General features: G+C 37.0%; 3 protein-coding genes across 4 annotated transcripts; 1 reads left to right on the top strand and 2 right to left on the bottom strand.

The window, feature by feature from the left end:
• Positions 1–40,107: 40,107 nt before the first annotated feature.
• LOC137819248 (peptidyl-prolyl cis-trans isomerase CYP18-1) lies at positions 40,108–43,875 on the bottom strand. The gene is made up of 5 exons (XM_068623035.1): positions 43,662–43,875; positions 43,477–43,551; positions 41,642–41,803; positions 40,632–40,790; positions 40,108–40,418 (listed from the first exon to the last, which is right to left on the bottom strand). Exons 1-5 carry the CDS (start codon positions 43,662–43,664, stop codon positions 40,335–40,337), a joined length of 483 nt encoding a protein of 160 aa, XP_068479136.1. The 5' UTR covers positions 43,665–43,875; the 3' UTR covers positions 40,108–40,334.
• Positions 43,876–54,878: 11,003 nt separating this feature from the next.
• Positions 54,879–57,341, bottom strand: LOC137819491 (pentatricopeptide repeat-containing protein At4g32430, mitochondrial). Its single transcript, XM_068623359.1, has one exon. The coding sequence runs from the start codon at positions 57,245–57,247 to the stop codon at positions 54,929–54,931; it is 2,319 nt and encodes a 772-aa protein (XP_068479460.1). The 5' UTR covers positions 57,248–57,341; the 3' UTR covers positions 54,879–54,928.
• A 5,578-nt stretch (positions 57,342–62,919) lies between these two features.
• Positions 62,920–66,309, top strand: LOC137819260 (growth-regulating factor 9-like). 2 transcript variants are annotated; one of them, XM_068623055.1, is made up of 4 exons: positions 62,920–63,246; positions 63,374–63,667; positions 64,071–64,718; positions 65,765–66,309. In XM_068623055.1, exons 1-4 carry the CDS (start codon positions 63,198–63,200, stop codon positions 66,181–66,183), a joined length of 1,410 nt encoding a protein of 469 aa, XP_068479156.1. In that variant the 5' UTR covers positions 62,920–63,197; the 3' UTR covers positions 66,184–66,309. The 2 variants fall into 2 exon arrangements, with proteins under 2 accessions (XP_068479156.1, XP_068479155.1); XM_068623054.1 differs by having other exon boundaries at positions 63,021–63,246; positions 63,368–63,667.
• The last annotated feature ends 5,780 nt before the right edge of the window (positions 66,310–72,089 follow it).

Raw genomic sequence — 72,089 nt, 5'->3', positions numbered from 1 at the left:
CAAAACTTAAGGAAAAGAAATAAAAGACAAACAAGAAAATCTAACCAAATTTGAGAAAGAAATTATGACAACACTTGAAGAAGGACAATCAAGAAAAAGGCACACAAAAAGGACTCAAAGATACTTACTAAACTTTTAACAATGAAAATTTTCTTTAGAAATTGCTAAAGCAAAAGGATAAAAATTCCACAATGATTGAAATCAATTTGCCAATCAAGTTGAATCCAAATTTGGAAACTGATTTTCTTTAGGGATTGATACCACAAATTTGCGTTTTCACTAAGGACACAATAAGCACTTACCAAAAGGGTCAGTCATCTCAATATACAAGGTCAGGCCCCACCAAGCCTTGAGAAAGAATTAGCACTAGAAGAAAAAGTTATAAACCCGAATATCAGAAGTTCATCCTTTTGGTCTTCTTACAAAATAGAATATGTTTGTAAATAATTTGGGCTCACTTTAGGTGTCCAAATAGCAAAGATCGGCTAGAATAATGTGTCATTAGTATAATAGGGGGTGTAGGTAGCATTTTAGCTTGTTCCTGGCCCTTTTGGAAAGCATTTTGACCTAGTTTCTAGAAGGACAAGCCTAGGATGCAGGTTTGACTTAGTCAAACCCTAAGACTGCCCATTTTTTCCCTTTTCCCATCCTACCCCTTTAGCTTGTTCTCCAAGGCTCCTTCATTTATAAATAGGAGGCCTACCCAGTGTATTTTTTAAGTTGAAATTAATGTAAGAAGAGTTACTCTGCACAAATTGTGTGAGGTGTTAGTAAGGTTTGAATTCCTCTTAGCATTTAGGTCTTATCTTGTGAGTATTGAGAGCTCTCAAGTGGTGGCTATCTTTACTTATCTTTGAGGCCAATCACACTCCAAGTGGCGTGCTCCACTTCTCAAATCCATCACATAAGCTTTCTCCTTCCTTCATCTATTCTTCCATTATCATTCCATTTTTACTCTTTGTATCATGTTCATGTTTGGTTTTCCTTGTTTCCATTCGGCAATTCTATTTTGGTTTCTTTTCCTTGTTCTTTAATTCTGCACCTTCTAGCATCATTTTCACCTTATAATTGTCTTTTCCTTTTGCCTTTGTAAAATGAACATTCACATCTACTTAACCACTTGGTTAAGTTAATGTCCAGTGGGAATTTTCCTAAGGTCTTCACTCTTAAATTCCTAAAATCTCGATCTAAGTAAAGTATCACACCATAAAATAAACAATCCTAAAATCAACTCACATCACCTATGCTTCTAGTTAAAAAGAAAGATTGAGGGTCTCGGTTGTTTGTAGATTACAAACAGTTGAATAAGTTGACCATAAAAAATGCAAACCCCTGCCATGCAATTCGTCGTTGCAGCGAGGGAGAGGGATCTTTTTCGGGTAGCTCGGATCCCCAATCCAGTGGAAGCGTCAAGCGGCGTAAGGAGGTCAATGTTGAAGAACCAAACGCTGAACACGAGACTATATCTAGCGGAGATGTGGGTTGTAAGTCATCACCGGAGCTCCGAAGGCTAAGGTCCACGTGGGGGCACGACACGCAAACTGCCCAACCAAAGTGGAGGTCGAACGGGGGAGTAGGATCACTCCATCATGGGGTAAATTCTTCTTCAAGGCTTAGCCACTATTCCTTTGCGGAATCGATTACCGATATTCATCATTGCAATAATCGACTCAAGCTTGAAATTAATGATGCTGAATCCGTTAGAATTTGGGAGTTGGGACGTAATCTGGGAATGCAGTGTTCAGGGGATGACGGGAGTTTGGTTGGAGAACTGGATCGCCTAGAGGTTAGGGACAAGGACGATAAAAAGGTCTCTCAGGTGGGTAGTGTAAATGAGTTACCATGATTATAGTCAATCTTAACATTAGAGGGTTGGGAGGGGGGACGAAAGCAAGGTATTTGAGTCACCTCGTGACTAAGGAGGGTGTTGAATTTCTTTGTCTGCAGGAAACGAAAACTTCCTCTTTTTCAGATTCAGATGCTTTCTATTATGGGGAAGTTGTAACATTGGGTGGGTCCACCATGAAGGGATCAATGGGGGCAGGAAGTATGATAACAATGTGGAATAAAGAAGCCTTCGAATATGGAATCCGTGTAGCAGGAACTGGCTTTATTGTTATTGTGGGCTATCATCTCGAAGCAAAACGTCATTGTGTGGTGGTGAATGTCTACTCAGCGTGTAATATACAGGACAAGATCCATCTGTGGGAAGCTTTGACGACGCTCAAGCAATCTCACCAGAACTTGGCCTGGTATTTATGTGGTGATTTCAATGCCGTAAGGAGGTCCGAGGAAAGAAAAGGGATTAGAGGTCACTCAAGTCAAAAGAAGGAGATTGTTGGTTTCAATAACTTTATCGAAACCAATGGTTGGATGGACATTCCATGTGTAGGGAAAAAAGTTTACTTAGTTCAAAGCAAATGGCACAACAAAGAGCAGATTAGATAGATTTATGGTCTCTAAAGAGTGGCTTTAGATTTGGCCACATCCAAACAGTATGTGCAACAGAGAACATTCTCGGATCACTGCGCTTTAGTACTAAAATCATGCGCTAAAGATTGAGGGCCTAAACCTTTCAGAACCTTCGATGTGTGGTTAAAGGAACCGGGTTTTACAGCTATGATAAAGGAAAAATGAGAATCGTATCAGGTGGAAGGTAATAGTATATCTGTACTCAAAGAAAAGCTGAAACTTTTAAAGGCAGATCTTAAAGTGTGGAACATAAGTGTTTTTGGTTGTGTGGAATCTGATAGAAGACGTATTGAGATGGAAATTGAGGAGTTAGATGGTGAGGATGACATTGATGCTCTAGAGGAAGAGGGGAGGATGAGAAGGATGGAATTGCTTAGTCAACTGGGGATGGTTAACAAAAAGTTAGACTCCATCTACAGGCAAAAAGCAAGAGTGAATTGGCTTAAACATGGGGACTTTAACTCTAAATTTTTTCCATTTTGCGATTAGATGGAGAAGGCTAAAAAATGAGGTCAAAGGTGTTGAGGTTGACTCTCAGTGGTGCAAGGAACCGGAAGTTGTACGGAGGGAACCAAAGTTACTCTTTGAAAAGAGGTTCATGGTTACGCAGGACTTTGGTGTACACTTGGGATCGGTGGAGTTCAGGTCTTTACCCTTGGAGGTGAGTAGGAATATGGTTGTCAGTTTCTCTAAGGAAGAAGTGAAGAATGTTGTATGGGAATGTGGAGGATCAAAAAGTCCGGGCTCGGATGGGTTTAATTTCAACTTCATCAAGAGTTGTTGGGAAGTGATTAAGGTGGATGTTATGGCAGCAATGCAACTTTTTCATGCAACAGGGTCTCTCCCGAAAGGTTGCAACGCTTTGTTCATTGCTCTCATTCCTAAAGTAAGAGACCCATCTTCGCTTGATCAATTCAGACCCATATCCCTTGTTGGAGTTATCTACAAGATCATCACAAAAGTCTTGTCAAGCCACATGAAGAAAATTATGTCGTTAATCATTGACGAATGCCAGTCAACCTTCCTTTGTGACAGAGGATTATTGGACAGTGTCGTTATGGCTAATGAAGTCCTTGAGTAGATCAAGAGGATCAGGAAGAGTGGGGTATGTTTCAAGGTGGACTTCGAAAAGGCGTATGATTCAGTAAGATTGAGCTTTTTGTTTGATATGCTTCACAGGCTAGGTTTCCATGACAAGTGGATCTTGTGGGTTAAAGGGTGCTTGGTCTCATCATCAGTATCTGTGTTGGTTAATGGGAGCCCTACGGAGGAATTCAAACCTTCCAGGGGGTTGAGGCAGGGTGACCCAATGGCTCCTTTTCTTTTCTTAGTGGTTGCCGAAGGTCTAGCAGGGTTGGTTAGACAAGCGTTGAGAACGGATGTACTTAGGGGAGTTAAGGTGGGAAGAAATAGCATTGACTAATGTTTGCTACAGTTCGCAGATGACACACTCTTTATGTGTTAGGACTCCTTTGATAGCATTTTTTCAATCAAGGCTATCCTTCGCTGCTATGAAATTATATCGGGTCTGAAAGCCAACTTCCACAAGTCTGAATTGACAGGTATTAGTATGGATAGTTTTGCTATGAGTACATATGCTAAAACCCTAAATTACAATACGATGAAGCTCCATTTCCAATATTTGGGGGTTAAGGTGGGTGGAAATCCGAGAAAGAAACAATTTTGGGAACCGGTAGTTAAAAAGGTCGAAGCTAAACTTAACTCTTGAAAAGGGAGATTTTTATCAATGGCAGGACGAATTTGTCTGTTAAAATTGGTGTTCACTACCATACCATTATTCTACCTCTCAATCTTCAAAGCCCCTGCAGCTGTGTGTAATAAAATCAGTAGTATACAGAGGAAGTTCCTTTGGGCTTGGGGAAAACAAAATAAATTGATATCATGGGTTAGCTAGGATAATGTGTGTAAGTCTTTAGAGGAAGGAGGCTTGGGGGTGAAGGAAGTGAAGAATTTTAATGTGGCCCTCCTGGTGAAATGGAGATGGAGGATCATGAGTAATGAAGGAGGGAAATGGAAAGAAATTATTTTATCCAAATATGGTACAGAAGTAGAAAATATACAGCTTAGGTCGAAACACCAATCATGGTGGTGGAAGGATTTGACCAAAATATGCGGTAAAGGTGCAGAAGACAGTTAGTTCCAAAAGGCTATTGCGTGGAAAGTAGGCAACGGAGCCATAGTGAGACTGTGGGAGGATTCGTGGCTTGAGAATGCCTGCCTTAAATCGTTGTACCCCAGATTATTCTCCTTGTCACTTGACCAAGGCAAAAAGGTGGGGGAAGTAGGAGGATGGGAAGAGAATAGGTGGCGGTGGAATTTGAATTGGAGGAGGGACAGGTTTGACCGGAAGACGGATCTGGAGGTAGATATGCTTTCCAGATTGAGTATGGGAGTAATGTGTAAGGACTCCCTTGATTAAATTTTGTGGAAGGGGGATAAAAAGGGTACATTTTCGTTAAAGTCAGCATATTCTATGTTGGCTAATCACCAAACCCCTGCCACAAGGGAAGTTGTGTTTAGCTTCCTATGGCAAGCAAAAGCCATGCCCAAAGTACTCACAACTGCTTGGAGAATCCTTATTGATAGAATTTCTAATAGAGTAAATCTGTTAAGAAGAGGCGTGCCTGTGATTTCACCCCTATGTGCACTTTGTAAACTGTCAGAGGAATCTTCTCAACACCTATTCCTAGACTGTGGTTATGCACAACAAGTGTGGTCCTGGTGTTATCGATGGATTGGTATTTCAGGAGCCCAAAATAAGGATCTCACGAACCACTTTATGAATTTCCATCTAACACATCTCTCTAATAAACAAAACCATATGTGGTTAGGTTTTTGGGCGACTATCGTTAGTTGTATTTGGGAGCATAGGAACTTAGTGGTTTTCAAAGAAGGGGTGCCTGACTCTGATGAGATTTTCCAGAATGCTCAGTTGCAGTCTTGGTTATGGTTAAAACACAAGACAATTGGCTTCTCGTATGCTTTCTCTGACAGGCTCTTGAATCCGAACCAGTGCCTTCTCTTGGTTCGCTGAATGATCGGTAATCTAGGTGCCATGACTTTCTTTCCCAGGAAATGGTTGGGTTTTCCTTTGCTGGTCTATAACAGTTAGAATGTATTTTTGACCGTGAAGATGTTGTTAGGTGTTCGAGTTGGAACAGGTATGGAACAGCAGGGAAGAGAGGTTGTTTCTTAGCAGTTATAAGGTGGAGAACTACCTGTCTCTGGTGGTGAGGCAACACGGGGCAATAGTTCTGTTGGGGAGGTATGTTTCCAGAAGTGGAGCTAAGGCAGGTTGGAGCGTTGTTTATGTAACTACAGGCTGCCTAGAGTGGTTAGCTGATTTACTCTTAGGGAGGAGAAGTATAATCCAGCTTCGTTTTGTAGTTTGAAGTAGACCATGGGTGAATGACTGGGGCTTTTCTTTTCTATTCCCATGATTGTGGTTTCTTATATGAGGTTATTGCAAATCACGTGTATAGCCAGAGCCTATGGACGCGGTTTCTTCCTGGGTCAGGCTCTATGTTTTTTGGAGAAGCAAAGGGGAATCTGGTGCTGAATTGCTTCCTAGCCAGGTAGCGGTTAGACGCATAAATTGACTCACAAAATGATTCAGACCTGTACAGAACAGTGAAGAAGAACTTTTTTGAAGCTGGTCTTAGTCTTTGGTTCGGAGTTTCTTAAAAGACAACATGAGGTGTTGGTTTTTTGGCTGGTCTCTAAGTCCTCGATTATGTAGTAAGGGACGGGCAATTGGGCCAACAATTGTGGAACAGGTTTCGGTTTGCTTTTTCAAAATTAAAGAAAACTAGTTCCTTGGACAGATCACGACATGCAGGTTTGGCAAGGGCGTAGTAGGTGTGTGATGATGGAAAACATACTTGGTGGGCACGATCATCTTCAAACCAGGTCCACATTTGATCATATAGGGCGAGAGACTTCATCATGTGACCTAGAGGATGCGGTTTGTTGCGACTGATGCCTCTCATTCTGTCTTGGTTTGGAAAAACTAAGCACATCATAAACTACCTTGTTTAGGCCGTAGCAGCTACCTTTTGGGGGTTCTGGAGGAACATTTTTTATGGAGTTAGTTTCGTAGTTGTAGGGACGAGTTCTTTAACCAGGAACTGATGAGGGTAGATTCAGATGCTATGCTAAATTTTGAAGAGTGGATGTTCTTTCAGCACCGGTAAGATTGGTGTGGTCAACGGGCACTGCTGGAGGAAATTTATCCCCATTCAACTTTGAAGCAACCACTTTGTTTCTCTGCGAGTTTGCTTCAATCATACCCAACCAATAGGTTTCTCTGTACCATGTGCCAAAGATGGAAAGACCCTCATTTTCTATGTATGCAAAGCAAACTACCTCTGCTAGTGAGGTGTAAATCCTTCTTATGGAGCTGCTGGAACTCTTATTGTGCTCTACTTCGAAAGGAAAGCAGGATGTCCAAATATGCCAATGTTGGTTCGTTGGTGGTGTTGATGTCAAGGCATATATATCTTTTTTAGGGGCTATTCTGTAAGAACAGCTAGTGCTGGACCAAGTATAAAGACAATATGCAATAAAGACATCATGCACCAGCTACCAGAAGTCCTTAGCTAATGATTAATTTGTAGTTTTTGCAGGTACAAGGCTGCTCAAAGGGTTGAAGGACTGGTCCTCCACGGGTGTTCATATGCTGAACCACTGGTGCTCCAAGTGAATTGAGTGGTTGGTGCTAGTACTTTTGTTCAGGCATTGGTCTGGTTTTTTCTCCTGGTTTTTTGGTGTCCGTAGCAGGATTTGCTAACCCTGGAGATGGTTCTTTGGGTCCAACCTGTGTGCTGATGAAGTTTTGCAGTGCTTATAGCTGAATAACAGAAGCATGGAGCTGGTTGGTGCAGACTCTATTCAAAATCTTTGTTGCTTTCGAAAAGTGGATGTTGTCTCAACATAATTGCTTTCCCAGTAATTTTTCTGGATTGATGTGTTGTTGTAGCTGTCACAATATGCTCTGATGTGTGAAGTCTTGGAATTGGCTGTGAAGATCTGCCCAGTTGCCTACATCCTATTTTGAGGCCACCGGATTTGTCTTGTTGAAAAGAATGTCTGCAAGACCATATAGGGTGAAGCCAATGTTCAACATGGAGTAACCGGAAGACGCTGATGAAGATTATTAAGGAGATGGAGGTATCTATTCTTCTCGGGGAGCTTTGGAGGCTTTGATGCTACAGTTTGCTTTTCTTTTAGCAGTTCAATAGAGGCAGGGTGTTTACTGGTGCAAGGTCTTTAGTTTATGCAGTAAACAACACGTATCTTCTTCTTTATTAGGTGCTCTTTCTTTATTTGATTATCTCTTAATATGGTCTGGTTAGTGTAAAAGGGTTGGGATACCCCTTTTGTATCCCTCTTAATTTAATTTCATTCTTTGCTGATAAAAAAAAAAGACTACTCACTACCACTACCTATATAATATATTGTATGTATTTTACCCACAACCTTATAACTTTTAAACTTATAAACCCTAAATCCTAAATATTTTTATAATTTTTTATTCTTAAATGTGGATCAATATATAGAATCATAATAATCAATTTTCCAATTATACTCACCATAGTAGTCCAAATTGGGTGAAATTGATATTTCTTATTAATAGACTTAATTATTTATTTGATCCATTCTTTTTTTTATTCTTATTTAATCCTTAATTTCAATATCAAAACAATTTTGTCCTCTCATCCCAATGAAGAAAAACACTATATATATAGTCAAAACAATCATTTTTTATGAAATAAGTTTATTTTGAGACGTAAACTTTGACTATAGTGAATTTCTTACAAACAATCAAAATTATATTTTACTTCAATCCACTTACATCATTCCTCTCACTACATATTTCCTTGTTTCGAAGTTAAAAGTAATCATTTGGTGCTCCAAATACGTACTTAAATTAAACGTTTAGTTTGAAAACCAGATCCAACTTTTTTTTTCCTTGTTCTTTGCATATTATATACTATGCAAATGCCTTTAGGTGTTATAGGTTTCTCTATAAGTTGCACTAATGAAATCCAAAACATTGTCATTAATGATTAATGATTGCATGATTTGAAAACTAATATGCTACTGACAAGATTAGCACAATATTAACTTTTCTTTTTAGCTAGCTCATTAGAGACGTAATCAATATTAATTAATTGTTTGAATTTGAAATTGCTACCATTTATATTTCTCATTTTAAATTCTCGTCTTAGTAGGATAAATTTATTGATTACAATTTGAGTAACTAATTTACGTTTTTATTAATTTTGATTATAAAGTTTATATTATGCTAGTTGATAAGTAAATAAATTTTGAATTTTAAAGAAAAAATTAAAACATCTCTTACATATTTTATTTTTTTATTTTTATTTTTACTGATAAAAAAATTACATTATCTCATAATTATTTTATGTTGGAGCTCCCACCTAGTCTATAATCGAATTAAGGGTTGAGACACCCTTTAAGTGTCTCATTTTATTTTATTAATTCATTGCTGATAAAAAAAATGTGAATAAGATGAAACCAATTGAAATTATTTTTAATATTACCTAGTTCGAAGATGATTATACTTTTTGAGATACTAATTTTATTTCCGTCATTAGGTTGAAAATTGTTGAAAATTGTTGTACGTCACATATTTTAATGGATCTAATGTTTTTAAATAATTATAAAGGTAGACTAATTGAAATTATTGTTCAACAATATGATTATTGTTGAACAAATATAAAATGAATTACTCCATAACCTATTTTCTTGTATTTATCCAAAAAAAACATGAGTGCAATATAGGAAGAGAGGTAATGAAGATGAAAGGGATAGTAGTCAATGTGGTTAGGTCCCTTTCTTGTCCCTTTTCTTGAAGTAATTGAGTACCAAAGCCATACTCATTTAATTAGAAAATGAACCTCCAATTTGGCTTCATCTTCTTCTCCATCATTATGGCACCATGCCCCCCCTTCAGCCACTGCCTGTGTGTTCATATCATGATGGTATATGTATAGTGGAAGCTATATGCATTGCTCCAATTAATAGCCACACATGTTCCCTTCAACTTGTGTGCAAAATAAAAAATATATATATATATATATATATATATATATATTACCTTGGGATAATTAAGCTTAAAATATAGATCAATTTCTAAAGGAAATTGAACTTTCTAATGTGTTTACATTGGAAGTCCTATGTATCTTTGAAAGTTTATCACAAAGCATGATGGTGAAAAATCTTGAATTGATTTTTTGTCTAGACACATTCAAGTAATTTAGCTAAAGATGCAACATAGAAGTAATGTGGAGAATGTAGATACAAAAGCAAAGTGTCATGATAGAGAAAACGTGTGGGCCTTTATTTTTTTTTATATAAGCAAAGAATCAATTAAATTAAGTAGGACGTTTGAGGAATGTCTCAACTCATATACACAAAAGAAATGATAGATGCTTCCAAATCCAAAAAATAAGTTGTAAACCTACACTAAAGACGAACTTATAGACACCTAACTATCAAAAGAAGCATGAATTTGCTTATACATACACTACAATAAAATGATGAAATAGAAATCAATTTTTATACACTAAAATAATTAGTTGCAATAGTAACTAAATTAGAGACAATTTTAGAAACTAAAAAAAATTAGTTTCTAAATTAGTTTCTATTATTGTTAAATAGTTTCTAAATTGGTATCTAATTAGCAACCAAGGTTTTAACTACCAATTATTTAGTTTCTAAATTTGGTAACAAAAACCTTGGTTGCTAATTAAATACAAATTTAAAAACTATTTAACAATAATATAAAGTAGTTTAGAAACATTTTTTTTTAGTTTCTAAAATGGTCTCGTTACTATTTCAACTAATTATTTTGATCTCTAAAAATTGGTTTCTATTTCATGATTTTCTTGTATTCGGCTACTTAAAAAAGCGAAGAGAAAACAAAATATATAACTGGGTTCAAACCAATAAACAATTCTTGTGGTGACAGAGGACCATGTAGACGCTTAGTTGTTGATTCATAACATCCTCACGAAACTTCAGGAGAGAAAAAGGAGTTCTGACTTCCAAACCAGCAGAAGCATAACTTCATTTCTTGCTTACATACAACAACAGTTTATCTGATATAGGATCATGTACCTGTAGACCAGCAGAAGTCACCTTTTTCAACTGTGGGACCTTTTACTTTGAGCTAAGATTAAGAAAATAATTTTCAGTTAGTATGTATATACAGACCTAATTTTTATTTTATTTTTTTGATGTTATGCTATACTAACTATGGTCTTCAACTTCACAATAGAAGTTTAAAATATGTTTACAAACATTTTGATGTCTTTAATAAAGTGTATGGTGATAAATAAGAAAATGAAGTAGATTAAAATTGAAGCCCTCATGATGTGGTTTTGAAGATGGAAGGTTAGGGCATTCGATGAGGAGAAGGACCACTCACTATCCTTCACTCATTATTTCTTGTATTACTACACCCAGAATACTACAACCACTACCACTGGATATCAACATGTTCATAGTCAACTATGATATCAAAATCACCTCATATTTTCAACATCCTCTAATTTCTACTATATATAATATTCATCAATATCTCTTTTCTCTAACTTTTCTCTATATATACTTTGTTTAATATCTCTCTCTTCTTAGACACATGCACTCTTTATTTTCATAATCTTTTACAATTTCTACTGTCGGTGTATAACAATGCAATTGTAATTTTTTTATCAAATTTTTCTTCGCCTATTTTAAAAATATCTTATTTTTTCTCTACTTCAACTTTACATTTAGTAATGTTAATATTTGTTTACCGTTACACAATATTAAGGGAATAACTAAATTCATATATTTTTTTTATAATACTTTAATAATATTAATTATATAGCATCCTCTCTTTATATATATATATATATATATATATATATATATATATAGCCCATTAGTACATGTATTTCTAATAACTGTCCTAATACGTTGTGCTTTGAAAAAGAAATATTTAAAAATAAAATAAAAACGTGTTAGACTATCATGCTCTCATACTATAATTATAATGGAAACAAAATCTTGAATTACAATTTATACAATATATCATTCACAAGATATAATAGAATATTCGTATAAAACTCATAACATTTACAATCTAAACATTTTTTATATAAATATTTAACTAAAAATTACATTTATAAAGACAACAAAATTAATATGGACTGGAAGAGAATAAGCTTATTTATTATCCCATTTCACTACAAATGAAAAAAATATTCGGGAATCATCCAAGAGGTATTTATATCACGAAAACTCAATAGGAATGAAAGATTTTGTTAAATTCAAGGAAGTTTTTAATGCACTACTTCTTGAAAAACAATTGGACCAAATAAGAATAGGAATTATGAAAATTCACGTTAATTTCCTAAGTTATAGAAGATTCGGGAATGTACTACAAAATCGTCATGGATCACAACAACAAAAAATAGAAGAGCTACCAGAGTCTAGAGAAAAATAGAGAAAGGTCTCAATTACAGATAATATGTAAGGCGTACATATATCAAACTAAAGATACTTATCATCTAGGAAGGGGATAATACAGATAATATGTAAGACGTACATATATCAAACTAAAGTTAACTCTGTTTAAAATAATATTACATTTACCAAAATAATAAGTAACTACATGGTAACTATAGGACTGTTGTACCGCCCTGGTGGTCGGGTGTGATGACGTGGCATCCTGCTACAGTGTAGGCGTGTTGACAAGGCGCCAGGTTGGCAGATGGGAAGGAAGTCGGGAGGCACGTGTAGTCGCCAGTTGTTAAGTTGGCGTGTTCCGATTTCCAGCTTACCAGAATAGGCGATCGCCAGGTTGAAGATGAAGTCGCCAGATGTAGACTCAGGCGACCAAGCAGTCGGAGATCGCCAGAACAAGCACATCGCCGAAGATGAAGGAGAAGCAGATTATGAAGGCGGCCGGCGAGACCACAGGGAAGGTGTATGAAGGCCCTAACTCGCCAGTTCCAGTAGAGATCGCACTCCTAAGTTAGCTATGCACTGGGCAGTACCATGCATAAGTAACTTAGCCAAAATGAGAGTAGAAGCAGCGCCAAGTCAGGGAGCCTCCAGATGATGGCACGTGTACAGTTGGATACGAGCCACGTGTCCAAGTCTGTAACTGCCAGGAGAGAGAAAAACCATCAGGTATATAAGAGTTCTTAACAGACTTTCTGAGGTACGCACGTTCAGTTCATACACTTTATGCTTGCGAGTGAGAGAGGATTTGCACGGTTCTCGTTCTTAGTATTTGGTGATACCGTCACTGACTTGAGCGTCGGAGTGCGATCGGCCGCAGCGGCGCCGTATCGTTTCTTTGCAGGTTCTTGAGATAGATCCCGAAGAGGAGCGGAGGTGAGAGGCGGTGCGCACGTCGATCCTTTGACGAGGCATTCTCCAGCGCTCCGGTCAACAGGCAGGATCATCAGGCGCCCACCGTGGGGCCGTGTAAAGCTTGCTCCCATCCACAGCGTGAGTTCGTGGAAGTTTTCGAGGTTTTTCGGCGTGGTTGTGTGCTGGTGCAACCGTCGTTTGCAGTTTCTTTGAGTTTCGTTCGGTGAGTTTGCGTTTGAACCGTTCGTCTGGCTTTTCAATCGGTGGAGTGAGGTCTTTGGGTGCTTGCGCGCAATCTGTTTGGTGGAAGTTCGATTTCTTTCGTTTGTTTGGCTGTCCGCGGGGAAACGGTGGTTTTTTGGTGAAGTTGTGCTTTTCTTCGAAGGTTTGCGGTGTTCTTGAAGTTCTTGCGCAGTTTCTTGAGCTTTCTCCGATTGATCGCTGAAGTCGATCGTGGGTGAAGTGTTGTTTGCTATATTCCTGTGGTTCGCTGAAGTTAATGAGAAAAATGCGAAGCAATCGCTCCAGTCCCGTGGCGCCTGTCGCAGCTGAAGGCGACGCCGCCATGACCATGGCGCAGATGGCAGAGATGATGCGCTCGTTGCAGGCAACTGTGGAAGCCTCGCGCGTAGAGCAGGCGAGGATACATGAGGACCTGGTTGCCTCTCGCGCCAGGAACGAGGAGCTCAGCAAGGTAACTGAGGAGCTGCGTCGAGCTCTTCAGGAGCAGCAGGGACGTTCTTCTGTTGAAGAGGCGGCGCCGTCTACGCCACCTCGTGTGTTCCCAATGCCTTTTGTTCAGGCGATTACCGACACGCCAATTCCCACGAGCGTGGTTCCGGTTAAAGCTGTTTTTACCGGCGTGGAGGACCCAGAGGCTCATCTGACCACGTTCCACACGCAGATGATGCTGTCGGGAGGGTCAGACGCCGTCTACTGCAAGATGTTCGTGAGCACGCTCCAGGGAACGGCGATGGAGTGGTTTGTGAGCCTACCTAATGGCCACATAACCAATTTTCAACAGTTCTCGAAAATCTTTGTCGAGCAGTACATTGTGAATAAGGCACCGCCGAGGGTGTCCTATGATTTGTTTGATATAAGGCAGTACCATGGGGAGTCCCTCAGAGACTACCTCAATCGCTTCGGAGCGCAGATGGTCAGATCGCCGACCAAGGATGAAGAAATGCTGGTCTATGCCTTCAAGAAGGGCGTGCAGCCAGGGCCATTCTGCGAGGCCTTGATCAGGGCTCATCCAGCGACGTTTGCTGAAGTCAGGCGACTTGCGGTGGCCCACATCGCCGACGAGAGTGAAGTCGCCGAGAAGAGAGGCAGCGTGGCTCCCGCCAGGCCACACGCCCAGACCAGGATCCAGCCGCAGAGGGTGCTGGAAACGGCGGCGGCGGCCAGAAAAGATCAAAGGACTCGCTATCCTTACGATAGGAGAAATAAGGGAAGAAGCCAAGCGCGCCAACAACCAGCACGCCGGGAATACAATCGCCCGCCTAAGCACAAATTCGTCATGGGACTAGCGGACCTGATCGCTATCCCTAACATATCTGCTAGGTTGAAGGCGCCCGAGAAGGTGGGAGACAAGGTGCTGGGGTCAAAGCCGGACGCCTGGTGCGAGTTCCACCAGTGTTTTGGCCACAACCTGGACTCGTGTTTGTCTTTAGGATACCAGCTCGACGATCTGGTTAAGAGCGGGTTCCTAAATGACTATCTGCTGGACAGGAGGACGGGGGAGCATCGAGTTCCCAGCCAGCAGGTGGAGAAGCCCAGCAACACGAGATGCCAATCCACGGGGAGATCCACACCATTGCAGGGGGTTTCTCAGGTGGTGGATGCACCGCATCGCAGAGGAAAAAGTATGCGCGATCAGTGATGGCAGTGGACATGTTTGAAGATCACTCGCCGGAAGTGGACATTACGTTCACAAAGCAGGATCTCCGGGACGTTGTGCCTCATGACAACGATCCCATAGTTATTTCGTTGATAACAGCAGGGAGGAAGGTCCACCGAGTTCTGGTGGACCAAGGAAGCTCGGCAGACGTGATGTTCTGGCCGACTTTCACGCAGCTGGAGTTGCCCCTTGACCAGCTAAGGCCCTATGGAGGGTGCTTATATGGATTCGCTGGTGACCAGGTGGAGGTCAGGGAGTACATTGAGCTGAGAACCACGTTTACAGATGAGGCCGGGTCGAGGACGGAGAAAATCAAGTACCTCATCGTAAACGCCCCTTCAGCATATAACATCCTGTTGGGTAGGCCCACTCTTAACAGGATAGGCGCCATTCCATCGACTCGGCACATGAAGGTGAAGCTGCCGTCCATGGAAGGGGTGGTGATCACGATCAAGTCGGATCAGAAAGAAGCGAAAAGGTGCTATGAGAATAGCCTGAAAAACAAAAGATCAGTGAGCTATGTAACAACCACCCCACCTCCCGGTGTGAAGCCCAGACCGCCGGTATCAGAGGAGGCCGCCGGAAGGGATGTAGAAATGATAGACGCTGAGCTAGGGGGGAGAAATGCTGGCCTGGAGGAGGAAGAGGCGCGGAATCGCCCCGAGGAAGCGAGAGAACTGGGAATCGCCAAGGCGGTGATCGCCAGAGAATCCAGGCCCAAACCCGTTGAACAGTGGCTCGAGAAGGAGATCGGAGGGAAAATCTTCAAGCTCGGAAGATCTCTGGAGGTCGATCTCCAGAACCAGATCGCCAAGGTGATTGAGCGGCATCTGGACGCGTTTGCTTGGTCCGCTTCGGACATGCCCGGGATCGATCCCGACTTCTTGTGCCATCATCTGGCGATGGACAACATGGTGAGACCGGTGCGACAAAGGAGAAGAAAATTCAATGAAGAGAGGAGGCAGGCGATCAGGGACGAAACACAGAAACTCCTCGCTGCAGGCCACATCAGGGAAGTCCAGTACCCTGAATGGTTGGCAAATGTCGTACTGGTGAAGAAGAGTAACGGGAAATGGCGCATGTGCGTCGATTTCACCGATCTGAACAAAGCTTGCCCAAAGGATTCGTATCCTTTACCGAGCATTGATGCCCTGGTTGATAGTGCTGCAGGGTGCAAGCTGCTGAGTTTCCTGGATGCCTTCTCGGGCTATAATCAGATCAAGATGCATCCCATGGATGAAGAAAAAACAGCCTTCATGACGGAGAGGTCGTGCTACTGCTATAAGGTGATGTCGTTTGGGCTGAAGAACGCGGGGGCCACGTACCAGAGGTTGATGGATCGAGTACTTGCACCAATGCTGGGAAGGAACGTGCAAGCCTACGTCGATGATATGGTCGTGACCTCGCAGGAGAAAAGCAAGCACGTTGCAGACTTGGAAGAATTGTTCACGACGATCGCCAAGTTCAAGTTAAAGCTCAACCCGGAGAAATGCATTTTCGGCGTGGAGGCTGGAAAGTTCTTGGGTTTTCTCTTGACTGAAAGGGGGATAGAAGCTAACCCAGACAAGTGCGCCGCCATCTTGGCGATGAGAAGCCCGGCTACAGTGAAAGAAGTCCAGCAGCTGACAGGTCGGATGGCAGCCCTATCTCGCTTCGTGTCAGCTAGCGGAGAAAAGGGGCATCCCTATTTCCAATGTCTGCGGCGCAATAACAAGTTCGCTTGGACGAAAGAATGCGAGGAAGCTTTCGTCAAGCTAAAAGAGTATCTGGCGAGCCTGCCGGTTCTGTGCAAACTGCTGGCGGGTATCCCTCTCAGGTTGTATTTCGCTGTGACTGAGAGGGCGGTGAGTGCGGTGCTCGCCCAGGATCAAGATCAGGCTCAGAAGCCTATTTATTTTGTGAGCAAAGTGCTGCAGGGCCCAGAAACGAGATATCAGGCCCTGGAGAAGGCTGCGCTAGCGGTGGTGTTTTCGGCGAGGAGGTTGCGCCACTACTTCCACAGTTTCACAATACTGGTGATGACTGACCTGCCCATCCAGAAGGTCTTGAAGAAACCCGACGTGGCGGGAAGGATGGTGAAGTGGGCGGTAGAGTTGTCAGAATTTGATATTAAATATGAGCCTCGAGTCCCGATCAAGGGGCAAATCTTTGCAGATTTTGTGGTCGAGCTCTCATCAGAGGCGACGCGGGTTGAAGGAGACAATTTCCGTTGGGTACTCTCGGTGGATGGATCGTCGAACCAGCAGGGTAGCGGTGCTGGAGTCATATTGGAAGGGCCCAACGGCGTGCTGATTGAGCAATCTTTGAGGTTTGCCTTCAAAGCCAGCAACAATCAAGCAGAGTATGAGGCGCTGATCGTCGGGATTTTGCTGGCCAAGGAAATGGGAGCTAGGGTGTTGATGGCAAAGAGTGACTCGCTGCTAGTCACGGGGCAAGTAACAGGCGAGTTCCAGGCTAAAGATCCACAAATGGCGGCTTACTTGGCGTATGTGCAGGAATTGAAAAGTTCCTTTGCCTCTTTTGAAGTAGTGCATGTGCCCCGAGAACAGAATGCCCGAGCTGACTTGCTTGCTAAGCTCGCCAGCTCAGGCAAGGGGGGTAGGCAGAGGACGGTGATTCAAGAAACTCTGAAGACGCCAAGAGCATTTGTAGCAGATCACCTGGTCCTTCAGATAAGCAGGTCGACGGAGAGAGCAGCGAGAAGCCATAAGTCTTTGACGCAAGAAACTCTGAGATCGCCGAGAATTAGAGCATGTCGAGGAGAGAAGGTGGACGTGATGCAGGTCTGCGCCGCCCATGAGCCAGACACTTGGATAACGCAGTACAAGCGGTGCTTGGCAGATGGCCTCCTCCCGCTGGATCCAACAGAAGCTAGGAAGGTAAAGAAAAATTCCAGCAAGTATACATTGATTGATGGCGATCTGTACAGGTTTGGGTTCACTCATCCACTCCTGGAATGTATACACGGCGAGAAGTGCACGAGAATTATGGCAGAGCTCCACGAAGGTGTATGTGGAAGCCACGTCGGGGGTCGAGCTCTGGCCGCGAGGACTCTCCGTGCAGGCTACTATTGGCCATCTATGAGAGAAGATTGCAAGAAGTATGCGCAGTGCTGCAAACAATGCCAGCAGCACGCCGATTGGCACAAGGCACCTCCCGAGGAGTTGAAGTCGATCTATAGCCCTTGGCCGTTTCATACTTGGGGGATCGACATCCTGGGACCTTTCCCGCTGGCGATCAGGCAAATGAAGTACTTGGTGGTGGCGATTGAGTACTTCACCAAGTGGATTGAAGCAGAACCAGTGGCCCAGATCACCGCACACAAGATCGAAGGTTTTGTATGGAAGAACATCGTGTGCCGGTTTGGAGTGCCTAAGCGCCTGGTGTCAGATAATGGGACGCAGTTTGCAAGCCACCTGTTGAAGAAGCTTTGCGAAGGGGTAGGAATTCAACAAGTGTTTGCATCCGTCGAGCACCCTCAAACAAATGGCCAGGTGGAATCAGCTAATCGGGTGTTGTTGAGAGGTTTGAAGAGAAGGCTTGAGAAAGCCAAGGGAGGTTGGGCTGAGGAGGTGCCCCGCATAGTCTGGGCGTACCACACCACCGAGCAGTCAGGAACCCATGAGACTCCGTTTAGCTTGGTCTATGGGTGTGACGCCATGATTCCAGTAGAGATCCAGGAGAGCTCGCCGAGATTCCAGAACTTTGTAGAGGAAGACTCGAATGAAGAGAGAAGGCTGAACCTGGATCTGCTGGATGAGGTCAGGGAAGAGGCGAGGCTGAAGGCTGAGGCGGTGAAGAGGAGGATCGAGCGAAGATACAACTCAAAGGTGATGCCAAGGCAGTTTAGAGAAGGCGATCTGGTGATGAGGAAGGCTCATCAGTACGAGATGGAGAATAAACTATCACCCAAGTGGACTGGACCGTTCAGAATAACCGAGGCGCTCGGGAATGGGGCCTACCGCTTAGAGACGCTGGAAGGAGGGGCGATTCCTCGCACCTGGAACGCCACACACCTGAAGTTGTACTATAGTTAAGAGCTTTGTAAGTAAAGACAAACGCAATGTTATATTACAATGTCTCTGTTAAAACAGTTTGAAGGGGGCACTCTTTTTTCCCTAAGGAGGGTTTTTAATGAGGCTACCCAATAAAAAGAAGAGTTTTCGAAGTATAAGGTGTTTTCAGATTGCATGTGTGCTATTTTCGAAAGTTTTGAAGAAAGACCTTGTCATTTGTACATGATTTAAGGCAAGAAAAGATATATCGCGTGCTTTCTAAAAAGTTTTAAAGTCCTCATCGTTTTTCGGCGATTGGAGGCACCAGTTAAGTTTTCAAAGTCCTCATCGTCTTTCGGCGATCGGAGGCACCAGAGGAAAGACCTCAACGCTCTCGCGCGTCCTGAGGCAGGTTAAAGACCTCCTCGCCGTCGAGCGAGTGCAGGCGAGAAAAGAGGAAAAGTCCTCCGTGTTTCTGGGAGCGAGAAGATGTAACTCCTGGGGCAACGTAGAGGCAAGTTAAAGACCTCCTCGCCGTCGAGCGAGTGCAGGCGAGAAAGGTCCTCAGTGCATCCAGGGGGAGGAGATGTACACCCTGGGCAAGTTGAGGCACCAGATAAAGTCCTTATCGCCGTTGTGCGAGCCAAGGCCAGTTAAAGACCTCCTCGCCGTCGAGCGAGTGCAGGCGAGAAAGGTCCTCAGTGCATCCAGGGGGGAGGAGATGTACACCCTGGGCAAGTTGAGGCACCAGATAAAGTCCTTATCGCCGTTGTGCGAGCTAAGGCCATTTAAAGACCTTCTCGCCGACGAGCGAGTTCAGGCGAGTAAAAAGTCCTTCTCGCCGATGAGCGAGTTCAGGCGAGTTAAAAGACCTTCTCGCTTATGTGCGAGCATAGGCAAGATAAAATCCTTCTCGTCTCGAACGAGTTCAGGTATGGCGAAGAGGGTGGAAGAAGCTTGAAAGGTGGCTAAGGTAGGTTCGAAGAGAACGCCTAGTCAGCCGGTCTTTTGCTCTGAAGTTCAGGGGGGCAAAGGAAGATCCCAAAGGGCGTTTCTACCCCAGATAAAGAAACGATTGCCAAAGCATGAGGCTAGGAAAAGCTGGTGTTGCCAAGAGGTCTTGGCGATCGGGAAAAGCTCAAACACGGCGAGAAGATTGAAAGACTTGTTTGATAAAGCAGGTCGAGTGGGACGTTGTTTGAGCCAATGATTGAGTTACAGTTCGTTGCTTGGAAGGTATTCTTATGATCAGGTTAGTGCCTCAAGAGTACAAGTTGTTTAAAGCGATTATTGCTTAAATTTGAAGTGGTTCGAAGCAGTTACAGTCAAAAGGTTGTGTTTGCGAAATCGTTAAGTTAAGACCGACAAAGTTAAACATACAAAGAAGGTGAAAGCGCTTAAAGAAGTCAGAAGAAAGAATATCCAAGTTTTGTGATTGAAATAAGTATCTGTTCAGAACACATATGCACGAGTTTTTTACAAGGTATATGCAAGCGAAATTATAAAGTAGCAGATGAGGTGGAGTTGGTTGAGTCTTCGGCGGGAACGACCTTTCCATCTACTACTTCGTTGTTTAACGACACCATGCTGAGGTCGAGATCGGGGAATAGGCATGCGAATTGCTCCCGAGCGGCTTCGAATCCAGCAACCAAAATCTGAGCAGAACTTAGCTTAAGTTCTTCAATTTGCCTTTGAAGTTCTTCAACCTGTTTCTTGAGCTCCTTGTTCTGCTGCTCCAGCTCTTCGACCTGTTTTCGGAGTTGTTCGTTGGTCTCTTGAGCATGGAGAAGGTCGTCAGCAACCTTCTTGGATTCCGCTTGAGCTTGGGTCAACTCGGCAGCCATCTTTCCTTTTTCCTTGTTTGCCTCGGTGAGATCAGCCATGGCGTCGTCCCTTGCTTTTTCTACTTGCCCAAGTAGCTTTTCGCGGTCGATCGACCTCTGCTCCAGCTTTTGTACCTTAGCGGCGTCAGCTTGAATGAGAGCCTCCAGGTCAATCGCCTTGGCGCGGAGAGGTACGATCTTGCTTTCCAGCTCGACTTTCTCTTGGGCAAGATCGTGGACTTTGCGGCGAAGGTCAGCAGCTTCCTTGCGCGCCAGCCTGAGCTCGGTATTCAGGGCATCCTCCACTCGGGAGTGTTCTATTTCTGCGAGCGTCAGGCTGAATGACATCTTCTCCACCTCAACCTTCATAGTGCTTTTCTCGGTCTTGAGGTTGAAGAGTTCATCTTGAAGCCTCCTGGTGGAGCTCTCCACAGCCCTCGTTATGATCGATGGGATATCCTCTGCTATGGTTTTCAACTTAGCAGTCAGAGGTTCCCACATCCTTGCGACCTCAAGGGGAAGGTTTGCTGCTTGGAGAGGCGCCAGGGGGGCTTGTTGAGGGTTCTCGCCGCCACCTTCCTTAGCAGGATTTTCAGTGTTTGCTTCCTGGCGTGGCGACGGGATCGGGGATTCGGTTATTAGAATTGGTGAGGTATGAGCAACCTCATCCCCGATCGGAACGTTTCCTGCAGCTGAGGTGTTTGAAGGGGGGCCCCCTCCTGCTGACAGATGTGGCGTAGAGGCGCTTGGAGGGTCCTCCAAGAAATTTGGCTCTTGGGCCTCAGCTGCAGGTGGCGCAGTGGCCAATGGAACTGCTTGGACTGGTGATGAAGGGGCTTGTGGTGTTGGCGATGAGGGAGGAGGGGCAGGTGTTGATGGTGGTGTTGAGGTTGGAAGAGGGGGTGGAGCAGGTGGGGAAGATGGTGCCACCCTCTTCCTTTTCGTGACAAGGCCATCCTCTGTGACCTCGTCGTCCTCCTCTTCCTCCTCTTGGACGATTTGGGGGGCTTTCCGCTTAGGCCTCTTAAGGACCAGTTTCTTGCGTTGGGTGGGCTCCTTGGGCGGTGATCGCCCATGAATGATGGCCTTCTCGACCGCCGAGTTGGGCACCGTCTGGGAACCGGTCGCCAACCCGTGGTTTCGGGCGAGCGCCTTTAAGTCGGCGAGCATGTTCTTACCCAACATGGTGTCTGCATGAAACGAAAGTGCATGAGTTAGCTCAGAGAAGAAAAGGATAAGTGTATGAGGCAATGAAACAGCAAAACAGGCATATGCAGAAAAGATAAAACCAAAGTCTTGTGCGTATCGCACAAGACGCCCAGAAGCAGTATCAGAAGCAATATCCAGACAAGAGTGTAGCGTCCTAACCTATTTGGAATTCTAACTGGTCCTCAAAGAATTCGAAGGAGATCAGGGTGGGGGTCAGGAATGTTATGTTGGCATCTGCCACCCTCTTCCAGAATAGACAGAGGTCTCGGTCCAAAGCTCCCATGCTATCAGGACTTCTGGGCCTCCTGAAGCAGCTCTTGGACTCCTTCTTCCCCTTGTCCACCCAGTACAAGGGGAAGCCATCGAGAAGGGAAGTGTCTTTATCATTTGCGCGTACTTGGATGAACTTCCCCTTCCAATCTTTGTACGATTGCTGGAAGATGGTGAAAATGGATCTCCCAGCAATGGCATTCAGGCTAACCCACAGGCGGTCTCCTGGGTGTTTGGCCTCAAACAGGAACAAAAACACGTCCACTGACGCGGGCAACCCCAGGTGGTCGCACGTTATCTCAAAGGCTCGAACAAACGCCCAGCTGTTGGGGTGAAGCTGGGCGGCAGCGATGTGGAGCTCGGTCAAGAGTTCCCTCTCGAATCGAGTGAGAGGGAACCTGAGCTTGACTTTCTTGAAGAAAGTGGTGTAGACGAAGCAGAAGGGCCCGTCGGCGCTTACTTTGTCATCGGCACACACTGGCAGGACGGCGGGGCAAGGCAGCACCATCATTCTCTCGTCGTGCTCCTTGTGAAACGACTGATAGGCCTCGTCCCCCTTAGTCAACCGCAGAACTGCTCCCGCAGTGTTCACCGACGAGGTCTCCTTTAGAAGGGTTGGGCTAGCTCAGGGGTATAGGGTTTTGAAGTCTGGCAGAGGGATGGGGGCTCCTCCAGCGTTAGATGGAGTCGCCTGAGCCAGGGCAGTTTGGGAAGATGCAGGCCTCTCAGCCTGCGAAGAGGAAGCACCACGAACTTGGGTTGGGTCGTGTGCTTGAGAAGAAAGGTGTCGTGCTGAAGGAGGGGGGTTCGGGGTGATCTTGGTACGAGTCATGATAGCAACTGCAAAGGAAGAAAAAAGAAAAAAACGATCAGGGGATTACAGAGGCTGACTCGATCACAGAGGGAAGGCGAAAAAACGAACGAATGTATGTTCGTCGCGACGATCGACAAAGCCCTAAGTTACACAGAAGGAGAAATGGAAAAACAACCCACAACGTATGCACCAGGCAGTTACAGGATGATGCAAATCGGTGAAAATGCAAGGAAACCCAGCAGATGAAGGAAAGTAGTTACCTTTCGATGATCAGGAAAACGGTGAAGGGAGATGGTTATCTAGAGCGTCGAGGAACGTCGAGAGTTTTCGCAGAAAGAAGTGAGAGCGTTTGCAAGCACGAAGGAAAGTGATGGAACAGTGGAGCGTAATGGGTTTAAGGGTTTTTCGAAATAAGTTAGGAAGCGCTAACGGCAGATGAAGAGAGCCGTTGATGAAGCCACGTGTCGAACGATGGGTAAAGGGTTTGGTGGAGCGTCAGAGCAGCAGAAAGTACAATCGCTTGGAATTCTGCGTCAGCGCCACGTAGATCGGTGTTAACGAAGGCTCTTTCAGTCTTTTCGCTAGACAAGTCTTCGCTTAAGACTGGGGGGCTTGTGTACCGCCCTGGTGGTCGGGTGTGATGACGTGGCATCCTGCTACAGTGTAGGCGTGTTGACAAGGCGCCAGGTTGGCAGATGGGAAGGAAGTCGGGAGGCACGTGTAGTCGCCAGTTGTTAAGTTGGCGTGTTCCGATTTCCAGCTTACCAGAATAGGCGATCGCCAGGTTGAAGATGAAGTCGCCAGATGTAGACTCAGGCGACCAAGCAGTCGGAGATCGCCAGAACAAGCACATCGCCGAAGATGAAGGAGAAGCAGATTATGAAGGCGGCCGGCGAGACCACAGGGAAGGTGTATGAAGGCCCTAACTCGCCAGTTCCAGTAGAGATCGCACTCCTAAGTTAGCTATGCACTGGGCAGTACCATGCATAAGTAACTTAGCCAAAATGAGAGTAGAAGCAGCGCCAAGTCAGGGAGCCTCCAGATGATGGCACGTGTACAGTTGGATACGAGCCACGTGTCCAAGTCTGTAACTGCCAGGAGAGAGAAAAACCATCAGGTATATAAGAGTTCTTAACAGACTTTCTGAGGTACGCACGTTCAGTTCATACACTTTATGCTTGCGAGTGAGAGAGGATTTGCACGGTTCTCGTTCTTAGTATTTGGTGATACCGTCACTGACTTGAGCGTCGGAGTGCGATCGGCCGCAGCGGCGCCGTATCGTTTCTTTGCAGGTTCTTGAGATAGATCCCGAAGAGGAGCGGAGGTGAGAGGCGGTGCGCACGTCGATCCTTTGACGAGGCATTCTCCAGCGCTCCGGTCAACAGGCAGGATCAACTGTAAAAAATAGTTTATTCAAACAAGTAAGTAAAAAGTAGTTAACTAAAAATCAAACTTACATGGAGTGTTGGTTAAACAGAATCAGCTACTAGATGATTGTCAAACTGAAAAATGTCCATGAGACACACCAACGTTAGACGTTATCATTATATTACTTCACCAATCTACAAGAAAAAAAAAGTGAGTTACACTTGTAATTAGGTTAATTTACCTAACTATCCAAACAGAGTTAGGGCTAGCACAACACTTGTTTGTTACATGGTAGGAAGCACCAAACCGGATAAATAAAAAAAAAATAAAAAAACAGCAAACTTTCCATACAACCTCATTTAGACAATGTTGAATTCTACATGGTAGTTAAATTCTTCCAAATAAATGATTTAACTAAATAATCAACAAATTATAAGCTACATACACATTACGGAGGTAGTCAAGTAAAGAGCACATATTGGATGTTGCTTAGACCTAGTTAACTCCATTTTACACTACTCTAATTCACTATTTTAATTGCTTCCAAACATAAAATTGTTTTGCAATACATGGTCTACCCTCATTTAGAAATATTTTTGTACAATTTGATACCCTTTTCTGCAACAAATCATAATTTGATACAATTTATATAACTAAATCTAGTAAAAAATATCTCAATATGAATCTTAGGATCTATAATTAAAGAAGCCAAAGTTAAGTGAATTTACCCACGATACATTTTACAAATCCTAATTAGTTCTTCTATTACCAAAATCCTAACAAATATTATCTATACTAGAAGACATAATCTCACATTTCAAATGGTTCAGACAATAGTAACAACACTTGAGCAAAGTCTGATTTCCTCTTTGATCATAAGTTTTAGTTTTCAGTGACCGTTAGATCAAAACTGATTATTCTTTTGACAAGTGAAGGATAAAAGATTATTTAACAATCATAGGTTAGGAGAGAGAGCGAGAGAAAAAGTGGCGGTGGGATGAATTAGATAAGAGTTTAAATCCACACATTTTGTTTTGAAACTTGTAGTAGTTTAAACCTAAGAACTGAAACCTCACAATCGTCTAAAAAGATGTTTAATTTCGACCATGGTTGAAATTTCTAGGGATGTAACACAAAAATTGAAAATTCATATAAAATTGCCTCGTTCTCTGCAGATGAAGTTTCTAGTACACAAATAATTTGATGTCAGGATTGTGTCAATGAAGCCGTAATTAAAAAAAATGTCATATTGGAATAATAAAATTCCTAGAAACCCCTGCCCCCTTGCCCAAATCCGATTTGGATCCCCTTCCTACCTGCATTCCCTCTATTATTTCCGTCTCACCCATCTAATTTTTAACTAAATTTATCTATGGTAAAAAACTTCAAAGGGATCATTGATTGCCGGCCAATTTTTATTTGCTATAAATACATCACTTAGAATACATAACCACATAGCCTGATATATTAAAAAGTAATACATTATATTAAATTGAATCAAACCAACATAACCTAATAGATTAAAAAGTAAAACATATTAAACCAAAACAAAATGATTGAGAACATCTAATTCCTTGAAAAATAAAAGAATTTCTAGCTACCACGACAAGAGTATGCAAGTTCACACTCCAAATGGGATGAGTTGTTCCATAATCACATGCCAGTAAGCCAAAGTAAGAACCAGCACATGGCATAGGCATTTAGTTGTTAACACATCTCCAATATAAGTTTAAAGGACACACTTCTTCTCCGCAGCATAGCCATACACCTCAATTTTACACATTAACCAAATATACGTTCACAAATATAATGGCAATCCAACAACAGATTTCAAAGACAAGGTTATATGCATATCTTCAGCACAAACCTGAACGAATACCTACAAGTCGGTGATTGTTGCAACGATGAACGTTTAAAGTCCTTGCGAGGAGGCTATGATGGCGGACAAAACAAACAGCGACAATGGTTTCGCGAGAAGAGTGAATAATGAAGTAAAGGGTTAGGTTTTCTTTGAAGGAGTGTTAGGTTTTGCGGAGACTAAGTGTTTGTATGAGAGTGTGGGTTTTGCAAAAAGAGTGAAGGGTGAGAGTGTTTGTAGTGAGAGTGAAGGGTTTCGCAAGAAGAGTGAAGAGTGAAGAGACGGGTTTGCATATAAGAGTGAAGAATTTCAGGGTGTAGTGGGTGAAGAGTGAAGGGTTTAAGGGTTTCTGAAGAGTAAAGAGGATATGGGGAGAGTGAAAGGTTCTATGAGTGAATAGGGTTTCCAAGTCTCTTTTGGTTTCCAAAAATTCAAACTGATGAGGTTTCCGAAAAAAAAATTGGGAATGAGGAATGGTATGGAGGGAAGGAAAACGCAAGAGAGTGAATATATCGAAGGAGATTTGTGGCAGTTCAAAATGACACATTCTAAAGGATGATTGTGACAGTTATTAAGATGTCGTATTATACGGACACTTACGTGGTTATTAATAACCGCTATATTAAAACCACCCCACATACATGGTTTTTTGTAGTATAGACAAAAACGTTGAATGGTTTGCCACAATTTTCAACTCCATTATGCCTTGGTCAACAAAATTCATGACTAGGAATAAGAAGGTTTGGGTAAAATGCAGGATCATCCTTATATCTAGGTGGAGTGAATCATGTTTTCAAAAGGCAGTGGCCACGATGGGGACAATGATGGCAATGGATAATAGGACTAAAAATTTGGAAGAGCTTAAGTATGTACGTAATCAAGTAAAAAATTCACTAAATAGAAAACAAAATAATAAAGTTTGTTGGAATTTGTTATGATTACAATGATAAAAAAGAAAATAAGTCAAAGAGTTTGTTGTTGCAATTGGAAAAATAGGGATTGGGGTTCCTCTTTCTCACTCTTTTGTATTTTGATTAGCATGACAATATTGTGTTCTTTGATTGATATTGATGCCCGTATAAAAATCATTTATATTGATTTCTCACATATAAAATTATTAATATGCTTCCTAAATATCGATTCCTCGCATATTTATAAAAACTTTTTATCATTAAGATCAGACGTTGATAGCAATTAACATTTCAAATCTATTCCTAGCATTCAAATATGTTAAGCATTATCATTTCGGTTAGAAACTTAGAAGTACTTTCCAGTCAAATCTAAATTTCGAGATCATGGTAAACCAAGCATTACAAACAAAATGATAATACCAATCATCAATCAAGAACATAATATTATGTTTATATATCACCTCGATGCATAAGAGTTTGAATAGATTACTCTCAATCCCAAAGGGTAGAATTAGTCACACATGATGACTGTTACAAGCAGGGAGAGCAAGAAAAGAAGATCCAGGATGTTTCTCCCTGACGACCGCCTCCTCTAGGGTTTCTAACACCTCCTATTCTCCCAATTGGATTACAATCCATTCAATGGTGTTTTTCTCTCAATCTTTCACACTAGGGTTGTGCCTCAAGCCTCCTATTTAATCTAATTTGCATGGGCTAAATGTCTTCTCATTTAGGCGTTATTGGGATCGCCTGGGTGAGAAGCACGAAAAAAGGCGCAACGTTACTGGAGTAATCTCTCTTGAGCAAGATTCTCTGGTGGCGTTTGGCTTAGGCGAGTTTGGGCAAGCTCTAGTGAATGCTTAGTGTGTCCAAGCTTTCCTTTTTAGCTTTGCATATTCTCTTTTTGCCCAATCATCTCCATTCTTCCCTAAAATCCTGAAATTAACACAAATTTGAAAATAAATCGTTCTTATTCAAATAAAAATCACAAAATATGTATAAGGTATAAATTAATAAATTAGGGGTTATTTCATGTCTAATTTATCAATTAATACTCATAAGTATTTGTATATTAATATGAAATATTACTGAAATCTAACACTTATCAACACGTTTCTGCGTTAGAGTTCCAATCGGAGCTACTGCACTGATGATCAAAGAAATGAGTATCACTAATACCATTTATTAGGTAATAATAGAGGAAGAAAGTGAATACACATCAAACTCGAGATGCATGTATCAGTGCAAAACAAAAACTCAAAGCAAGAATCATCAGTCCACTTAGTGGAAGGAAAATAGGAAAATGACTCAGATAAAGAATTTTCATATAAAGGATTCTCAAACCTCATTGGAGATTCACCAACTGACAAGAACACTAAACCAAGCGATTTTTCTTCTTCAGGTGAAGTTTCCACAATGGATACCTTCCAACCAAAGGAAAGATCGAACCATGTTATCCCCTATTAGCAAAAGCATAAACCAATATTCACTAAAATGAAAATGATGGGGAACACATACCACAATAACATGCAGAGGGAAATAGTACTCCCAATATCACACGTATCTAAAACATGTTGAGCCCCACAAAAAACATTCAATGTTTAGATGTGATAAGTGAAAAGGAAAACAAACATATGAGGCCCAATTTGAAAACTATGACACTCAATTTGAGATTAGGCATAATGGACTTGCAAATATTTAATGAGGCATAACTTGAAAAATGGAAATGGAGGCTTGTAATGGAAAATATAGGTTTATCATGGAATATTTTGGAATCCAAATATGAGGATGGAGAATGTTAAATCATCCAATACAATCTAAACATGAATTGATGTGTGGAAAGACTTAAGGAAAATAATTGAAAAATGGATATGACAAACATTAGTTTAACAATAATATCACTTGGTGCCTGGGAAAGAAAACAACTATAAAATTTTGGAGAAATAGATGAAATGATAGAATAACTTTTGCTGAAAAATACGAAGGTTGTATAATAACTCCAGCCTCAAGACTACAACAATTTAAAAAATGAGCAAATGGGATAACAATGTATGGGAATGGTTTATGTGGGAATTATCTCAGGTAAAAAAATCTTAGGAATATGTTACAACAACATTCACCAAAAATATAGGACCAGATTATTAAAAATAGAAGAAAGACAAAAATGATGTTTATATAGTTAAGTCTACATATAAAATATTACAAAATAACATCAATGGAGAAATGGATGAGTTTTTTCAAATAATATGGAAAATATATGCAATCTATAATGTAAAACACTTTATCTAGAGAATGGACCTGAATAACATTATAAAATAGTGGTAATCTTGCACATAAGAGAATAGATGTACTATGTAGATGTACCAGTCAACACCTATTTCTGACATGTAAGGTGACGACCTCGGTTTGGAACCTAACCAATAAATGGATGAAACTAACATTTTTTCACATAACAGCATCATTCAACACTTCCATCTATTCAACATGTTTGGTTTAAACAAAAGTGGGAACAATATTCAGAAAATAGTATGGATAGAAATTATCAAAATTATTTGGAACACAAAAACATTGTCATTTTCAGGAATGCAAGTATAGATGGGAGGAAATATTTGCACATGTGTACAACACGATCATCACAGATAAAGAAATAAACACAAACAAATAACAGGGTGAGCTAGCTATAACAAAATTTTCTATATAATTTAAATTTCAAATTGATACATAAAATTCATAAATTCTCATACAATTTCTCAAACATTTCACATAACCATCAAGTGTCTATCACGTTCATCATCCACATTACTCTGTCAGATTTCTACTGACTCACATACCCAGACACTTGACTCTACTTCCAGAAGACTCGTGTATTGAAATTAGCATCCAGAGACCTGCACATGTCATACTACTGTTGTGAAACCCACACAGCCATGCGCATAATTATCTCATCATCTTCATATGACAGGGTAAATCCATTTGATCTGCTCTTATCAGTTCTTTCAAACCTCAGAGTCAGCCAAATGGACCTCCTTCGACTCTCACCAACTGAATAACTTCATCTATGTGATTTCATTATATCAGTAGAGTCAGGATCGTCTCATTCACAGGACACTCACAAATCAATACACCCTAATAACAATCTCAACACAGTATTTCCTTTCCTGAAAATACTATGTCTTGATCACACTTTAACCTCATTACATACATCATTTAACATATCAATGCACCACTCAATCACATCATATTTAAACTTTCTAAACAATCCAAATATATCTCAAACTTTACTTAAACACATAATTAATTCTAAATATATGCTCTTTAAATCAATCATCATCTAAAATCAAACAACCACTTCTTATCAAACATCTCACTTAAGTAATTCAATAAAATATTCAAAAAAGAATAGTTCAACTCATTTATATTATCATTCAAATACTTTCAATTCTCAATCACAAACACTTTCAACAATTTATTCACCTTAAAATCAATATAAAAGATCAAAATCAACCATTCCAATCAATATATTATTTTACTTTTCAAAAGAGACAATCATGTAAGTAAATATTAGAATTGGTGACCACGTCACCCTCATATCAAGATCTTCTAACCTAGGGTTCTATTGAAAAGAATAAGACTAGCTTCCCTTACCTGGACTTAAGCATATGCTCACTAAGAGCTCCAACCCACCAAAAGCTTAAGGATAACCCAACCTGCACCACGAAGTCCTGATCACAAATCTAACTATATCACTATGACTCTGATCTAACACAGACTAATTCTGAAGATAAAAACCTCACATACAAACTTAACTAAAAGACAACCCTAATCAAATCAAAACTAACTCAAAGGAAAATGAGCCAAAAATGAACTTACTCTATGAAAGATTTTGATCGGGCAGTCCTGTAAATCTCGCTGCCAGGAGTCTAATGGTGGACTCCGATCGTCAAACAGATGAGCGAGGAGGTCAGAATCTTAGAGAGAAGGGAGAGGAAAAGAAAAGGAAACTTCTAGAGAGATGGTGTTTCTTTTAAAATGAAACCTGAATAACTAATTTTCTAATTATATAGCTTTTTCACTTTAATAATAAAATATTCAGGTGTCATTTTAATTGTACCATTTCTACTCTAAGACTATTTTTCTCGGTCCTTACAACCACGAGTTTCTCATATTCTGATATGTACATATGTCTAAAAACTTGCATATTAAGTATACCCTAAGTCGCTTGAGCAAACTTGTGTCACTTGAACGATAAGAGTTTTAGAGTAGAGAGAATTGATTCAACTTCTTTCTCGATTAAGTATCTAAACCAACCTTTAAATGTGTCCAACTCCTTTCAGCATTCAAATATCATATTGTCACTTAAACAATGTGACTTTCTTGCATCAAGTTACAAACTTTCATAATTCAGTTCAAGTTATTTTTTTTTAAATGATTGTTCATTCTTTCTACGATAAATAATTTGATAAAAGAGTGAATGAAATGTTTTAATTTATATTTTTATTTATTTAATTAAAATTATAAGATACCATAACTTATATTTTCATTTTTTATTAGGGTTCAAGAATTTATATAAAAATATCAAATTTCTAAATTTTAAACCCTAAACTTTAAAGCATTAAACCAATAATAAACATAATGCTTCTTAATTTTGAGTATTTAAGCAATGTGATTCATACCATTAAAAGTAAAATGGGTTTCTAAACAATGTGATTGGTAGAACTAAATTAAAATAAGTTTCTAATCAATGTCATTAATGACAAATATATTAAAATGTTTGAGTATCAAAAATGATATAAGACAGAACTTTTCATTATATTCATATATACATATTTGCATGTAAATGAAATTAATTGAAGTGTTGCAGTAGTTTCACATGCACTGTGAATGGAAAGATGCACCTGGATCAGAGCATAAAGATGAATCTTGTGGTCCAACTCAACATCACAGTTTTCCTTTCATTTCAAATAAGAATTTCATTTATGATATTTTCTCTCTTTGCCACTCAATTATCCACTGTCATTCATTGCTTTTGAAATTGGTACACATCCTCATCATCATCACTTAACATCACCATCATCATCATATTTTATTTTCTTTTGGAGTAAAGACTCTGTGCCCACAGTATCTGCTTGGGAAATGGAACTTTCAGTGACACTCCTGGTGGACCCTCCTCATACAACAACAATGTAGGATATGGAAAAATATTAACTTATTACACTCTTTTTAACTGGATTTAATAAACATGATAAATGTAGAGAGACAAAAGATGATAAATATGATATTTTGCAATCACAACATAAGAGAGAGATCACAAAATTGATGCCAATGAAATGAGATTTTAGGGAAAAATATATGTATATGTATTATATGTATGTGTATTTGATTAAATATATTTCTGTTATTTTTAAAATTACTAAAAAAATTAATATTTAATAAAAAGAATTAATTTTTTATAACATTATATTTAAGATTATTTAATTTAAATATTTAAATATCTTAATTCACACTGAAATTTTATTTATTAATTAATAATTCATTTTAATGATTTTGTTATTATAATTATTAAAAGATTTAAAATTTGAACTAAGAAAAAAATCAAATTCTCATACAAAACGTATATTTAACTATTTTTTGTTTATTTTTTTATCTCCAAAATATTATAATAAAGTTAAAATAAAAAATTTATTTGCCTAACTTTATATAAAAAAAAAATATTAATGATGAGAAGAAACATAAAAAAGACGAATACTTTATTAAAAGAATCAATATTTAAATCAATATTATTTTATAATATTTGTCAATATTTTTTTATAATATTTATGTCAGTAGAGCAACTGGTTTCTATTAAAAACTCGGTTTAGAGTGTGAAGCAAATAATTTTAAGTTATTAATGAGAAAATGTGTACAATCTGTGAGTTCAACATGTGAATATTCATGTAATTAACTTTAAGATTGTGTTTGGATTTGGAGAGAATGTATTTAAATATTGGATGTTTGAAAATTTGAGAAGAAAAAGTAAAAAATTGAGTATATGAATTGAGATATTTTAGAGTAGATATGTGAAAAAAGTTTATTTAAGTTTGTGAGTGACGACTAAATTTTTTTAAAAGTGTAAAATATAATATTAAAAATTTATTCTTATTTTTAAAAATATTTTAACAATTAAATATAAAGTATTTTTGTGTTGATTTGAGTTAATTAAAAAATTATAAATTATTTCTGATCTTGTTGAATAATTATTTTTAGAAAAAATACGAACTATTTACATTAGAATAGTCATAAAAGAATACTATTTAAATATATACAAATTTATTTTTATATATAAATTAATTTAAAAAAATAATTTATTTATTTATGTATTTTAATTATTTGTAAATAAAACATTATTTTCAGTATTGTGTATGAATTGACTTGGAAAAAAATACAAATTATTACTTTTGTCATAACATAAAAAGTTATTAAAATATTTAATTTTAATATAATTAGAAAGTAATTTTGTAGTTGATTTAAATAATAATAATAATATTATAGTAACTTTTATACTAATAGTTATTATTATATAATTTTTTATTATAAATAATTATATTTTTTATATTATGATTTTATTTTATTATTATTATTATTTACTTTCATTAATAATATTTGTATTGTCCAGATAACTTATGAGAGTCAACGGGACCGATCTGAATGATCGATTAGGGTCCAAGGGTCAAAATCTGACCTGGTCATCCACGTCGGTCTAACCACTCAAAATGTTGGCTGACAAGCCACGTCAGACTGACCTGCTAATGATTGTCAGGCAAACCACGTCGGGTTGAGCTGTCAAAGTTATGTCACGAACCCTGTTAAAAAGAGAGCACGAAGGCATAAGAAGGGGGAGGTAAAAAGAGAAGACAAAGTGGGAAAGGAACGTGGGAGAAGATAGACAGACGTAAGGAAAGGGATAAAAGGGAGGTCGAAAGTGAAAAATAGGGACGGAAAAAATCGAGAAAAGGGAATAAGAGAGGGAAAATTGTATTGGATCGAGAAAAGTCGAACTTGAACAAAAATATATTATTAAATATTTTTTTTTAAAAAAAATGTAATATTTAATATTTTAATTATTTTTCTTTTAATATTATTGATTGTTATTATATTATCTATACCTATATATAAAGGGAGTTCCCCTCTTAACTTCCATTTTATTTTATTCCAATTTTATCCTTATCCTTATATTTCATTTTATTATTTTAAAAAAATATGAGAGGAGATATTTGTCTTTGTGACTTCTTTATTTTTAAAAACTAAATTTTAAATTTTAAATTTTAAATTTTAAATTATGAATTAGAGAGTAATTGTAAACATAATTCAAAATGTTTTGAATCATTTATCTTTTCACTTATTCAACCAAACGTTTTTCTTCAAACTCCATTCTTCTCCATTTCTTTTTCAATGGTTGAGAAAAACCACTTACACCATCCAAGAACTTCTCTCCACAACAAAAATATGCAGGAAAAAAGAAGAAGAAAGTTTCATGCTTTCAACAAAAAGAAATCTTTCATTCTTCTAGGAGTTCATCGTCTTTGTCGTCGTACCGCCACCAAACGCATCCCTCAAGGCCAACGTTAATATGTACAACACGAAAGTTCCTTATGTGATCAATTATATGTACCCCTCATGGTCAATTATATGTTGCATTATCAAGATGTGTTTCTTAAGCTTCAACAAAAAAATTTATTAAAGGACACCTTGAAGGAGAAGACAAAAATTTTACCAAAAATATTTTGTTATCTCAAAGATCAGGTATTGTTCATTTTATTTATATGTGACACACATAAAGATAAGTATATGTGAATATTTTATTTACATTATTTGTTATTATATATTAAAGGTAACATGATATATAAGAAGCCTTTAAAGTTGAATGAAGATATCAATACAAAGCATTCACACATTTATCTACCCAAACAAGTAATTATGTATATTATATATATATATATATATATATATATATGTGTGTGTGTATCTTGCAATTTATTCATAATTGACATTCTTTCGTAGGAAATACAATTTATAAAAAATGAAACACTTAGAAGGATGATTAATCACTTGCATCGGTTAAGCCAATTCACACTAAGATATAATGATTTTACATAATAGTGATGATAATGATATTTTGCTTTGAGTTGATTAGCACTTTACATTCAAGCACCTTTAATTTATTCTCTTTAAATTCAAGTACCTTTAATTTCTTGTCTTTAAATTCAAGTACCTTTAATTTCTTGCTTTTACATTCAACCAACTTTAAAATTCAACCCTTACTTTCTTGCTTTTATGCTCAACTCCTCTGGTGAGGTCCGTGTGATCCTTGGTGGGGTTATGAATTGGTTGTTGAGATGACAGTTCACCATGTACTTTGTCTTTTGCTTCTTTGGTCATCTTCGTAGCTACTTAGGTTGTATCAGTTGGTAGTTTTGTTTGTTAATAGAAAAAAAATGGTTTGTTTTTGGATTTGATTGGGAGAGTTAAGAATAAGGGGGTGGTTGATGGAAGAGGGCCAAGCACAACCTTTCATGAAAAGCAAGAGCCAAGTCAAGAACAACCAAGATCAAGCTAGGAGTGTCTAAGACCAACCTAGGAGTGTCTAAGACCAAGCTAGGAGCGTCTAGGACAAGAAGACCAAGCTAGGAGCGTCTAGACCAAGCTAGGAGCGTCTAGGACAAGAAGACTTGGATCAAAGCTAAGAATGGGAGAGTGGCTTACTAGCACAAATTCCGTGAAGGCCCAACAAGTGTAGTTTAGCTTTAATTGGGGTGTAAATAGCATAGCCATGTGGGCAAATGTTTATTTTTTTTCTGCACATTAGAATTAGGGAGGAGTTAACTTTGATTAGCAAAGGTTTCTAGAAGCCTTCACTAATCAAGGGACGGTTTTGGTAGCCATGTGAACCCATGTGCACCCATGTGCTCCATGTGCCATGTGCCTCACATTTACATTTCATTTTGCTCACATTTCATGTGGAATTAGCTTAGGATTTACGGCCTCCTTAGCCTATAAAAGGAGATGCCTAACTCTTGTATTTTCAAGATTATTGTGAGTAAAGTTATGCTGCCAACATTGTGCCATGCTTTGCTTCTACCTAGTTTCTAGGCTCTAATCTTCATCTTCCTCACTTACCATAGGGCTGGCCGAACCTCCCTACTTCCATACATATCATGCACCTTCAAGATCACCATAGCTCATAGGAGGATCTTGCACATACACATCCATGGCTTCCGCACTATCTTTCACATGATTCTAGGAGGATCTTGCACATACACATTCATGGCTTCTGCACCATTTTTCACATGATTCTAAGAAGAGCTTCACGAATTTGCCATCATCTAAGGAGGCTCTGATACCAAATGATGGCAAATTCATGAAGCTCTTCTTAGAATCATGTGAAAGATGGTGCGGAAGTCATGGATGTGTATGTGCAAGATCCTCCTATGAGCTATGGTGATCTTGAAGGTGCATGATATGTATGGAAGTAGGGAGGTTCGGCCAGCCCTATGGTAAGTGAGGAAGATGAAGATTAGAGCCTAGAAACTAGGTAGAAGCAAAGCACGGCACAATGTTGGCAGCATAACTTTACTCACAATAATCTTGAAAATACAAGAGCTAGGCATCTCCTTTTATAGGCTAAGGAGGCCGTAAATCCTAAGCTAATTCCACATGAAAGGTGAGCAAAATGAAATGTAAATGTGAGGCACATGGCACATGGGTGCACATGGGTTCACATGGCTACCAAAACCGTCCCTTGATTAGTGAAGGCTTCTAGAAACCTTTGCTAATCAAGGTTAACTCCTCCCTAATTCTAATGAGCAGAAAAAATAAACATTTGTCCACATGGCTATGCTATTTACACCCCAATTAAAGCTAAACTACACTTGTTGGGCCTTCACGGAATTTGTGCTAGTAAGCCACTCTCCCATTCTTAGCTTTGATCCAAGTCTTCTTGTCCTAGACGCTCCTAGCTTGGTCTTAGACGCTCCTAGCTTGGTCTTAGACGCTCCTAGCTTGATCTTGGTCGTTCTTGACTTGGCTCTTGCTTGTCATGAAAGGTTGTGCTTGGCCCTCTTCCATCAGTGGTTGTGATGGAGGATATGAAGGGAAAGTGGTTAACGATGGTGGTAAAGGATAAGAACGATTTGACTAAGTTTCTCTGTGGGTCCAAGAAAAATAAAAGATAAGCATATTTCATTATCTTTTCTTCTTTTGTATATAATATTTTTCATGATTAATGTTGATTGAAGAATTGAAGATGAATTTTTAGTTTATCGCTTAATGGTATCCCATATGTTGTAATGATAAAAATAAAAAAATACAGATACGCAGGCGCGTCTGTGTTCCCGCTAGTACTATATAAGATGAATTATATTTTATATATAATAATATTAATAATAATAATTATTATTATAAAGAAGTTAATATACTTTTAAATTAATTTAATATTTAAATGTATTTATAAAATAAAATTACTACATTATTATTATTTATATAATCCATATCATTATTAATATTATATAAATCTAAATATTTTATTATAAATAATGAACTTAAACAACCTACACAAACAATTTTCAATCAGTCATTACATGAAAATGGATTTTGAACTAAAATTCAAGTATAATTAAAGATATATCTGAGTAAAACACACACAGAGAGAAGAAAATTTGACTCTGTAGATATTCTATCAACGCACTCACCTACCCCACTGCAAATTTAAACAACAACGAATCGTGTTATTTTTACGTAAATAAGAGATGACCAGAAACAAAACAACATAATTAAAGTTTAAATGATAATTAAAGTTTAAATGATAATTAAAGTTTAAATGAAAGTATCTGTGGAATTTATTTGATATTATTTGATCACTGAATATTTTGATCTGCTTCCATCTGAACAAAGATCATGATGACAATTTTTAAACAAGTGCAATCATAGCTCTGCATGAATTTGTACCAAAACAGATGCTGGGACTGAAATATCATGCAGCACAGGGAAATAATTATTAATTATATATATTACAGTGTTTAGTATTGACACTTCATAATTAATTAAATTTAAACAACTAAACCCTAATTAATTATCATTTGATATGGATGATTAGGGTGCAGCCAATTATTGAAGGTGAGATTGGATTCAACCTTACTCATCCCTTTGTAGAAGCATGATCTCAGAAGCACATGCACATACATTATTTCCTTCAGTGAACATGCTCCAGCATAAAAAATGTTTATTTTATATCACTAAAATTTATAATAAATGGGTATTTTTAATTATATATAATTTTATTGTGATATAAGGTTATTTTTAATTGTTGAAAATATGAAAAATGGTTGATAATATTAATTAGAAAACCACATAGCATAGTGAGAGGATTTGAAACTTGCATCTTTTATGCAAAAGTTAAGTATGTATAAACAACAATTTATGAGCATAACAACCAGAAACAACTGATAATATTAACAAATGTTGTTCAAAAGAGACAAAGATTTGTGGGTAGACAAGAAAGATATCAGATTAAGATCAGCACAAGCAAGAGGGAAAACATTTCTCACAAACAATGATTATACCAACAAGTTCCTCAAGAAATCCACAACATATTACTTTAAGAATTTTCTAAACAACTTTGAAATATCAGAGATGAGAAGGATTTTTGTTGAAAAATGGGAAAGTGTGGACAAAGTTTTGTACTCTTTTAAAGGTATATTGAATATCTTCTAAATTGCATGTTTTTGGATAGATTTCGAAATATTGTATTGAAGAATATCTTCTGGATTGGTTATTTCTAGATGTTTGTAATTATTATTTTAATACTGATTTACAGATTAAATAATTTAGGATCACTTTTTCAAAATTATATTTCAAATTAAGCAATCCAAAACTATATTTTGGATTGATTCTTAATTGTTTGAAACGATATTAGTTAAGCAATTTAGAATATTTATGAATTATATAATTTAAAATATATAATAGATTACGTCTTAAAAAGTTATATTTTAAATTTAAATTGTATAATTGAAAATATAATTTTAAATTAACCATTATGATAATGATATATATATATATATATATATGTGTGTGTGTGTGTGTTACATAAATAGAAGTGGAATTGGCATGTAGGAGATGGCCATCAAATGAGACCAAGAATTAGATAATTAAGGCCAGAAAAATATGTTATTGGAACAAGTAACAACAATCATGTCAAGTATTCAAACAAAAATAAACTTATTCATAAACACTAAAAAAAAATCATTATAAAGTAAAATATTATTGTGCATAAATTTTCTTCTTATTGTTTTTAATTTGCTTTCTAATTTATGTATAAGCAAACTTTAACTTTTTTTTCTTAAGAACTCTAAAAAATTACTTAAGAAAATCCTAAGAAAGGTGAAAGCAAGAGGTTTTGTTTACATCAGGAAAATCCATTCCAAAATGAATATGCAAGATGATTCAAAATTTCCTGCAGCTCAATTCAATCTTCTATGAGATCGAGTCGGTGAAAAATGAATTTTTTTTATAATTAATAGAAAATTTGAACCTATTTCGTTGGAAAATAATATTAAAATCTATAACATTTGAAATGAAAATTAGAAAGAGTTATTGTTACAGTTTTAATTTTTTAATACATTATGTTGTGTGTGTAATATTTATATTTTAATTATATAGTCTTAATTATTTTATTAAATATAAAAAATTAAAAACTTTATTTTTAAAATTTAAGTGACTGGTTACTTTAAATAAATCAGGTCAACAAAAAATACCTATTTTGACATCACAATTATAGAATGGCTCAATATATATTGCATGGAAGGAGAAGAAACATGGATTTAGAGATGAAAAATGGTAGCATTCATGTAGCAAAAAAGGTTTCTAGGACAACTTACTTTTATCCTTAAAATTTCATGTATACAAATTATTATTTTTTTAAAACATCTCTTGACATTTTATGTCATTAAACCGTCAGTGGTAAATAAATTTCACAATTTGGAAAACTAATTTGTAAAAACAAAAGCTTTCTAGGCAAAAAAATGCATACTTTAATGAGTCTAATTGAATGTTAAATCGATAATATATTAGTAGTTAAGCATTATATGAGAATCATGATACAAAGCTAAATATAGCACTAACTCGCAATTCAATATACATTTTTACTACTTTCTCAAAATGCTTCTTTGAATCAGAAGTGGTAAGCATGAACAGACCACTCAAATCAGTCTTAAGAATTCCCTGGTCCTAAACTTAGATTTTACAACAATAACAAACTGTTGAGACAAAAATCAACCAGCAAGAGGATTAGCATGTATTGTTACACGATTGAGCCTTATCTCTGCAAGTGGTCGATCTCCTGCTCCAGTTTGAGTCTGCACGACAAAGAAGAGTATTGTTTATTCTTTTGTGATTACACACGCATTCTCTAGACAAGTCGCATGAATGACACAAAAAAAGGCAGATTTTGGTTTAGTTGCAAAACAAAGCCAAGACCAAGAAAACTGAGGCTTAGCTTAAGCTTCAATCTAATATTTTTTTTTTAAAAGAGAAAAAGCAATTACAATAATGACAGAAGAATAAGATACCTTTTCCATGAGATCAAGAACTTCAAATCCATGGATTACTCTTCCAAACACAGTGTATAGCCCATTTAAATGTGGCTGCTTTGCGTAAGTCATGAAGAATTGACTTCCGTTAGTATTTGGACCACTGTTAGCCATTGCCAATATTCCCCTTGCATTATGCTGAAACATAGACGAGGGTAACTTGTTAACTACAATAATCATCAGATGAAGAATATGCCTATCATTATTGCTTCATAAAAGCAAATCAAAATGAAATTTTCGCCACTATCTTATCGCATACCACAGCTCACAATTAACATCATAAACAAAATTATAAATTAACCCTATTTGATGAGATTATATTTCAATACATTAACATTGACATTCATTAACTAGAAGAATAGGCCAACCAAGAAATATATAAATAAATATAGTTGTCTTTATCAACAAAGAATAAAATGAACATTTTAGAGATACTCCAACCCTTATACATATATAAATAAATAAATATCGTAAAATTTACCAAAAACTTACACAGTTAAAAGATGCAAGAAAATAACTCCTGTTTCAGCTAAAGCGGCTTAGTGAATTATTTTTTCACTTATAGGGATAACTCTCAAATACGACAAATTGCTTTGAGTAACCTACAAAGCCATCTTGCACCCAAATGTCTTTAATTGCATCCATCCTGACAGTATATCTGAATTGTAGTCTTAATTTTAAGGCATACTAACAAAAGTGGTATCATCCTATGGAAACCATGAGCCATTTTCCATGCTCAAATTCCAACACTGACATTGAGAATCAACACTAGCATAACAAACACTTCAACTTTTTTTTAGCAGAACTAAAAGAAATTTGTATCCTATCTCCTGACATTTTATTTTAAAAATGCATAAGAAATGAATACAAATAAGGCATGAAATAGAAATCATATTTTACTCTATCTCTGACCTTTTCCAACACATCAATGAATTGCTTCCTGACAGAACAAAATAAATCAAGACATGGATTCCTAATGTTGAACTCACCTTCAGTGATTCTCGTATCTCATCATTAAATTTCTTGCCCCATATACTGGTTCCCCCTTTGCCAGTTCCAGTGGGATCTCCACCTTGAATCATAAAACCCTTAATGTTGCGGTGAAATATAGTCCCATCATAGTAACCACTTGCACACAGCGCTAAAAAGTTCTGCATTAAAACACACGAGAATTCAACTGTTAGTTACAGCACCCTTCAATACAGAAAAACCAACAATAAACCATCACAGATAGAGGAAAGAGTGACATATCAATATTAAGCCAAACCACAAATTCACACATTCAGCCAGTCAGCTAACAAGAACTATTAGATGATGACTGGACTATTCATATTTTATTTCAATAAATATAACTTCTAATACACGTGTTAAGAAGTGGGCTTTAAGCCTAACTCAACCCCATAAAGCCGGCTCATGGGGTGAGGTTTGCACCCATTTATATATTATGAAATGTCCTTATCTCTAGTCGATGTGGGATTTCCAACACACCCCCCTCACGCCGAGGCTACCAACTCGTGCGTGGAGATATATGTTATGGGTGGTCCGGTAACGGCCCGATAGCGGGTGGACTGATAAACCCAACAAATACTCGCTAGGACAGACTCGAAATGGCTCTGATACCATGTTAAGAAGTGGACTTTAAGCCTAACTCAACCCTATGAGCCGGTTTTATGGGGTTGAGTTAGGCTTAAAGTCCACTTCGTAATATGGTATCAGAGCCATTTCGAGCCTATCCTAGCGAGTATTTGTTGGGCCTATCGTGCCACCCGCTATCGGGCCGCTATCGGACCACCCATAATATATAGTCCCACGCACGAGTTGGTAGTCTCGGCGTGAGGGGGGTGTGTTGGAGATCCCACATCGACTAGAGATTAGAGTCTTTCATTGTATATAAGTGGGTGCAAACCTCAACCCTATGAGCCGGTTTTATGGGGTTGAGTTAGGCTTAAAGTCCACTTCGTAATAACACGTTTAAAATGCAAACATCCTATTGACACCCTAACAGTCCGGAGTCATGACTGCATGAATCAAGGATTTTTAAAATGGTATGCGATTGCAATCGCCATATCAGCTGCATTCGTCTGCAGTTTTCTACAACATCAAGGACCACAACGAAAATGCAACCGAGAAAGCAATTTAAAACCTTGGCATGATTACACACCCTTTCCGCTAATAAATTGCAGAACTGACTGGCCTTGCTCACGGTCATAGATAAATCCAACTATCCTAGAACCGTTTATTAGGTGTACACGGATAAAACTTAGAATAGCTTATTAGTTACTTTTAGTGTTGCAATCAACATTGAAATTACAGCTCACTATTCAGCACAATAAATATTTGCATTAAAATTCATAAAAAGAGAAGCTCGCGTCACTACTTTCGACAATTAGGGTACCAAAATCATATTAATTTGAATCATTTTTCAAAACAATTCATAATTTTGAAAAACAATAGAATAAGAGTAATTTTGGGGACCTCGATGTCAAATTTGCATAATTTTGAACTCAATTTAAACATAAAGCGCATCACATTAAAACCAATTTCACCTAATTCAATTTAAAAAAGATCCATCCACTCACTCTTAGCGTTCTTCTCCAATCAGCATAGAAATTATATCTAACAAAAAACCGAGTTAAATTTCATAAACTAAGGAAATGGAAATATAGCCCTAAAACCACAAGTACGCACGCGTCTACGCTGTGTCCTCTGTTCAGAAAACGCCACTCGTTTCGACAATTAGGGTAACGAAAACATATCACTTTGATTCTTTTCTTCTCAAAACAAAAAAAAGACAGTATAATTGAAATTAAGGGGAGAAAAAAACCTCGGAGGTTTTGGGAACCTCGTCGCAGAAGATTTCGCACTTGATGTCTCCTAGGTTTGTGTGCAGAGTCACCGACTGAAAAAAAAACACAAAAACGAAAGCAGAGGGAGTTGGAAGCCATTGAATTAACAGATAGACACAAAAAGTGTGTAAGCGAAAAAGATTGAATGAGTGATACCACTAACCATTGTATTCGAACTGATTTGATTCGAACGAACGAACGAACGAGTGAGTGAGTGAGTTCTGAATAAAAACCTTCGATTTTCAATAACTGGTAGATTCTTGTGGAAAGGGATTCGTTGCGTTGTTCTATTTTCTGGGTTTTTGAAAATAATCAATTCTGCAAGAGAACCATGTTTTGCGATTTGTCTCCGTGTTTTCAAAAATTAATAACTTTTTATTTTATTTTGGTGTAATTAAATCTTAAACCTAATATATCAGTGTATAACATAATTAATCAAAATGTAAAAAATAAACTATGTAAAATTAAGTTTAAGATTAAAATTAATGGAATACAAAAAATTACAACTAAAAAAATACAAAATGACTTGGATTTAAGAAGAAAATATTAAAAATATTTAGAGAAATTGAAAATGGTTTATGTTCTTACGAGGACCTAGAAACAAACTCCCTTCGTCTTCCACCCGTTGACCTCTCGGCCTTCGCTTCCGGACTCCCTTCTCGGTGTGATCTTTCGGCTTATTTGTTCTTGGTTTGTATTTGGTTCAAAAATCTTTTACGTTTTATTGAATTGCTTGACGGACACTTCCCGGTCAACTTTAATTTACTCCATTTGATCTTTCGGTTTTTGGTCTCGGCTTCCTCTCACAGATGGGTGTGCGTACCTGAAAGGTGCTCCGATGCCAAAGTTAGATTCAGTTTTACAAGATATTAAAATGAATTCAACCCACCTTACCTCTCAGGATGACCCTCTATTTATACTACTCTTTTATTGGGCCCAGAAGTTATTTGGGCCTTTTCTCTTTGTATTAAACTTTACTACACACACCTACATATTTGGGCCCAGTTTCATGGGCTTTTGCTTAATAATAATTTCAATTCTATTTTATTTCTTTCGTTATTTAGTTTACTTTCGGGTTGAGCTCTCGGCTTAGTACACATTGCTTTCGGTCCAATCTCTCGGCTTAGTACACATTGCTTTCGGTCCAATCTCTCGGCTTAGTACACATTGCTTTCGGTCCAATCTCTCGGCTTAGTACACATTGCTTTCGGTCCAATCTCTCGGCCCAGTATACTAAGCCCCCCAGGCATAAGGAGGTGTAGACGACGAAATGTCTATTAGAAGATAAAATGCTACCTCTTGTATTTTTTGGGGGGAAAATCAATTTTGAAAGAAAAGAGAGAAAAACTTGAATGGTGTATTAACTATGAAAAGACAAGCTGATGGGACCGCTTGACAGGACAAGCTAGAAGTGCCAACCATCGGATGTAAGTAAATCTGATGGTCACTATGCCATGACTCTTCAGATTTCACCACTCTTCCACCACTATAAATCTTCACTTCTATTCACCTTATTTCACAGTTTCTCCCTGCATTATATATTAAAGCTGAAGCAAATATTCGCGGAAGGTATAATGTCTTCATCAAGTTATGTTTCCGTTTCTTCTGAGTTTACGGAATTTTCGAGCACGAGTAATGAATCTACTGGGAGAGTGATTGAGACCAATAAGAATGCCAACCCTGCTTTGTCACCTGAAACGGTTTCGTGTCTGAATTCGTCAAGCAAGGATGGCGTAGATGTTGAGGTCGAGGAAAGAGAAGTGGCCGAACAAAAATTAAGCCTTCGGCGCGGGTACGAATGGGTTAATCCAAAAGTTCGGGAATATTTCTCTCGGTACCAATTTAGTTCAACCCTTCGTAACTTCCTTTCTAAAATTTATGTGTATTCTCCTGATGCCACTGAGGAAATCATTTCTTTCCGGCGAACTTGTGCCATTGATAATGTTTGCCATGGCCGTGAAGGCGACGAACACGAATTTTTTTATTTTTATGAATGTCTCTTTACTGACCTCCATATTCGGTTTCCGTTAAGTGAATTTCAGATGGGTGTCCTGCGTTTTCTTAATATTGCTCCTACCCAACTTCACCCCAACGGTTGGGCTTATATGCAAGCTTTCAGTATTTTGTGTAGATACCTTTCTTTAATTCCGAGTCCGAAAACCTTTTTATATTACTATAGCTCTCGGCCCGGTAAGAAGCCTAGTTGGTTGTCCCTGATCAGTAAGACAAAAGTGTGTTTTCTTTCTCCATTTACTTCTTCGTATAAAAATTTCAAAGGAAGCTTCTTTAAAATTCTAATTGAGGAAACCGGGAGAAAGTACTTCTTTGATGGTGATATTCCAAAATTCCCTTTTTACTGGACCCGTGCTCCTGTGAAATTCAACTCTTGTTCTTACCATTCGATGACTACCGAAGAGAAGCATGGTATTGCGGTTCTAGGTCACTTTTCCCATAAGATTCCAACTCGTGCTCTGCTTCGGCTATATGTTTCTCGTAAACCCCAAAAGGATTTCATGGGTATGTGATTCTTTCGGATTTTCTCTTTTAGTAATAATAGAATTTTAACTTTGCTGAATCTGTTGGTGATGTCCAGGTTTAATGGCGACCACAAAACCGAAGGATCGTGCTTATTTCTCTAAGCTGTTTAATCAGGCTGGAGGTTCAACTCCTCGTCTTGAGAATGAAGCTCCAGGAATAGAAAATGAAGTTGTTGAGCCTACCCCTCGCTTAGAGGTTGAAATAGCCGCGGACGCCGGAATAGGACCTTCTAGAAAGAGTAGGAAACGAGACAAGAATAATAGAAGGTCACACTCCTCTAAGAAGCATCGTCATGGTTCTGGGAGTTCTTCTCAATCGCTTTTTGAAACAATGTTCACATCGTCCACACGCTTTTCAGATTTTGTTGACTGCAATCTTGATTCCTCTGCTCGGGATATGTTCAAAGTGGTTTCTGTTCCTTCTCTAGCTGATTCAATGTTTGAATTGACTAGCCGTGCTTTTTTGATTAGTGAAGCGATAAAGGAAAAAACAAAGAGCCATGTTACTTCTGCTGAATTTGAGAAATTGAAGAGGGAAGCAGCTGAATCAAATGAGAAAATCGCGTTACTAAATTCTCAAATTGATGAACTTTCTGCGGTTAATAACCGACAAGAAACTGAGAAAGAAAAATTGAAGAGTGAAAATGTCAAGCTCTCGGCCCAAACTTTGGCACTTAACTCGGAGAATCAAGAATTGAAGGGAGACGTTGCTAAACTCACTGCTGCGAAGAAAATCGATGCTGAAGGCATTTCTCAATTGGAAGCAGAAGTGAACAAGTTAAAGTTGAGAGTTGGTGAAGCTGAGAGTTTTGTTATCCAACAGCACCAGTTGGGTTTTGAGAAAGCTCTTCAACAAGCCGAATACTTCTACAAGATCCCGTTAGATGTCGGTAACTTTGATGTCGGCAAAGACTTCTATAAGGGCGAATTAATTCCAGTTAGTGATATTCCTTATGACGGATCTCCAGAAGATGAGAGGGAAAATGAAGGATGAAAAATGAATGACGGGGCCGAATAGTAATCTAATTAGGATGTTTTTTGTTTTTTGTAATAACTCCGAGTAAAAACTTTCGGACTTTTTAGGACGTTTTGTCTCTGCAGTGATAGGAATTTTGGATATACGGCATCAAATTATATGATAATATTTGGTTTACTTCGTGTCTATTTTACTTGATCAGTTCCAGCTATTTATTATCTTAATTTCATACGATAAATGTATTCTGTTTAATCGAACAAGAACGGGCGATCAGCCATTTAATTGTGATCTTTAATCGAACAACTAAGGATAGGTGGCCAGCTTACTTGCGATGTTAATCGAGCAAATTTGGTGAGCGTTCGGCCGGCCCTTGCGATGTTACGTTCGGCCAATATTTGCGATGTTAATCAAGCAAATTTGGTGAGCGTTCGGCCGGCACTTGCGATGTTAATCGAGCAGGCGGGCAATCGTTCGGCCAATACTTGCGATGTTAATCAAGCAAGTGTAGTGGGCGGCCGACCATTGCTTGAGAATCAAGCAAATTTGGTGAGCGTTCGGCCGGCCCTTGCGATGTTACGTTCGGCCAATATTTGCGATGTTAATCAAGCAAATTTGGTGAGCGTTCGGCCGGCACTTGCGATGTTAATCGAGCAGGCGGGCAATCGTTCGGCCAATACTTGCGATGTTAATCAAGCAAGTGTAGTGGGCGGCCGACCATTACTTGCGATGTTAATCAAGCAAATTTGGTGAGCGTTCGGCCGGCACTTGCGATGTTAATCGAGCAAGCGGGCAATCGTTCGGCCAATACTTGCGATGTTAATCAAGCAAGTGTATTGGGCGGCCGACCATTACTTGCGATGTTAATCAAGCAAATTTGGTGAGCGTTCGGCCGGCACTTGCGATGTTAATCGAGCAAGCGGGCAATCGTTCGGCCAATACTTGCGATGTTAATCAAGCAAGTGTATTGGGCGGCCGACCATTACTTGCGATGTTAATCGAGCAAATTTGGTGAGCGTTCGGCCGACCCTTGCGATGTTACGTTCGGCCAATATTTGCGATGTTAATCAAGCAAATTTGTTGAGCGTTCGGCCGGCACTTGCGATGTTAATCGAGCAAGCGGGCAATCGTTCTTTCGGGAAGGATTTCACCTGGAGTGAAAGCATCCAAGACCGAAAGTTTCTAGTTAACACTTAGAACTTTCAACAAAAGATCTTAATATACAATAGTTAGTGTTCTTAAATACAAGCCTTAACTGAAATAAAATTTTAAGTGACTCATATTCCAAGTTCTGGGTATTAGCTTTTCGTCTAAAGTTTCCAACCTATAGGCTCCATTCTTCAAGTTTTCTTTTACTCTGAACGGTCCTTCCCAGTTTGGTGCTAACTTCCCTTGTGCTGGATATTTTCTTGCATCAGTTCTCATTCTCCATACCAAATCTCCTTCACTAAAAGTTCTCGGTCTTACCTTCGCATTGAACCTCTTACATGCTCTTCTTTTTACTGTTTCTTCTCTGATTTTGGCTTTCTCTCGAAGTTCTTCAATCAAATCTAATTCTGCCTTTAAACATTCATTGTTAACACTCCAATCTTCTATTTGGCTTCGTAATGTTGGTTCAGTGACCTCTATGGGCAACATAGCATCTGTTCCATATGTGAGATTAAATGGTGTTTCTCCAGTTGATGTCTGCGATGTGCATCTATATGCCCACAATATTTCAGGTAACTTCTCGGCCCACAACCCTTTCGCACTTCCCAATCTTCTCTTTAGTTGACTGAGAATGACTTTGTTAGCTGATTCTGCTTGCCCATTTGTTTGCGGATGTTCAACTGAGGTAGTTGTAGACTTGATTCCCAAATCCGCATAGAATTCCAGAAGCTTTTTATCAATGAACTGTCGGCCATTGTCAGTTATAATAGAATGTGGAATACCGAATCTACAAATTATATTCTTCCACACAAATGTTTGAACTTGTTGAGCTGTTATTTTTGTCAACGCTTCAGCTTCTATCCATTTTGTGAAATAATCAACCGCAACAATCATGAATTTTGTTTGTCCTCGGCCTAAAGGGAATGGGCCGAGGATATCCATTCCCCATTTAGCGAATGGCTAGGGAGAAGCAATGCTTTGCAACTCTTGTGATGGTATATGGTTGAGGCTTCCAAATTCCTGACACTTCTTACAGGTTTTAACGTATTGATTGCAATCTTCACGTATTGTCGGCCAATAATATCCGGCACGACAGATTCTTGTTGCCATTGTTCGCGCACCACAGTGCAATCCACATAGTCCTTCATGAAGTTCTCGGATTACATGTTCAGCTTGCTCATGAGAAAGACACTTTAACAAAGGAGTTGAAAACCCTCTCTTGTACAGTTCATCCCCTATGAGGATAAAATTAGCGACTTTTCTAGCCATTCTAACATCAATTTCAATTCCTTGTTCTTGATTGTTAATCACTTCTTTGTATGATCGAATCCAATCATCTTTCTCTGTGGTAACACTCAAACATTCTTCCACTCCAACTGTCGGATTGTGCAAGGTTTGTTGTAAAATGGAGTTGTGCTGAGGTTGTCTTCGTTGACTTGCCAACTTGGATAGAGAATTTGCTTTTGTGTTTTGTTCTCTCGGAATATGTATGATCTCGGCTGTGATAAAGTTTTCCATAATGCTTAAGACTTTGTGATAATACCTTAATAATAAGGGATCTCTTACCTGGTATTCACCTTTCATATGTCCCACCATTAATTGAGAATCACTCCGGCATATAACATTTTGTGCACCCATGTCTTTGGCTAAAACCAATCCTGCAATTAAAGCTTCATACTCGGCTTGATTATTTGAAGTTTTGAATTCAAATTTCAGAGCCATTTCCAAATGAAAGTTCCCTGGTCCTTCTAGCACGATTCCTGCCCCACTCCCTTTCTTGCTGGATGATCCGTCAACAAATACAATCCACGCTTCATGATCGGCTTCCGTTGTCGGCATTTGGATAATAAAGTCTGCTAATGCTTGTGCTTTGATTGCTCCTCGTGGCTCATATTTGATTCCAAATTCTGACAACTCTACTGACCATGCTACCATTCTTCCCGCAAGTTCAGGTTTTCTTAATACTTTGGCTATCGGGCAATCGGTTCTGACAATAACCTGATGATTCTGAAAGTATGGCCGGAGTCGCCTTGCTGTGTATACAAGTGTTAAGGCAATTTTTCAACCCGTTGGTATCTGGTTTCGGCGCTTTGGAGAACTCTGCTCACGAAGTATATAGGCTTTTGTTCTGGATTTTCTTGTATCAAGGCTGCTCCTATGGCTTCGTGAGAAGTGGCAAGGTAGACGATGATAGGCAGAGTTGACATAGGTTTGACCAGGATGGGAGGTTTAGCTATCGTCTCTTTAATCGTTGCAAAAGCTTGCTCGCATTGTTCATTCCACGTGAACGTTTCGGCCTTCCTCAACAACTTCACTATCGGTTTGGACTTCTCGGCAAGTATTGGCAAAAACCTTGCCAATGCATTTAACCTTCCTATTAACCTCTGAACTTCTTTCAAATTTATCGGATTCCTCATATTCATTATTGCTTCACATTTATCTGGATTTGTCTCAATTCCTCTGTTAGTCAACATGAAGCCGAGAAACTTCCCACCTTTGACTCCAAAAACGCATTTTTCTGGATTCAATCGCAAGTTATACTTCCTTATCTGTGCAAATATTTCTTCAAGATCTTTCACATGGTTATCTACCGCATGAGACTTGACAATCATATCATCCACATACACTTCCATATTCTTTCCAATTTGTTTTTTAAACACCGTATCCATCAATCTTTGATATGTAGCTCCGGCATTTTTTAAACCGAAAGGCATGACCTGATAGCAATAGTTTGCCATATCGGTAGTGAATGCAGTCTTCGGGATGTCAGGTTTATACATTTGTATTTGATTGTAACCGGAATAAGCATCCAAGAAACTCATCATGGCTTGACCAGATGCCCCATCAACCAACCTATCAATACTCGGCAAAGGATATGAATCTTTCGGACATGCCTTGTTCAAATCTGTATAATCAGTACACATTCTCCACTTTCCGTTTGCCTTCTTGACGAGAACTACATTTGCTAACCAAGTCGTATATTGGATTTCTTTAATGAAACCCGCCTGCAACAATTTTTCAGTTTCTTCAAGAGCAGCTTTTCGTCTTTCCTCTCCCAACTTCCTTCGTTTTTGAGCTATCGGTCTTGCTTCTCGGCAAACAGATAATTTGTGAGAAATGATGTTATGATCAATTCCCAGTATGTCTGATGCCTTCCAGGCGAACAAATCTTTGTTCATTCTTATTACTGCCACTAAGTCATCAATCATTTCTTCGGGCATACTACCCCCAACATATGTACATTGCGTTTCATCTTCGCCTAATTGAACCGATGTAATTTCTTCTCTTGGCTCTATCCTTTCATCATCATTCATTCTGGGATCCAAGTCCAACATTGCAACCATGTTTCTTGCTTCCATACTTCCGGTCGCCACTCTCGGCTCTTGGACCATCTTCAATCCGGTCGCATAACACTCTTTGGCTGCTTTTTGATCGACATATATGGTTGCTATGTCTCCCCGTTCAGTTGGAAATTTCATTGCCAAATGGGGCGTCGACACTATAGCTCCCAACTTATTCAACGAAGATCTTCCTAATAAGGCATTATAAGAAGTACAAGTATCTACCACCAGGTATCTGATTGTAATTGTTTTCGTTGCATTTCCTCTACCAAAGGTTGTCGGCAAATCAATATATCCTTTGGTGTCAACCTTTTCACCTGAAAACTCAATTATTTGCTCCTTCAAAAGAACCATGTCTTGTTCTTTCAAATGTAATTTTTTGAAGGTTTCCCAGAACAGAATATCGACTGAGCTCCCTTGATCTACTAGAGTTTTCATTACCGCGTACCTGGCAATTTCAATTGTTATCACCATTGGGTCTCGTTGATCAGGATCAATATCTTGGAAATCTTCATCAGTAAATAACATAGGTGGCAAACTTCTTCTTTTGAAAACATAATTCACGATCATGGCACCTCTCAAATATTTCTTTCCTATCGTATTATATGTTTCCTTTTCCGGAAAACCTCCAGAGATGGTATTAATGAACCCCTTGACTGGCCTTCCCAAACTGCGTTGTCGGCTCCTTCTCTCTTGAGAATGGAGGTGGCTTCCTCCACTTCTTAGATCTCTTTTTTCGTCTCTTCCTCCTCTTCTCTCCTTTCGATCGTTTTGTATATCAGTCGTTCTTCCAAATTTTTCTCCTCTACTCCTGACATCTTGTTCTGGACTTTGACTAGCCTTCATTCTTCCGACTCTAACAAAGCGTTTTAATTGCCCTGTCTGGATCAACTCTTCAATTCGGTCTTTCAGCGCTATGCATTCTTCAGTGTGATGGCCATGATTTTTATGGTACTGGCAACGTTTGTTGTGGTCAGCTCGATCTGGGGTTCGTGCTTTCCTTGGTGGCGGTATTACTTCAGTTGCCATCGCCTCTTGAAGTATTCGGGTCCGAGTTGTGCTTAATGGTGTGTATTGTTGAAACTTTCGGCCACGGGGTTCCTCTCTGAAACGTCTGCTTTGATATCCTGCCTCTCTTTCATTTGTTTTCTTCTCGTTCTTCACGTCCATCCTTGCCTGATTCCTAAAGTCCCTTAACTCCTCCATCTGCATGAACTTTGCTGCACGCCGTCTTAATTCATCAAGGCTTACGGCTGGTTTTTTGCATAAGCTATCGGCAAATGGTCCCGGTCTCAAGGCAGTTATCATATGATGCATAGAAACTTCCGGACTGAGGTTTCTAATACTTAAAGCCATCCTTCCAAAGCGTTCCATAAAAGCTCGCAGTGACTCATTCTGTTCTTGTCTTATGTTTACGAGAGCTATAGATGTTAAGTGATGTGGTCTACTCGTAGCGAATTGAGCTCCAAACTTTTCTATCAAAGTGTCAAAACAATCAACAGATAAGGGTGGTAGTCGGGTAAACCAGCTCAGAGCTGCTCCTTTCAAGGTAGTTGGGAAAACCCTACATAGAATGGCGTCGTTCCACGTGTACAGACTTATTTGAGTTGTGTATATTGCAACATGTTCATCTGGATCTGTGCTCCCATCATACTTCTCTATTGTTAGACTCTTCCAATTGTCAGGTAATGGGGTCTCTATTATAGTCTCAGAAAACGGGTGTCTTCTTGCTGGCGTTTCCACAGCGACACCGGAAGTTTCAGGTATCTTCCTTTGTGTAACCCCGAAACTCTCTTCCTTGTTCTCTCTTTCATTAACAAAGTTTCTCGGGGAAGTATTTAACGCTGTTTCTCCATTCAATCTTTGTCTCATGTAAGCATTCTCAGCTCTCAACATGCTCAACTCCTCTTCATTACTCTTCTTCAGTGTCTCAAATTCCTCTTGCAATTGTATTAACATGGCCATAGTCATGGCGTTCTGACAATCTTCTTGTTCTCTAGAATGTTCTCCTCTTTCGCTCATTTTGTTTCTCGGCCCCACGGTGGGCGCCAAAATGTTCTTACAAGGACCTAGAAACAAACTCCCTTCATCTTCCACCCGTTGACCTCTCGGCCTTCGCTTCCGGACTCCCTTCTCGGTGTGATCTTTCGGCTTATTTGTTCTTGGTTTGTATTTGGTTCAAAAATCTTTTACGTTTTATTGAATTGCTTGACGGACACTTCCCGGTCAACTTTAATTTACTCCATTTGATCTTTCGGTTTTTGGTCTCGGCTTCCTCTCACAGATGGGTGTGCGTACCTGAAAGGTGCTCCGATGCCAAAGTTAGATTCAGTTTTACAAGATATTAAAATGAATTCAACCCACCTTACCTCTCAGGATGACCCTCTATTTATACTACTCTTTTATTGGGCCCAGAAGTTATTTGGGCCTTTTCTCTTTGTATTAAACATTTACTACACACACCTACATATTTGGGCCCAGTTTCATGGGCTTTTGCTTAATAATAATTTCAATTCTATTTTATTTCTTTCGTTATTTAGTTTACTTTCGGGTTGAGCTCTCGGCTTAGTACACATTGCTTTCGGTCCAATCTCTCGGCTTAGTACACATTGCTTTCGGTCCAATCTCTCGGCCCAGTACAGTTTAATTTGAAGTATAGGTGACTATAAAAAATTTAAAATTGTTATTTATTAAAGGTGATTAGTGGTGATTAGTATTGAAGTTCATGATATCATTGAACTTGAGTAAATTTAACGTTTCAAATGTAGCTGTTTGGATGAGTGTGTTAATTGCATTTTCAATTAAAATGGATTTAAGTACGTTAAGAAAATATTATCAAATCAAATCAATCATTAAGAGCTTTAAGTCTTCTGATATTATGTGTTAAGGATATTTAAAAGTTTGTCTCTCTATAAAATAAAGAGATCAAATTATTTGCAGAATAATTACAAGAAAGTTTATTCATCTTTCTCCATCAAAGTGTTAAAGAGAATTAAAATTGACCAAAATCAAAATTATTGGCATTTTAACTAATACAAATTAAGTTGTTCAATATCAAAATTGTCACCGTTCTACATATTAAGGGTAATAACAAAAATTCCCATATTTTCTAAGACACATTTGGACAAACATATATGAAAGGCCATAAAATAAATCCCTATTTTTCTGAATTCCCAAAATAACAGTGAGTCTTGGTCAGAACACAACCTATACAATGCGTTTATAAACAGAAAGGTTTAATACATCTTGATCAGTGCTTACAAGAAAATTAGTTAAACCAAAACCAACAAAGCAAAAACTTAAAAAGTCACAGGGCATACTTTTTTAACACAACTGAATAAAATTTTAAACCTGAAAAAAAATTAATGAACACGATCAAGTTAGAAGTGCATAACTCATCAATATAATTCCTCATTTATTTTAGGATTTGTTACTCATGACACCACTCTCCTTCCCTCTCTCTGCTCTCTTTCAAAAAATTCATTTGCAATCCCAGAAACTCTGCCATTTTACAAATATTCTCATTCTCTGGATGTGACTTATCCCCAGAGGAGAAACTATGCAAATACAAGGAGTCAACATTAGAAACATCCACCCAACTAAATCCCACTTCCTTCTTTACTCCTCTCCCTCTCATCTTTCTTCGCATTTCAGAAACTTTCTCCCACTTCCCTTTCTCAGCATACATGTTTGCCATTAACACATATGGACCTGAACTTGCAGGGTCCATTTCTATCAAACTACCAGCAACTTTCTCGGCCATCTCCAGATTCCCATGTATTCTACAAGATCCAAGCAAACTTTGCAACGCAGACAATCCAGGCCCTCCCGGAATCTGGTGCATCAACTCTTCTGCCTCGTCTAGTCGTCCAGCACGGCCCAACATGTCCACCATAATAGAATAATGTTCAGAGGTGGGCTCAATTGAATGTTTCTTCACCATAGACTCAAATACTCTATGGCCTACATCAACCATGCCCTTTCTACAGCAAGCGGTTAAAACAGAAAGGAAAGTGATGAAGTCAGGACTGATTCCTTCCCTCTCCATTTCTGTATACAAACTCATCACGGTCTCAAAGTCTCCATGGCGGGCATAGGCAGATATTATTGCTGTCCAAGCATACTGGGTCCGTTCAAGTGTCTCATCGAACACTCTTTGAGACTCAATATTGTTTCCACGCTTGCCATACATGTCAAGTAGAGCCCCTGAAACAGTTGGGTCAGTGTTTAAACCAAGTTTGAGCAAGTAAGAATGGCAACGTTGCCCATGTTTCAGTGGTATATCCTCAGCAGCAGCAATAGCATTTAACACACTACTAAATGTGTACTGGCTGGGCGTTATCTCCTCTACCGCAGACAAAAATGTGCGGAAAGCTTCTTTATACAAGCCATTTTGAGCATACCCTGAAATCAATGCATTCCACGATACTGTTTCACGACAGTTAAGCTCCTCAAAAATCTTCTCTGATTCTCGAATGCACTCAAATTTGGCATACATGGTAACAAGGCTATTGGAGACGGTTTGTTCTGACAAAAAGCAGCTTTTTATGCATAACCCATGGATCATTAGACCTTCTGTCACTAAATTCCTGATTGTTACAGCATGTATTAATCCTATAAACGTAACATCATTTGGATACACTCCATCAATTCTCATTGCATTAAAGAGAGACATTGCATCTTCTTCATCAATAGAAATCATTGTCGTCCAAGACACTACATTCCGATTACTAATGCCGTCAAAAACAGCTTTTGCGTCATTAGGGACCTCACATTTTGAATAAGTTGACATCAAAACATTGCAAACTGATACATGTGTTCCATATCCCACTTTCTGGGTCAAACCATGTATTTGCCTCCCAAGCTCTAAGTTTCTCATATGACCACAAGCTGAAACCGCACCTGTAAGTGAAATATGGTCAATTAATATATGGTTACTTAACATGTTGACAAACAATAAAACTGCTTCCAACCCATAACATTCCCCTTCTTGAGAATACCCTGAAATCATTGCATTCCACGAAACCAAATCTCTTTTGGGCATTTCGTCAAACACTCTCCTAGCCTCATCTAACATCCCCCACCTTGAATACATTGTTACAAGCGCATTCCCAATAAAAACTTCACAGCCAAATCCACACTTAACCACAAGAGAATGCAATTGCCACCCAAATAAAATCCCATGATCACCCCAACAAAATGAAAGAGCAGTAGTATATGTCACCTGATCAAAAACTATCCCACGAAAATGCATAGAACGTGCAAAAAGCAAAGCTTCCAAACTCTCCTCAAACCCAGAAAGCACAGTATTCCAAGACACCATGTCAGGATGACTCAAATTCTCAAACACAAGCAAAGCCTTCCCGAAATTCCCTGACTTGCAGTACAGTTTCATGAGAGAATTAGACACGGAAACAAGCGAAACTAACCCGCTACTCACAAGGAGTCCGTGGATTTGACATCCAAGTTTTAACTCTCCTTGACATGCCTTGAGGGACAAGGCAAGGGTGACCTCGTCAACATTTTGAAGAGAATGCAAATGAAACTGGTCCTTGAATGCAGCAAGAGCTTGAAAAGGAAGGTGGTTGTGCAAATGGTTGAGCATTGAACGGTTAACCGACGCAGCATTTGGGTGGAGAATAAGGTCGAACAGGTGGTGTTCATGTTTGAGTGTGTGGAAGCGTTTGGAGCCATGCTTGAATGATAGTAGTAAGGGCACTTTGTGAAGGATTTTGAGAGGGTATCGCATTACTATAAACACCAAAATTAGTCCTAATGGTCCCCACTATCACCCAACCAGTTGAAACTGGTTAAGGTTATCAGATGCAGAAACACAACACTGTTACTTCACTGAAATGAGTTTGAGTTCGTATTTAAACCCACTATATATAGATATAAAAAAAAAACATTTTATGATTATTTTTAATTAAATAATTTTGTTTTAAAAAAATATCTATAAAATGTTTAAATAAGAGCAACAATAATACTCTTCTATTTTTATTTACATGGTAATTATCTCAAAATTTACATTGTGGTTACAATTTATTAACACTTATAAAGATAAATAAAATAAAAAAAGTCTTAAAAGTATACATTAAAAAGGAATATTTCTTTTATATAATGGTATAAATATATAAAATAAAAACGATGATATATTTCAGTAATAGTTAGACTTATATTGCAAATTTTGGTCTCAATATACTGCTTATGTGTTTTTAAAATTTATTACATAACTTTATATATTTTTATGAAATTATGTAACTTTTATATAAGGGTAACCAAAATAAAGAATGTTTTATTTATATTATTACAAATTACTTGTATATTATAATAAAATTATATTTTCCACTTATATTTCTAAACCTATATTTAATAATTATTTGTAGTTATCTAAAATATTTTATATTTTAATAATATAAATTAAATATATATTATAATAAAATTATATTTTCCACTTATATTTCTAAACCTAAATTTAATAATTATTTGTAGTTATCTAAAATATTTTATATTTTAATAATATAAATTTATTATTAAATTTATTAGAATTGGAAGTGAGTATCATGGGGACTTGTGTACCCACTAGTCAACCAGAGTATAAGGTTGAAACATAACTGTTCTTGTCGGTTGACTTGCTCGTCAGTTGACTATGATGACAAACTCTAGTTTCATTTGTCTCTGTTGGGATTTGTTCTTCCCTTCGTTGCACTGGAACACGACTCCATTGAAACAGAGGGGGCCCTATCTGTTGATTGCACTCTGACGATCAAATCAGTACAGGGCTTATAAGAATAAAAAAAGTAACAAGTTTCAGTCTTAAAAACAGCGTACCTTTACCTGGGGTCTCAAGCCCCTTTTATAGCTTACCTCTTGTAACAACTTTTCATCACAAGAATCTAATATCAACAGAAAACATACGCAATTAGAAAATATTATGTTCAAGGGCACACTCTCACAGTGCTGCAACAAAACGAAATCTTTCCTCTTGGGAGTGCATAAAATAATAACAGAATAATCATCAGGGTACCAACTCAGGTACCAGCATCAGGGGTTCAGTCTGTTTACGTAGGGACCCTCAACGTGGTGCTACGCTCCTTTTCATCATACACACAACCTAACCTTTATGTGCCCTAACACACATGAGCTTAGGTTTAAAAGAAAGCATTTTACTTGAACTAGACCCTATGCACACTAAGCGCACCCCTAGGTCCATAATTACCCATTGCTAGCCGCGTATGCCTTATGCATGAAGGATTACCTTAATTATACAAAAAGAGACTTATAGACACATCTAGGGCCCAATCCCATGGTCTGCTATCTTGACTCAAGAGCCGAGCTTACCTGCCTATGCCATGCACCGAGATCTGACCACCGAGTGTTGAGTCCTAAGCGCTCTGGTCTAGTACAATAATGAAATTAAAACATCTTTTGATAATAGTCTATACATTGTATATTACAATTTCAATGTGAGTTTTATATAAAAGACTGCAAAAGATTTATATCTAACTATGTTTGATGCACATTATTGAGAAGTTTGATCAAGTTAAACATATTGATATTGATAATGAATGATATGGTTGCATACTCATACATACTTACATTTTTGTGTGTTCAAATTAGTGAGATATGACCACTGTACCATACCACTAAATTTAGTTCATGTTATGTGGATCAGACTCAACTTTTCTAATTTGTCATTCTACGGTACATCATCTGAGTTTTCTATTTAACAAGAATTTGATGTTATTTTAAATCATTTTAAAGAAGTTGACATTGTAGGTAAAGAAGTGACATTAAGAGCAAGTTATGTAAAATAACATATCCAAATATGTTATCAATGTGTGCACCAGTGGATCCCAAAATAGTTGAGAACATAGCTTTTTCAGATCTACAAATTTTGAGTAGGTTGATGTCATTCATCTTATACATGGAAGTCAACCAAGGAAAGAGGAAAAATGACGATCCACATGAACATTAAAGCAATTCTAGTGTTGGAGCAATTTCATCCTAGTATTTATCCTTACGTACTTGATGTCATTAATATGAAGACTAATGGTCATTACGATTATCAAACTATAGTTTTACTATTGGGAATGGAGGAAGAATCATGACCACTTGTCAAAATGAATTTGCTTAAAGAAATTGGATAATGGTGTGATGAATATGCTACATTGTTGGGTGGTTATGAACTGTTAGACCAACTAAAAAAGTCATTACTCGTGGATGAGATGTCAATGGTAAGTTATGACACACATACTTTTTCCAACTTTTACACTACAATGATAATTCTCTAGCATACATTGATGTCTTTGCGGGCTAGTGCAGACTAATGATGATTATGCTCGATATGGGATACGTGATTGCTAGTACATACAATGATATTTTAGTGTTGTTTATCATTAACGCAAAATATGACAATATTCCCATTATGATGTAATCATCCCATGAATGTTAGTTTGCATTGAGTCACATGTATTGAACTTGTGTATGATTCACGTCTTGTTCAGGTATTTTTAAATGTGTGTGATCATGTTTTACATTCGTATTCTCAATTACTTATTGTTTACATTATATGTTCGAAACTTATGTATGTGAAATTGCAGGATGATTGTCCTATAACAAAACATATTGTGATCTACATACTGTTATCTGAAGGTTAAGTTATAATATTTATTTTATGTTAGTCGAATGCAAATATTTTCTCAAATATTAAGAGTTACATGCATATATGATGATTAACTTTATTCTTGTATATTATTTGGATGATTAACTTTATTCTTGTATATTATTTGGATTGTGTTAATTTATTGACTTCCATTACCAATAAACTTATTTTTAAAAAACCAAATACATTTCAAATTGTAAATTTTGAAATATAAAATACGAAATGCATTTTATATTCTGAAGCAAGTGTAGTTTAAAATATAAGGGAAGAGAAGAATGCAAATAAGTCTGAGGGGTAAACAAATATTTAAAACTATTATAGTATGAAAGAAGACTTATAAGTGACAAAAATGGACCAAATTAAACCATCATTCATTTCAATATTGATTTGTCATAATTATAAGAGTCAAGAGACTCATATCCCTAAAGAGAAAACTATCATATTAACCTCCAATATTTTTAATATACATTTATATATTAAAAACATGAATATTTTTTAAATATTAATTAGTTAATTAATGTATTTATTAGATAAATTAATATTTCCTTGATCAAGTTAATTAAAAGATAAACATTTTTTTAAGGTTCATTTTGATGATAGATTAAATTCATTATGATTATCTGTGAGTTATCCATGCTAATAAAAGTTAATATTGATCATGCATCATGTTCATTAATTACCTTTATTTTAAACTTAACAATATTTTTTAATATTACTCTAAAAAGCCTTAAAAATAAAAGAAATTTATGTGCGCAGACATAATATAAGTAGCACAAGTTACACTCTTCTGAATAACAATATTCTTTACAAGCATTATTCTAATAAAATCATTAAATTAAAACCAATTTTACAATTAGGTAGTTAAAATCTTGACAGCTAATTAGAGACCAATTTAAAAATTATTTATTAATAATAAAAATTAATTTAAAAATTAATAATTATTTAGTTTTTAAAATAATTTTTAATTTAGTTATTATACCAACTAATTGATTTTTGTCTTTAAAATTGATTTTTATTTAATATTTTTCTTGAATTAAAGTACTTATTGTAAGTAAATTAATATATAAAAATAATTAAATAACAACTAGTTTTAGAAAAAATATATATTTAATTATTATATTAGTTAAGTTAGATATTTTTTAAAAAATTAATAATATCTAAAATGTTTTATATTATTAATAAAATTTTGTATATTAATTCTAAATTTGTATCTATAAATAATTACCAATGTTTTAATTATTAACTACTTATTTTAAATTAGTCTTTATAGTGATTAATTTAAAATTTAAATAATTAATAATTAAAATATTGATAATTAATGTTAGATATAAATTTTTATTAATAATAAAATTATTATGATACTAATAATTTTTAATTTATAAAACTGTATTTAATTTGTTGAGATAATTAATTATTTTTTCCTTAAAATTAGTTGTTATTTTTAATGATTTTATTGTAGTATAATTAATTATTTTAGTAATAATTAATTATTAAGGTATATTTTAAATGGTAGTTACCAATTTTTTTTTATTTTTTTATTTTCTATTCTAAATATTTATTAACTTATTTTTATTCATTTTACATGAGGAACAGAAGTCAACTATGTATTGGTGCCACAAAACAATACTATTATCTTATTTTATATTGTTTGCTTCCGTGTCAAAATAATGTAAGATTTTAGCAAAAAAAAAAGTAATCAGTTCATTATACCTTTTAAATTAACTAGAGTTTAAAAAGAATTTTGTTTCTAATTAGATATAAAGAAAAGGTGTCAAGTTGACGGAATATTCGATAAAAAACTTAAAACTATTTTTAGTGTACCAAGTGAAATTAAACACACTCTTAATTAATAATGTAAAAACCCAAAACCCAAACACTGCAAACATTATAAAACTAAGTTTTAACAAAAAAAAAATGAGTTGAAAATGTAATTTGAGGATATTGACAATTGCTCACATGACTAAATAAATTACTCACATTAGCTTCAAAATATCACCTTAATTGGTTGTTAATCCATCTTTGTCTCTCAATTATGTCAAGCTTCAATTTGACACTACTTAATTAATCACACCATAGGATAAATTACTTAGCACCATACAAGTTCATTTGTAAATTAGCTTCAACTTTTCTCTATCAAACATTGTGTCACCAACAAAAATAATTATTGAAGCTTAAAATTATAATTTGACAATGCAACAATACCAACCAATTGTCACCTAAATTACTCAATAAATGCAAGGGTCTTACACAAGTTCCCCTTTATATAAGTTACTCTTTCACTCTACCAACACTTCCACCTTTAATTTATTGTCAATGCATATTTTTTTTTATCAATGATACCAAACACTGGTTCTCACAACTTGACAAAAAAAGTTGAGAATTAAAAATCAAATTTGACATTACAATAATAATCACTCAATAAATATAAAAAAATCACTTTATAAATTAACTTTAAATATACACAAATAATATGAGATCTTCCATCAATCCTTTTATATTAAAATTATTAAGTCATGCGTTTACATGCAGTTATATAAGTAGTTTGATAGTTATTGGATAATGACTCTCATATTATATGATTTGATAAGATGTTAAAAAGTAAATATTAAATTTAATTTAACATTAGAATTTCTTGCATTAGATAAGATAATATTATAAAATAAATAAATTGTAAAATAAGTGTTCACGCGCCAAACATAGTTGAACAGTAGGGTGTATAACGTAAGTTTTATCTTGTTTGTCTGAACGTGACTGCTGCAAAGTCTCACAACGTAATAAGGTGTTTGTCAGAAACTTCTGACACATCTTTTTCTCTCTCTCCAAACTCTCTTTCTTCCAACTTACAATTGAAGTAAATGGAGGCAAGTGCAGAAGCACTTCCGTGCCCAGCTTACCCTTTCCAAATCCTCTTTTAACATTTTCTCATTCACACTGAAAAAGTAAGAAAAAGAAGCTTTTTTTCCCCTTGATCATCACTATCAGAGACAGACCGTCTAAAGAAAAAGGAGGAAAAAGCCCTCATGTGAATGTGACAATGGAAGCTAAGCCTCTTAGGATTGTTCCCTCTTCACGCAACACCTCTGGTTTCTCTTCCACTCTCTCTTCTTTTCCCCATCATCACATGTTCTTCATTGCCACCTTTTTTATTCTTCTTTTTGTTTTTTTTTTTCTTATTTTTGTTCTCAAGTTTGTGTCTTTTTTGAGGGGTAGGAGGTGGACCCCAAAAGAAGATTGACATTGGACACGCGATGGAAGGTGGTGGTGGTAGTGTTGTTGACGAGAGAAAGAGGGTTGTTATGGTCAAGAAAGAGAAAGAGAACTCTTCCAACAGTGTTGAGCTTCATCTTGGGGTTGATGCTTCTCATTCTGCGCCATCAGAAATAAACCATGTGATCACTGAAGCTCAGAGGCGAGAGCTTCACCACCAAGTTTTCATCTTCAACCACTTGGCCTATAAACTTCCTCCTCCTCAACACCTTGTGGAATTCCCAAGCAACATGTCAGGTTTGTAATAAATAACCTTTGATCAAGTGATCATGCCTTCTTTCTATATTATATGTTTATAATAAAGTTTTACCTTTTAAAAGAAATTATGCTGTGGTGTTGTGTTTATTATAAGATTAATCAGTGCCTCGTTTGATTCTGTTTTGGAATGAATTACTATAAAGACTACATGTTTCTTTGGAGTTCATTGTTGGCTTTGTCTTGTTTTGTTTGGTGCCAAGATTTGGACAAAATGCTTGCTAGTGGATTTAATTAGTATAGGGATCCATTTGGGATTTTGATATGTTCAAAGGTAGGCCTAATTTCATATCTTTTGATGCTGAAAGGGTATGTTTGTTTATGTACATGTAAGACAATGATGGGTTTGTTTTTTATACTTTTTGTTCATTTGTTTGGGTTACAGAATACAGTTTCCTGGGTTTTGATCATGGGAGTATGGTGGATCCAGAACCTCATAGGTGTAGAAGAACTGATGGAAAGAAATGGAGGTGCAGTAAGAGTGTAGTGCCTTGTCAAAAGTACTGTGAAAGGCACATGCATAGAGGTCGAAATCGTTCAAGAAAGCCTGTGGAAACAACTCAACTTAACTCGACTTTGGCAACAAAACCTTCTACCAAGTCATCTACCAAATCAGTCTCAAAGACAGTTTTTGAAATTTCAAATCCAAACCTTATTATGGCCATGCAACCTACTGACACACCTTCCAGTACCCCATCAAAGAGCCTCACCATTGACAACTGCTCTTCTATCAGGTCTAAAATTATCCCCAGGGCTGCCGACTACCTCATGGTGTTTTCTTCCGCTGCAGCAGTGTCCCCTGGCTGCACTCTTGCCACTTCTGTTGCCCCTAAGGTGGCGGCAACATTCAGCAGTGTGGCATCTGTAGCTTCGGATAACAAAAGTTGCCTAAAGATGTGCCAGAAAGATAACCAGTCCAAGAGCTGTGTCAGTAACAACACAGGTAATAGAAGTGATGGGAAAGGAAGCATTGTTGGTGATTCTAATAGCGTCTCCACAGGAATAAGCTTCTCCCCAACAAGTGTTCTTCAAGGTAATTTTGATGTAGTTGGTTGCAATAATTTATGCATTTTTCACTATATGTTGTAGGATTATAGGATTACAGACAGATCCCCATTCTTTCCCCACCTTGCCAGAACAACAAACTCAAAGCCAATCAAACCTGTTCCATGGAGTGGGGTCAGTGACATGACTTTGTCATGTCATGTTTCACTTGATCATGAGGCCTCATGTAGCTCAAATCTTACTTAATAGTCTCCCATGGTCCTACCAATCCCTACTATCACAAAACAGAATCAATAGCAATATAGCATCATGGCAAGTATGTTGTCTCCTCTTTACTATCATGCTTTTTCTGTGGGGCCAAATTCAAATTTCTGAATCTCATGTCATTGACATGGTCGTTAAGTGTACTAATAATTGTGTGCTCAATTAGTCTAGAATCTAGATGGACTTCTCCAAAACTTACTCCTAACTTTACATGCACATAAGACACCCTCATACATACTGGTCCTTTTGCTTAGAATTAGGTGTTCCACACAGAATGCACTTATTTTTGCATGTCCCTGTTTTTTCTACACTGTTTGAGAATATTGGTCTTCATCATGTTAAGATACTAGTCCAAAGAAGCTCACTCCTATGGTTTGAATCACTTGTTGGGTGAAGATGTAAACCAAACATTAGTTCTTGAGTAGAGTTATGCAAAAGATTCATTTAGAGATTTGTAGATATCCACAATCCATTTTAAGAATAAGGGTGAGCACTCTTTGCTGTCAGAAACTACATTTAGTTAGTAGTTACATGGCTACTATGTGTATTTATCCTTTCATCTAAAACATTCAAATATGATCTAATGATCTACATATTGTTTTTATTTCTCATAATAACCATTGGTAACTTCCTTCCTATCCATGTTAAAATTCAGAAGTTTCCTGACTTGTATTTGCTGTAACTACTTCAGAAATTACATCTCTGAAAAAAACAAAATCATCTTTGATGGGTTAATGTAATTAGTTACAAGGAAAAACCTTTCATGAGAAAACTGATAGACCATTCTTGTTTTTTTGCTGCCATTTTCAGTTTTTGGTAACAACTCTTCTTACCTCAATGACAAAACCAACATAGAACCTGCTGCACCCGATAGGTGTCGGAGAACAGACGGCAAGAAGTGGCAATGCAAGAGTGCTGTTCTTCCTGGTCAGAAGTACTGTGCCACACACATGCACAGAGGTGCTAAAAAGCGTTTTGCAAACCATGAAATAGAAGCAGCAGCAGCTACTACAACTGCTTGTTCTGCCGCTACCAGTGCACGCTTGCCTTACTCTCCAGCCATAACCAACATGCACCAAGCACATTCTGCAATTCCAAGTACAAATCTTTCCATGTCAGTCCCAGCAAGTGCTCCTTTCATACAATGCAATGAGAAAGGCCCCAGTAGCAGTGACACCGATACCACCATCAGTGACACCTTGCAAGAGTGTAGCTATACTTCTTTCTGAGAGACTTTTTTTCTTGTTTAATCCTACTTCATGAACATGCAACTTGTAACATTTTGAGATCAATTATGTGTGAAGTGAACAATGATCTCCATGAAGAAAAAATATCAACCCTGTGGTTTTTTATCATGTCATCTTCACAAAGTGATACATCAAATTATGTGCAAATTTAATATCTATCAATCTCCATCTCACTTTATGTTCCAACTCACACAAGAGACCTTTAGTTGGTTAGACTAAGGAGATAACCAACTTCACCATGACACTGCATTGGTTAAATTCTTCATTTTTATTTTTTTTTGCACTTTTGAATAGCTAGGGTGAGTTAGGACCACCAAGTGACCTGAATTTCTTTTTTTCTTTCTTTCCATCAAGTGTGTTGATATTTTGACCTGAATTTCTCTCTTGTTTCCCTTAAGGTGGATACTGTTTTAACATCTAGTTCACTAAAATAGCATAACTATTATTAATTAACTTATGTTGTGGAGTTTAATATTTCTGTTATACTTTTATGTTCGTAGAATAGTTATAATCAAACTCACAAAGTAAGGCGATTTACTATGAACAAATATTAAACTCAAAGATTCTCCTAGTCTTAGTTTTTTTTTTTACAAAGAATAAATTAAATTAAAAGGAAAACACTTGAGGATACTTTAACCCTTTACAAAGTAAAGTCTCTATTAAGATCCAAAATATTGAAATAGCTATAAAATCTGTCAATAAAAACATCAGAATTAAACAAGAGAAGTTGAAACATATTAAATTTCAGGGTTTGCTGTTCATACCGCAGGGACCTCCTCCAAACATTGCTTAAAACTTTCCTCTTATTTGACTTATAAGCGGCTTTGAGAACAACTTTTGTATTGCATGGAACTTTCATCAACTTTGCATAGTTAAATTGCTGATAGCATAGTGGTGTCCTCACAATTTCCCTATGTACAAAATAAACAACAACCCTCCCTAGCTATAAACCAAGACTTTGTCATACTACTTAAGCTAATAAACTGATTAAAAACAAAATATATAACAGAGAGAATTTGCCACCTAACTTAGTTACCACCATCCTTATTCCCATCAATCTCCACATATGACTGCCTTGCTGAAAACCTGGATAAAACAAGTCCACACAAATCCCTTCCAACTACCTTCCAAGATTTATTCTTCTGCTACCTTCCACACCTCTTAGCTAGTTCAAAGATACAAAGCATACCCATAACGTTTGACAATACTAACACATACGACAACTTATTACTTCAAAACCAGCAACACCAAGCAGTGAATAATGAAATGGAGCAAGTAAAACTTTGATGCAATTATTTTGTTGCTATGTTAATGCAGATTAAGGGGGATAAAAGACAATTAGAAAAAGAGAATTTGACTTTCTTTACTTTATATTTCATCCACGCCCATGACTGGACTTGTGTCATAGTAAGAATTTCCTCAGCATCTATCCTTGCTTGGTTAAAAATAACCTTGTTTCTATGCTTCCAAATACACCATACCACCGAGGCCCATAGATTTTTTCCACAATCTATTGCCTTCTTTATTGAAGCTTAAACAAGAAAACTGTTCAAAATGATGAATCAACTCATTGTGATTTACCGAGCTGATCCGAATCCAACTAAATCACATATTCCATACTTTAATTGATACCTCATATGAAACAAGAATGTGTGAGGTGGACTACTCCTCCCTCCAACTTAAGACACATAAAGTATCCCCTAGCGTCACCCCCCTTTTGTGCAAATTCTACTTAGTTGCTATCTTATCCGAAAGATCTCTCCACACATAAAATTGACCAAAGATATTCAAACACCGTGGGTGCCCCCCAAGTCTATGATTTGCTAACTTATTATAGGAAGATTTTCCTGAAAAAGTGTTTGATGGAGGGTCTTTTCATAACCATGAATCCTCTTATCTAGTCGTAATGACACATGTGTCCTAGTCTTAGTTAATAATGAATGCCAATACAAGTTTCTATGTCATACTACATAAATATCATACTTGAATTTTCAAAAATATGTTTAAATTAGATTGAAGACACGTGAATAATGCTTATTACGAATGAAGTAAAACATTATTTAGATTGTTTTTCCAAATTATATTAGTCTTAAAAAAATTAAGAGGTTAGACGTTATTCTTAGACTATTCACACTCATAATAAAAGATACACATATTTTTTTATTGGACAATTTGAAACTAAAATATTGTTTAGACTATTTTTCAAACATATTAGTTTTAGAAGAAATTAAGAGGCTAGATGTTCTTATTAGACTATTCACAATCATAATAGAAGATACACATATTCTATTGGACAGTTTGGAATTGAAACATTATTTAGACTATTTTTTTTAAACCATATTATAGTGTTAGAAGAAATTAAGAGGCTAGGCGTTCTTCTAAACTATTCACACTCATAATAGAAGATACATATATATTTTATTGGACAGTTTGGAACTGAAATATTATTTAGACCGTTTTTTCAAACCATTTCAGTGTTAGAAGAAATTAAGAGACTAGACTTTCTTCTTAGACTATTCATACTCATACTAGACTATACACATCTTCTATTGGGTAGTTTGGAACACTTAGATAGGCTATGCACATTAATAAAATTTTACTAAATCAATCATCATATTATTTCTGTATTCATAAAGGGTGTTAATATTTTGATTTCAAATTTCCTAAAATAGCATAGTTATGATAATTACTATATTTTTCTTGGAGTTTAATATTTTTATTATAATTTTACTCTTAAAAAATGTTTCTATTTATAAAGAGTGTTGATATTTTGATTAAGTTACTTGAAATAGGGTAGCTATGATCAATCATCATATTTTGTGACTGTTTTAGAGTTCAATATTCTTGTTATGGTTTTATCAAAGTATTTCTTTTAGGAGGAAAAGTGTTTAAAACCTACCATTGATTTCTTAGAAACAATTTTAGACTCACCCGAATCAGAATGATGCTAAAGTTTCTGAAATTGTTCACCCAAGTTGGTTCTGGATCATGAATAAAAAGTTGATAAAATTGTCTCTGAAAACTAAACAACTTCAATCGTTTTCAGCAGTGTTTTTTTTAATGAGAATTTTTGTAGTAAAATTTGAATGTTAAAAGAAGTAACATTCAGTAAAAATAAAGTTTTCCCTTTATAGAGTCTTAATCACCCTTCCTTGTTTCCATATACATAGATTTTTAGATACTTAGTATTTTTTTCTGAAAATTCTTTAGTATAGAACTTTTTTCTGAAATATTTGTATGGAGTTCAAATTTTAAGTCAATTATTTTATATCAATTATAAATTTGTTAAAACAGAAAAGGAAAAAAATAATGACTATTTTTTATATTACATAAAATTTTAATATACTATAGTTATTAATTCTTAAAGCTAAAATGTCTTTTATTATTTTTAGAGATAAAATCTCTGTTAATGATATATTAAATCTTTTTATAATGATTCAATATTAAAAATATCAAAATTAAAATAAAGAAAATAAATTGTAACCTCTAGGTAGAATATAATTATATTTAATAAAAGACAATATTAAAACAAATTATTAGATAAAAAAACATTCTCAAACCAGAGAGACCTTCAGTGTGTTAAACTAACGTTAAAACCCACCACACTACGATACTGTAATATGTAAAATCTGTATCTTATTAATTTTATAATTAAATAATTGAAAAAAATTCCTTTTTAAACATGACATCTTATTATGGTTTATTGATAAAAGAGTAAAATAAAAATCTGTATAATTTTTTATTAACGAAAAAATTCTTAAATGTAAGAAGTAAAAGAAAATGATAAAAACATATGAAACCCTAAAACTTCAATCAATTAATGGTAAGCTATGAGACTTTAACACTTCTCTTAAATGGCGTATCCGTGTCGGACACACGTATTGATGTCGACACTCGTAAGACACTTGTAGGACACTCATCGATTAAGTATTCAATTCAAAAAATATTTGTTAGATTTTTGAAAATTTTAGCACGATTCTTAACACAATTTTAAAAGGTATAAATATAATAATTTTCTAAAAACTCAAATTTATTGTATAAACTTTTATTATGATTATAAAAATAAGGAACAAATTCTTTTGAACCAGTCATGCAAAATATCTTCATGCTCCTTAGAGAATCTGAAACATACTTTTGCACATAAATATTTATTTATTTTTAATTTATATAATTTAAAATTATATAATATATAGATCCGTGTCTTCGTATCCTACATTTTAGAAATTATACATATTTTCGTGTCCGTATCTGTGTCGTGTCTATCCGTGCTACATAGATGATAAGAAAGTAAAGTGGAAACTGAGCAGGCACGTGAAATATTTTCGTGAAACCATGTGCAATCTCCAGCCATTGGGAAACCTTTTTTCTCAGAAAATTTGAGTAAAAGTAGATTTTAGTTATTTTATCAGTATCATATATTTATAATTATAAATTTATATTTTACTTCAAATTTATTCTAATATATTTTTCTTGATTTCCATGAAATAAATAGTATATTATTAATTTTTAAATTCTGTTAATTATTATAATTACCATAAATCCTTACTTTTTAATGATATAATTAACTTTAAGATTAAAACATTACTATAATAATTTACTATTTTTAAAACAAAAGATTATACTGAATTCTAGACATATTTGTCTAACTATTTATAAATTAAACCCATATTCATATATGATTAAATAAATCAAAGAAATGAATCACATTTAATTAGATTTGTATATTGTAGATTGGTTGATAGTTCAGGATTTTCTAGTAGCTAGTACAATATCATTTGTTTTTACTAATTTGTATGGTTTTATTATTGTATATGATTATATTAAACCGTCTACTCTATATTAAATTATAATTTTATTTGTATTTATTAGAGGGTCCACCAACTTGATGTTTCGAGGTAAGCTATTTTATTAGATTTATTTTTTAATAAAAGTGTGATTTGTGGAAATTAGTTATGATAATTATTTATGTATAAATAGGATATTGTATTAATAGTCTTGTTTAACTAAGAATTGTGAGTTTAATTGTATAACAAAAAATTGTTACTTAAGTAAGAAAGTTCATTAAGAGAAGAATCGTGAGTTGTAATACTTATTTAATAGTGATTTTTTGTCTGTTGTGGACATAGATTAAAGATCGTTAACACTTCCATTGAATAATTTTTTTTTTTTACGTGTTTCTTACTTGATTTTCCCTTATTTACCGTATAGTTGTTCTTTGCGAATTTTCTCTATTATCATTTTCTTCATTTGTGTGGTAACGGTCTAAATAAATTTGTTTGAGCTATTTTTCATAATATATATAATTCAAACCCTTCTAAATTTTTAAGTTAAATAAATTGTCTTAAGACCTAAGCTCGTTCACCGAGTTCTAGAAATAGAATAAAGAACAAGTGCACGGTGAGGTTTATAGTAACTTTTACATGCATCCAATTTTGTCTTACTCCAAAGAATCATATTAGCATGTGCCTTTTGAATATATCCTTTCTCAATAGCATGCACAAATTGCAGTTCTTGCTTCTAAATTTATATGTTTTGTACCACCCAATACCGGAATTTAAGGAGTTAACATTACCCGTTCGTAAGAATCACAAGTAAAACCACGTGAAAATATAAACAAATAGATTGACTTGAAACAAATTCATTTAGATCCAAAGTCAATCTCGAGCTCCTAGCAAAATTGTCAACTTAACACAATTGGTAAGCCGAATCTAAATGTTTGTCGCACATAGGGAATCATTGATTGTATGATTAGTAGATGTCCTTTGAAGCTCTACCGACTCCCTCGTTGAATACAGAAATGTTAGTCAACATGGTTGGTTTTCACCCTTTCACGTATAAAAGTCATGAAATTCCGACGCCCCGACAAGTGAAAGTGGTTGTGTGTTAAA

This window comes from Phaseolus vulgaris, chromosome 10, assembly GCF_000499845.2.
Source record: "Phaseolus vulgaris cultivar G19833 chromosome 10, P. vulgaris v2.0, whole genome shotgun sequence".
Classification (NCBI taxonomy): domain Eukaryota; kingdom Viridiplantae; phylum Streptophyta; class Magnoliopsida; order Fabales; family Fabaceae; genus Phaseolus; species Phaseolus vulgaris.
This window is presented reverse-complemented; position numbering and strand designations above follow the sequence as displayed.

Coding starts and splice junctions, on each gene's coding strand:
- LOC137819248 (XM_068623035.1), bottom strand. Junction 41,804..43,476: donor AGGTTCCCAAAACCTCCGAG/GTTTTTTTCTCC, acceptor GTTTTAATGCAG/AACTTTTTAGCGCTGTGTGC. Junction 40,419..40,631: donor TTCTTGATCTCATGGAAAAG/GTATCTTATTCT, acceptor TTTGTCGTGCAG/ACTCAAACTGGAGCAGGAGA.
- LOC137819491 (XM_068623359.1), bottom strand. CDS start 57,247: ATGCGATACCCTCTCAAAATCCTTCACAAAGTGCCCTTACTACTATCA.
- LOC137819260 (XM_068623054.1), top strand. CDS start 63,198: ATGGAAGCTAAGCCTCTTAGGATTGTTCCCTCTTCACGCAACACCTCT. Junction 63,247..63,367: donor CTCTTCACGCAACACCTCTG/GTTTCTCTTCCA, acceptor GTCTTTTTTGAG/GGGTAGGAGGTGGACCCCAA. Junction 63,668..64,070: donor ATTCCCAAGCAACATGTCAG/GTTTGTAATAAA, acceptor TTTGGGTTACAG/AATACAGTTTCCTGGGTTTT.